The following is a 72089-nucleotide window of genomic DNA, read 5'->3' on the forward strand; positions in this document are numbered from 1 at the left end:
TCCATCCATCCATCCATCCATTATCTATACACCGCTTATTCCTCACTAGGGTCGCGGGGGGGCTGGAGCCTATCCCAGCTGACTCGGGCGAAGGCAGGGGACACCCTGGACAGGTCGCCAGTCTGTCGCAGGGCTACATATATAGACAAACAAGCACTCTCACATTCACACCTATGGGCAATTTAGAATAATCAATTAACCTCAGCATATTTTTGGACTGTGGGAGGAAGCCGGAGTACCCGGAGAAAACCCACGCATGCACAGGGAGAACATGCAAACTCCATGCAGAAAGATCCCGGGAAAGCCGGGACGCGAACCAGGGACCTTCTTGCTGCAAGGCGAAAGTGCTAACCACTACGCCACTGTGCAGCCCTTAGTTCAATCCAGGTTGCAATTTTTTATTTTTTATTTTTTTGGACAGGCAGTGTTTATTGACTCTAATATTCTAAAATTAGAAGGGTAATAAAAGCAGAATCAGAACGGTTCTGCCTTTTTCCACTTGTAGTTAAATACAAGTTCAGAATTTATGTGTGTTTATAAAGCTGTGGTCTGTGCTGAAAACATCACACACATTCATAACTACATGAAAAATATACCATACAAATAAAGTCCTTACTGTGCACACACATATATTAAAAATATGCATACACTATGTGAACACAACTACCCCCCCAAAAAAATAGCGAGTGTGCATTTCCTCAAAGTGTATATACACAATAGCTTGCTTAATAAGTGTTAAGAAGGCTTGTTAACCCAACAGTAATGCCAGAATAATCTGTTATTAGGGTAATTAAGAAATGAAGAGGACAGAGGAGATAGCTGGTGTTTACTCCGCCTGCCTGACATCAGCTTTTTCCTCAGGCAAATATTGAGCAGTTAGAGGAGCATCAACATTCACTCCTGACAGTATGGACCTCTGCAAACAGAGATAAAGAAACAAATAGCCTCATCGCTTTTCATGGATGAAAACTCTTGTGACTTGTACAGCAGGGTCCTTCTACTGTTTCTGTTACCAGTAGCTTCACTGGTGCCTTCAGTGACAGCTTCACCTGGTGCTTGATCTGGTGCCTCCCTGGTAGCAGGTGTTAACCGTAGTGGTTTCTTTAGGCCTGTCAACCCTAATCCTAACCCTAACCCACTGTCAAGGTGTTCCCTCAAGATTCCACTACTGGAGAGACACTCGTGGAGTTAGCTGGGACAATGTCACTGGGTGACAAATACACTAATCAGTAAGTCAGTAAGATAATCGATGCACACGCACCTGGCCATCCACATGATGTAAAGAAAACATGATTCATCAGACCAGGACACCTTCTTCCATTGTTCCGTGGTCCAGTTCTGATGCTCACGTGTCCATTGTTGGTGCTTTTGGTGGTGCACAGGGATCAGCAAGGACACCCTGACTGGTCTGCAGCTGTGCAGCTCCATACCCAACAAACTGTGAGGCTCTGTGTATTCTGACACATTTCTATCAGAACTAGCATTAACTTCTTCAGCAATCTGAGCAACAGTAGCTCGTCTGTTGGATCAGACCACACAAGCCAGCCTTCACTCTCCACGTACATCAGTGAACCTTTGCTGCCCACAACCCTGTTGCCAGTTCACCACTGTTCCTTCCTTGGACCACTTTTGATAGCTCCTGACCACTGCAGACCAGGAACACCCCACAAGAACTAGAAATGCTCTGACCCAGTGGAAATACTCTGACCCAGTTGTCTAGCATCACAACTCCTCATTCTGCTCCTTCTCGTTCCGTGGTTGGTCCGGCAACCCCGGTTGTTGGCTCCTCTGTGGCTGAGCACTTAAATACAAAAATCTCCATGTCTCGTGAGCAGTTTATGTTAGAACAAAAGTGTGATGTGACTCTCTCAGCTTCTTTTGATGCTGTTGTGCCTGAGTCTGAAGCTGAGAAGTTGTCCACCTGTTATTTTATAAAGGATGGGATGCTGGTGCGTAAATGGACGCCGCCGCATGCTTCCACGCAGGATGATTGGAGTGTTTTGACACAAATTGTTGTCCCAAATAGGCATCGCACTGAGATTCTGAAGTTGGCACATGACAACCCGCTTGCTGGTCATTTAGGTGTTAACAAAACTTATGATCGCATTTTGCGGTGTTTTTTCTGGCCTGGTTTGAAGCGCGATGTGCGACAACACTGCAAAACCTGCCATGTGTGTCAAGTTTGTGGAAAACCCAATCAAATAATTCCCCAGTATCCATTACACCCAATTCCGGTTGTGGGGGAGCCATTTGAACGCGTAATAGTAGACTGTGTTGGCCCTTTTCCGCGCACTAAAAGTGGTAATAAATTTCTTCTGACCATCATATGCTCTGTGACCCGCTTTCCTGAGGCTATCCCAATGCGTAAAATCACTGCTCCTGCGGTTGCAAAAGCCTGGTGAAATTCTTCTCTCTGTTTGGGTTGCCTAAGGAAATACAAACTGACCAAGGCTCCAACTTTATGTCACGAGTCTTTGTGCAGGTCATGAAACAGCTGGATATTACTCATCACTATTCTAGCGCTTACCATCCAGAAGGCCAAGGCGCTCTGGAGCGTTTTCACTCCACACTAAAGAGCATGCTCCGGGCATATTGTTTTGAGGTTGAAAAAGACTGGGATGAGGGCGTTCATCTCCTCCTGTTTGCGGCTCGCGAGGTAACTCAGGAGTCTTTGGGGTTTCGTCCAGCGGAGCTGGTGTTCGTGCACACTGTGCGCGGCCCATTAAAACTCCTGCAGGAAAAGTGGCTGGGTGATAATAAACCACAGAATCTGTGTGATTATGTTTCAAACTTTTGTGGTAAACTTCACCGTGCGTGTGAATTAGCGACACAAAATATGTCCGTTACTCAGACTAGAATGAAGCGATGGTTTGATAAAGACGCTAAAAACAGAAGCTTCAGTCCCGGTGACACAGTGTTAGTTTTGTTGCCTGTCCCCGGTTCGGCCCTACAAGCTCGTTACAGCGGTCCTTATGTGGTCAAGGAGAAACTAGGTGACCGAGATTACATTGTAGCCACTCCTGACCGTAAACGACGTAACCAAGTGTGTCATGTTAACATGTTGAAGCCTTACCTCTGCAGGGAATCTACTCATCCGACTCCTGGCAGTGAAGTGCACAACACCGTGCTGGCGCTGTCCAGTGCTGAAGTGAGTTCCCAGGTGGTGGAGGAGCTGTCCGGTGCTGGAATCATAATTGTTAATAAAGTTGGGGTTTTTTTCCCCATTCTCACTTTACCTGCCGTGTCTGTCTAGTTTATATGTTGCAGGTCTCTTTGTTTATTCGAGCCTTGTCAACTTTAACGAGGCCGTAACGGGGGCAACTTGTTAAATTCTTTGTTTAGTGAACCAACTCTGGTTAATGTTTCCACTGTTCCATTAGGATGCTCTGTTGATCCTGATCTCTAGTTTTTGTGAGGTCATTTCCTGTTGGTTTTTTTTGTGTGTGAGATTCTGTGAAGAAATCGTACTTAAACTCCTACAACTGCCTGCTGTGTCTCTGTTGTCCTGCGCCTGAGTCTCTGAGCCCTGGTATCTGTAACCTAAACAAATGAGCCTTCAACACAAGGCTGTAATCTTCAGTCAACATTGAGGAAAACCCAAGTTCACCTCTATTACTCCAGTCCAGCTTATCTTAAAAAAACTGTCCTGACTGCTCTGATAGAGGTCAAGATTCATCCAGAGAAGCTTTAATACAGACAATTCCTTTGTATAAAAATGAAATCTGCGTGGAACAGCTGACCGACCAGGTGTGTAGAAGAACACAGAACAATTTTCATTCGGGACCCCACATCGCTTTCAATTTAAAATAACACCCATTGTCACTGCAGGTGTTGATTAAAGTTAAAGGAAAGGATGTGACACATCCAGAATTACATTCAGTGAAAGCTGCGGTTTCAGACATTAATCGGACAAACTTCAAATCAGTCTGAATTGCATCACATGTAGTTACCTCTCACTGGCTTTATTTCCCAAACTGTGGTTCTGAGTCCCATCCATTCCCAGCACGCGCTACATATTTAGATCACGCGACTCAATATCTGCACAAGGTCATTTTGTTTGTGGGTACAGCTATATTAAATGGCCACATTCTATGTTGCCATGATTTCTGAAATGAATTTTTTTCAAGATTTCAGCTGTCCTAAATGATACGATGACTGAGCAGCCTTGGTGGAGTACTATGTGCTCTGAGTGCTTTTCTTGTTTTTTTCAATGTAAGGAGGTCAAAAAAAATGTTGACGTTTAGCGTTGAACTGAGAACTGTTGCATTGTCTGAATGTCTAAAAGTTGTCTACTGTGGAACAGCTCCCATTTCAGAAGAAAGAAACCTCAGCAGCTGTTGTGCAAAGATCCTTGAAGTCTTCAAAAACCATATCTGTCCAATACTGATTTCTGCTACCCTCCCAGCACACCGTACAGTGATCCATGAATGTGAGGCCGCTGAATACAGTGATGCCCCTGCAGTGGGAGTTTCCTTCACTCTGTTGTCAGGTTTGGGGAGACAGTTGGAGGAAGGGGGAGCTTTTAAAGAAGCCTAGAAAGAAACCAAAGTAACGTCTGAGGTCCTGAGTTGTGACGAACATGCTGTGGATGGAAAAGCTAACGAAGGGTGAGGAGACACTTCAGTGAGAATCGAAAATGTAAATAGTCGTCAAAATAAAGAAAAAACATTAAACAAGAAGGTGTGTCCAAAGTTTTGACTGTACTGTACTGGGACATATGGTCAGAGGAAATGTGAAGCTGCTGCATGCTACACAAAAGGAAACAGAAGTTCTCTAAAATTGGCATCTTGTGAAAAATAATCATATTCACATGAACATGCATTCACATTTATTCAGTATTTTCTGTGCAGGGCTGGAGTACAAAATTCTGGCTCCCTGTCTCTGTGGGCACACTTCCTTTCTTGAGCCGTGATATTTTCTGCTGAATATTTTTTATAATCATTTCAACTTTTTTTGTTTTGTTTTGTTTCATTGAATGAAGAAGTGTAGCCATGTCTCAGTCTCACTAATCCAACAGTGAACACATATTCTGCTTTCATTTGGTTGCCAAAACTTTTTGTTACTGCTATTCTTGAATGCTAATTGGCCATTCACAGGCCAGGCAAGGCCAGCAGAGGACCAGCAGACAATCACTGCTACATCAAAATGTTTCTTATGCACATTAGATTTACTTTCCTATTAAGACCCTCAGAAAATGATACTTGGCCAGACTGCAATTTCACAAAGAAAACTGTTTTTTTGATGACGTATAAGATCTAAAAGCCAAAATAACCATTAAAAAAAGGATCTAAATGATCACTTTCTGTTGTGATATTTCTATGGTTAAGGTTGGGGATAGGAAGGTTTTCTATGGCAGATAGCTGAGACAGATGGGGTCACTGTCCATGGAGACAAGTTTAAATAAAACACCACAAAGTAGGAAAGACAGCTCATATGATGTTTTTAAGTTTTCGTCTACTTTTTTTTAGTTTAGTCTCCCCACAGCCTCATACTGTAAACAGCTTAACTGGAGCCACTGGGGCTTGACTAGTTTGTACAAGGGCACCTCAACAGTAGATTAGGAGAGGGGGAAGGGGATTCATTCATCTTCCTCCTCCCACATTTTGCTGACAAATGTGTTTTAGACTCCCACACTGTGTGGGAAGATTAGGATCTTCTAGCTATTACATACTGTCATATAAATAAAGGTGTCCATATTGTAACCGTGGTCGTGATAAATGGGAAACATGATATGAAAGACAGGCAGCCTGTGATTTTATGGAGGGTTGTAAATATGTTTAATGGTGTGCATTATCATATTTCAGAGGTGTAGACAGTCTGAGCACTGCTGGAAAATTGAGATAGTCAGTTCATGGTCAACATACTGTAGCTAGCATATGATCATAATACTGTTAGTGCTTTGGTCTTATCTACAGCAGCCTTATCTGCTAGCTGCACAAGAAACTGGCTTTTCATGTTTGTGTATTAGTGTGAATGTACAATATGAGTATTGCTCAGGCACTGATGAACTCACACACTTTCCAGAGTAATGACTTGTGTTTGACAAGTATTCATTACAGATGAATGAACCTGACTTCATGTAAAATTAATTTCTCCTGGACTGCATTTTCAGTTGCAAACCAAGTTTTCATCTAAGTACAATATGTACAGTATTTATGAGAGTACCTACACTACTGTTCAAAAGTTTGGGATCACCCAGACAATTTCATGTTTTACATGAAAACTCACACTTTTATTCATGTGCTAACATAATTGCACAAGGGTTTTCTAATTATCAATGAGCCTTTCAACACCATTAGCTAACACAATGTAGCATTAGAACACAGGAGTGATGGTTGCTGGAAATGTTCCTCTGTACCTCTATGGAGATATTCCATTAAAAATCAGCTGTATCCAGCTAGAATAGTCATTTACCACATTATCAATGTCTAGACTGGATTTATCATTCATTTAATGTTATCTTCATTGGGAAAAATAGTTTTCTTTCAAAAATAACCCTAAACTTTTGAACAGTAGTGTGTGTTGTGTGTATACATTACAGTACTAAAAGATGTACTGCCGCTCCTTGGTGACACCTCTAGCTTCAGTGGAAAACTGCATTTGGACAGGCTTTAAACATAAAGATTTCTGTAGAAAATAACTGCAGTTAGTTTATGATCTCAGCTCTGAATGTAGTAAACGTATGTTTGTAATTTGTCAAACGTCCTGCTCTGTCAGTGGTTCCCTAAGCCAGTGGTCATCCATCCAGTCCTCTAGTTCACAACCAAAAATGCTTACAATTACATTAAGTCTGTTGTGGACATTAACCTTAAATACAGATTGAGGGTTAATTTCAAACAGTTTGTCTACAGAGAAAAGTAGTACCACTCAAACAACCAACCTTTCAATCAGTGGACAACCCGCTCCACCACCTAAGCCACAGCCACAGCAGCTGTTGCTCTACTGGCTGTTCCTCAAATCTCAGTAGTTCCTTTATTATTTAGGTATTAGGATATTTAAGGTATTAGGATTCAGGATACAGACCAAAATGGTCAGACTTTAGAAAGAGGAAAAGAAAACTAGTAATTGTCATCAAACATGAAGTCTCCCTGGACAGAAATATGTAGTGGAACCAATATGAGGATAATAGAAACAAAGTCGAGAGACTGTTGTTTCTTTGTAATTAGCTGTATGAAGTTCTCCATTTAAACAGCTGTCATTAGAAACGTAATTCTTCTGTGCTGAGTTCTATGCTTGCCTGTTTCACATGTGCACCTTAAGCTGCTCTGCTTTGAACGCATTGCTCTTTATGCTACAGGTGCCGTTTATTTGAACTAATTAATTAAAATTATACCAACTGAATCCTAAAATCAGTAGACAGTGGCACAGTTCTTCCCAGGAAACTTCCAGTTTCTTTCAAGAATTCAAGGAACCAAAGCTTTAGGCACTTTAAGTTGGATCTGACCTTCCCACATTCACTCTGCAGCAGGTCAGCAATACTGAAAATTGACATTAGAGGACAAGGGTGCAAGAGGACCCTCCAGCATGACAGTCATGTACGAATGTCAAAGCAAGCGTGGCTTCATTTTATCAGATGTGTCACAGAGCAGAAAATCATTAAAGATATCCTGTCATTTGACTGCACTGTGAAAGTGTGCATGCAGCAGCAGCAGCAGATGTTTCTATGGTAGATGCTGCCACCATGTGGTTTACAAGCAATTCCAGGAGAGGAATAAGAGCACCAAGTGACTCCTCACACGTCACAATACAAATGAACCAAAAACCAAGCTAGTTTTCATGCACTTCTTTAATATATCAGTTTTTCATATTCACAACAAATACATTAAGCTCTTTCTCCTTATAATACAGCCTTAAATATTTTTACACTCAATTGTTTTTCTCAGAAGTCTGCCTATCAAAATGTCTGTACTTTGAACATTTTGTAATTTGTTACATTTGTAGTCTCCATGCCTCCTAGCAAACTGACAGTATTTCCTTTGTACAACTATTTACAGGTGAAAACAAATCAAAACAAATCTCCATAAAGTTTTACATGAAAGTTCTCAGTTGAATGGAATTGCTGGGTTTAAGGTGCAGGCAAAGAGGAGAGAGACACGTTTAAGAAGAAAAAGGAACATGAAAGTAGATAAAGGCTGAACGGAAAGTGTTGGATGAGGAGGAGCAGCAGAGGGTGTGTGGTAAGAGGTGGCTGGAGGAAAGCGGAGCGGCAGTTATGAGCCCAGTGTTTGCTCCTGTAGATTCTATGAAGCTTCAGCAGATATACATCTGTGATAATATTCTCATAGAAATAAAGATTGCAAAGGAAATCAAATACAGCACTCTGAAAGATATTACTGTTTGCTTCCTCGGGTTCCAGCATGTGAGCAAACAGCTGATCCCAGTACAGCAGAAACCTGCCCCTGCTATCTGCAGATACAGCTCTGTGAAGGATGACACTGCTGCCTGTAGAAGAGGATGAAGGCCATGTCCTATGTCTTGTGACGTTGACTCGCAAAACAGAAGTTCACCCTTTTAACTCAAGGTCCACTTACTTTCTTCCTCTTCACTGTATCACATGGGTTCCATCGGTGGAAGTAGTTTTGATGTTTAAACTTGTCATGACCTGAGTATCTCTGGGACTTGGTGTGTGTGGCTTTAAAACTTGACCTGGACAGTTCATTCTTTAACTTCAATTGCATGGAACAGTCAAATTGGGCCACTTCTTCCAAGGTGAAAAATGAACTGTCAGAGTCAACCCACATTTCACTGGGACCAGTACATAAACCTTAACATAAGAAACCAACAGCATGCAGCAGAAGTTGATGATCAAACACACCATAGAACTGTCTGGAAAAAGTCTTTGTCAACGGAAAATCAGACTGCAGACAGAAGTCTTACAACTGACACAAAATCCTTTGGAACGAAAAGATGAAAATGAAATAAGAAAACATTTCCAGTCACGTAGGTGAGCTGACTGTTATGTGTGAGTATTGTGTGACTGTGTTTGACTGACAACCCTTCTGAGTGAACCTCCTTCTGTCCCCAGCATGCTAGAGCACATGAACAGCACAGGTAGAGGGACTGATGAAAGCTAGAATTTAACTCAAGTCTGAGATACAATTTAAATTTGAATGCCTAAATTTAGACTTCAATACTACTTTAATCCCAGAATTGTGAGCTCAGGACTCACTGATGGTCCAGTCCTTTACCACGGAAATGCAATCATCTATTCCCTCATTTAGTCTTTCAATATTTCTTGTCTTATTGTGCCTTTACGACAACAGAAAGTGACATCACAACTTTGACCTAAATTCTCAGAATTAAGGGGCAAAAGTCAGACCAAAAACTGCAGCTCTCGTCTTCAGTCAAAAGCATTTTCCCTCTAGTGACTCCGTCTCCTTCATAAGCCAAACAGCTCAAGTTGTCTGAACAGGTCAATGACATGCCAGCTGTGGAACCTTCCTTGTGGCAGGACGATATGTAATATTTATAAAAAGACCTACATTATCTCCATATGTCTAACTCTAGCAGGAACAGTTTGTGGGAGGCAACTGATAACAAAGGACAGACAAGAATAGTGGGGTCTATACTGTGCCTACAGAGCTGCTGCAGAAACCAGACAGTGAAGTGACTGTCTGCTATCTGCTGCTTTAGTGCCAGGTGACATTCACTGAAATCACGTGCAACATTAATGGACTGGATGTGTTACAGTACAACACAGCAGTACATGACCCAGCAACATGGCCAACACTCACTCAGACTAGCAGACATTACTGCTAAGGTGATCGAATGATTTCTTCAAGTGGCTAAAATTGACAATGTGTCCATGAAGACTCCACATGAATGCTAATGCTGCTCTGTAACTTCTGATGTGGAAACTGGCAAACGCTCACTGACATAACAGCCAAAAAACCCATCAGTTAATACAGGTTAAACCACAATGCTTATTTGACCACTTGAGGACGGGAGAATTACAACCAACTCAAAGAAAAAAAAAACAAAAAAACCCACCTGAAATAAAATGGTCTTGGTATTTTGCGCATCCAATAAAAACATAGAAACATCGGCATTCATTTGAATGGACGACTGTCAAGTTAAATATTCACTCATCTTCTAGGTCTGGTGAGGAAAATGTTCAGCTACTCTTCAGCTGCTAATTGCTCCACTTTTTCAGCCTAGATTCAAATGTTCCTGTTCCCTTTGGTGCTCTACCAAATGAGTATGAGAAAACTGGAGGTTTGTTTCCAACCTGTCAGACTGATGAGCAACAGCCCAACATTCTCATTTGTCAGTCAGTAGTGTTCACAGTCAGTCTTTATACTGAGTTAGCAAAGAGTATAATATGGCAGCCTGTAACAAACCTCAAAGCATCCTGAAAGTTTTGCCCCACCCTTGCAGCCATGCAACATACAGCAGGCTGCAAAATCAAAGTGAACTGCACCTGTAGGACCCTGTGTCTGAGTGGTCCTCACTGACCCCAGCAGATATCAGTCTACACACACACCTACTTCAGTTCACTCTTTGTACTATCCAGACTTTGGGAAATATTTAGGCTGTTGTCTTACAAACACATTACACCAGTATGTTTAGATTGTGCATCCTGTTCAGAGACACTTCAGATCTAATGCTCTGCTGTTTGGATGAGTGTTTTTTTTTTCAGTGAGGCTTGCCGAGTTGCAAAGTAAATCAGTTCTAACATTTCATTTACTGGGCAGCTACTGAAATTTTCTATGGGAAGAATCTTGACAATATAATGTCACTGGAGGTGAGAAAATCAACTTAGCTATTAGGGTGGAAACATCTAAAAACAAAGTACCTGTAAATGACGTTCATTTAAAGATGGACCCTAAGTTCTTCCTCACTCACCTTTCTTTAGAAAACCAATGTTTGCACCTATCCAATGTGTTTTTTCCCAACATTTAATCTGCTAGTAAAATTTCCAACCAGTTTGTATTTTCAACATGTTTCTTGTAGCGCATTTCAGAAGCCTTTCAGTGACTGTCTACATTAGAGGAAGTGGCCATTGAGGGCTGTGGTACATCAGCATCCTTAGTCAGGGTTGTATCAAGCTAGCATAACACACTGCAGTTATGCCTCTGTCCTAGCTGTACAAAGACGGGACAGATGTGCAAGATAACAAGTTGCTGTGGATGGGGTTGCCTGGGTTCATGATGGAAATGCATACATGATCACAATGATGAATGTGAGGGACAAGTCTGTCAGTGTCTGGATGGACGCTGTACCTGCAAACACCAGGTCAGCACTCTCATTCGCTCAGCTCTCACCACTGTAGGCATGGTGACACATCGGCTGCTGGACGCTTTAGCACAGGCCGTCCTCAGACGAGAACTGAGTCTTCCCAGTGAAATACTGCGTCCAGCCCTCCTTTCACTGGAAGCTGAACTTTGAGTCACCTGCTCTGTACGTCACAATTTATTCTTCAATAAAAAAAGGAAAGGCAAGTCGCTCATTTGCTTCAATCCATCTCTACAAAGTGCAAGTACACGAGTCACAAAGACAATAACAAGCGTCAAAAGAAAGACCAACAGCTTCAAATAAAGCATTTCTGAAAAAAAAATCCATAAAACTAACAAAATATATTCACATAAATAAGTAAATATCTGCAGGCCTGCCTGTACAGAAAAAGGCAAATGACATCGATAACAAAAAAAAAAGAAGTTGTGATAGAACCTACAACCCTCAACACACGCTGGAATGAAAAAGTACAAATGCATGTGTATAGAGAAAGTAAAAGGTGTGATTGAGATAACATTTCCTGACAGAACTCTCCAGAAGATCCCTTGCTGCAGCCCGTTCATCAGCAGCTGCAACAAGAACCATCGTCACGTTTAGCTGAGTGCAACAAGAAAGCAATATGATCCAAAAAAGTAAAACAACATGCACTTAGTGTCAAAAAAATCTGGGAGAAGCATGAGAAACAAAGGAAAAGCCTTCTTGCAAAGATGCTGTGTAACATCTTGGAAGCTCAGAGAAGCCACAAGTACTGTACACACTTTCAGCTGTGCATAAAGGTGAAATCTTTTCAAAGATGAAGTGTGAAAGCTCACTACAGGTGAAGAACAGGCTCCTCAGACGTAATTAAAAATCCCTCTGATGTAGATTCCCTCACCAAATAAATTAGCATTTTCTTCTCCCAAAGAACAGCTCCTGTGGTTGGTAGAAAAGTGGACTTTTCCAACAGAAATCTCTAAAAAGAACTGCTTCTCCTGCTTTGACATGAGAGTTTGAACTATTTTGAAAAGGCAGAGAAAATTGTGTTGGTAGATAAAGAGTTTCTATTCTCTTTAATCACAGGCTTCAAATTTGTTGGTGGCAAACAGGAGGGCAAAATACAGTATTTTGAAGACTTGGGTCCGCAGTAAACCAAAAAAGGCCAAAGAAGCAAAGGCCTGTGCTGCCGGACTGGGAGGAAAGCTTCCTTCTAAGATGTCTACCATCTCTTGAAAAAGATGCAGAGGACAAAAAGCTTAGCATTCCCAGCAACTGCTAGCTAAAATCTGAAACACGAGGAACAAATGAAAAAACAAAAATAGATCTATCTTTCAAGTCATCTTCCATTGGGTAACCCCCAGTGAGTGGCCTCCAGCTCATCTCAGGGATGGCCGATGCCTGGCCTTCAATCAGCTGAAGGATGGGAGGCCTGCGGTCCTTCCACAGGCCCTGCTCTGCCATCGCTCAAAGTCCAGCTCAACGTCTTGCTAATATTCCAGCTTCCGTCCTCATCCACACAGAAAATGACAGGACCAGATGCACTCAAAGCTTCGGCTCCTCCCTTCACCTCCAGGTCCTTTATCCTTTGTCTTCTTCTTTTCCTTCCAGCAGGGAAGTCTATCCATGGAATTGACCCTCTCCTCAAAGCCGTATTGGTGTGGATATCTTTGAGTCTTGTTTTGGTTTTTGTTTTGTTTAGCTTTTCTTTTTACCTTTCAGTTTAAATCAAGTTTTTTTGTTTGTTTTGTACTTGTTCCTAATTCAGTTTCTCTGTTGCTGTGGCCGTTAGCCTGGATAGCTCGTTGTTGGAAGGACTCCAGTGAGGCCGCCGTCTTCAGGATGACAGGGGAAGAAAACAGCACATTCTTCAAGACTAATTTTTCAGTTTGTTTTCAGTAATGGATGAATCCACCGTAGGGAAACAAGACTTTTGAGAAGTGACGAGGGATGGATTGGTGGGCTCCGCAGCGCTTACTTAAATGCTGAAAACTCTCCTGAAATATGGCAAAGAGAAAGAGAAATGAGTGTGCAGGTACTGCTGCAGCAGCCATGGCAGTGTTAACTGTTAATCAGGTGTAGCAGTTTACCGTGATGAGAAGTTAAAACGGTGAAACACTGATTACCACACCTACCTAGAGACCAGAAAAGTCTACCTTGAATGCAGTGTCCAAGCAGGGCAAAAAATATGATTTTCACGAGGTACAGGAGGAGGAGGGACTTTGACATATCACTGATTATTTCATATTTGTTTATTGATATTATTTATTTTCTATTTCGTTTGGAATACGTACACTACCGTTTAAAAGTTTGGAGTCACTTAGAAATGATCAAATTTTTAAAGAAAAGCATTTTTTTTCTAGGAAGATAACATTAAATGAATGATAAATCCAGTGTAGACATTGTTAATGTGGTAGATGACTATTCTAGCTGGAAACGGTTGATTTTTAATGGAATATCTCCATAGAGGTACAGAGGAACATTTCCAGCAACCATCACTCCTGTGTTCTAATGCTACATTGTGTTAGCTAATGGTGTTGAAAGACTCATTGATGATTAGAAAACCCTTGTGCACTTATGTTAGTACATGAATTAGAGTGTGAGTTTTCATGAAAAACATGAAATTTTCTGGGTGACCCCAAACTTTTGAACGGTAGTGGACAAAAATAACTATGGGAGTTGGGTACTGAGTGAGTGATGGATCAGAGGAAATAAGCTCATGCTGTCCAACAATTAAAATGTTTGATCAGATTAATCACAGGGCTGCTGTGGATTAATTTAGACTAATCACAATTAAGTATTGTTCATTTTTAATCTATATTAATCGTGTTTCATTTTGTGTGAGCAAACAGATTCAAGATAGAAGGGAATATATATGCACTTAACATGTTTATTAAACACCTGTGCTTCAGTGAAAAGAAAACTCCTACCTGCAGAGTGTTCATATTACTGTATGTCGGTCGACTGTTTCATCTTTGGGGGTTTTTTGTATTCAAAAAGAGGGCCAACGTGCTGTATGGCCCAGGGGTATTCAACTAAAATTCAAAGAGGTCCAGTCAGAGAAAACGTATTAAAGCAAAGGTCCAGAACATCTTAATGTCTAACTTGAATTAGTGTGATATATGTTGATGTAACCTCGTAGTTTTATTAGTGTCTGCATGTAATCAATAACTGAGCGTCAAATCAAATAAATTCAGTATATTTCAAAAACATTTTGACAACTTGTATTAATAAATAACTTTTGATATAACTGTACATCTGAAAATAAAGTGAAAAATCATGACTGAACAAACTGAACCAATTTATATTCATCTTTAACAATACCTAAATCTCGCAAAATTTAAACAGTTGAACACTTTTACGTTTTTTTCTCTTATATCACTCCCCTTATATCCCTGCTGCTTAATGGGAGAACTGAGCTGACGGTATTCTGAATCATGGTCTGAATGGTGTCAGGGTCGTTCTCAAACATTTGGAGCTCATTGGTGAGTCTGGAACCTTATTTAGTTTGGATTATATTCATAGATGAGAAGCTGCCTTACAGCTGTATGTTGAGCAAAACATAGTCAACATGTGCAGGGCGACTTTCCTCTCGGTGTCGATTTGTTTATTACTCTGTCAATGAACGTGGCAGAGTTATGTGACGATGGGCGTACATTTGTCCGTGGATCTGTGAATCTGTCTGTCCTGTGCAACATTACTCTAAAACAGACTAACGGATTTGGATGAAATTTTCAGGGAAGGTCAGAAATGACACAAGGACCACCTCATTAGATTTTGGCAGTGATGCAGCTTATAGTCTGGATCCACGGATTTGTTAAGGATTTTCCATTGCCAGATATAGCGGCTGGTACTGCGTCACCGTAACCATGACAACAAGTGAACGCTGTTTCAGTTACCTGCATCAATTCACTCGACCCGTTACATATTTTGGTCACGCAATTCGGTATCTGTACTACATAATGTACGCATGCACAACACATGCCTGTGCTCACGCAAGGCAACTTAGTATTTATTTAGTTAGTTTGTGGGTTGATCTATAATAAATGGCCAGATTCTATGTTGCCGTGATTTCTGAATACACAAATTGAGGAATGAAAAGTCCTGGCAGAGCACTGCACTCTCTGAGTGCTTTTCCTGTTTATCTTTTTGTCCGTCCTCCTCTGGTCTGTCCCTCACCTGTTTTCTGAACTCAGCTGTGATGTTTAGCAGCTGGAACACAGAGACCAATTCATTGGCTGAGTAGCGTCACATGGGATGGCTGAACTCGTACCTAATTGGTCTGTGTGTTTCCTGAGCTGATAAATTAATGCCGTAAACACTGGAAAAGCTGACAACAATAATGCAATAATGTTTAAAAAACACCACTGTGTGTTCCACTGTGTGTGTGTGTTACACTGCATTACTCTAAAGTACTATAAACTACCCAACCTGCTGACCTTCACATAGAAATATAAGCTGTGGAAACATCTGGCAACAACTGGACTATTTACTAAGGTGCATCAGCTATAGTTTTGGATCAAATCATCTTCCTTACAGTAACAGAGCTACACCGGATCTCATCATTCCTGTCTCAGACCTCCTGACTGCTTTGAACTCTGTCTGGCTGATGTAGAGCCAACTAAGTGACCACCAGCTGACCCACATATACGAACTCTTGTTGTTGTTGAGGATTTATACAGGTTTGTGTGTGGACTTTTCCTGTTTTGTTTCTGTGCAAAGGTTCAGTGGCACACAACAGTTTTAGAAACACACCGTAGTGTGTAAAGTAAGTATGGTCTGTTTATTGGCAGGGAGAGTCTTACAATACATTTGGTCCTTGTAGCTGCTGAATACACACAAAACTAAAGTCATCTGCCTGCTACCTTAGAATTTCTATTAAATAAGTGTTTAAAAAAAATGTTTATGTTGGAATAGAGCCTTACTCCACTTTAACTGACACCTGTGTGTGGGTGAGGATACTGAAAATATGTAGATCCACGTATACTAAATGAGATAAAGGTGTAGATTTATAGCTAATCCATTTTAAACCATGGAGGGATTACTTTGTGTACTTTATGTATCAGTATCAGCTCACCGTAACCTCCAGCTTGAATAGGGGTTTTAGGTGAGGCGCAGGCATACAAGCTGAAGTCCTCTGTCTGAAAGCCGGCTCGGTTTAATGAAGGCTCTGAGGCGCTGCGGTGGATTTTGGGTAATGAGCGAGCCAGCAGCTCAATGGATGCCAAGATCTGAAAAAAATACAGAGCACAGCCCCAGGGGTGATTAGTCAGGAATCAGTTATTATCACTATCCACAACTAAACACAACCCAGCAAAATCCACTAAGGCACAAGCAACCAGTAAGTGCTTCAGTTCAGCTGTTTATCTCAGCACGTACACTTGTGATGCCCTCTGCTGGCAACACCAGACACTCTAAATACAAACTTCTACCCTGATGGTTTTCTACTCAGTTTTTGGTTCTTGCCATTGAGAGTTATTTTAAATTTATTTAGATGCCTCTGTGTTTAATGTTGCAAATCATATGCACCTGTCCCTCCCTGTGACAAATAAAAGCATCATCATATGTTTCTCACCTGAGGGAAGAGAGGTCGCTCTTCTCTCTTCTTCTTCAGGCAGTCAGCCATCAGTCTCTTCATGGCCTTTGGACAGTTGCTGCGCACCTTACTGAGGTCAGGAGACAAGTATCCTCGACCCACCATGAATATGATCTGTGGGAAGAGAAGGTACTAATCACTGCCATTTTGGTTAGCAGTGTCAATCAGACTGAGCTGTGTTACTGTTAATGGTAGGAAATCTCACTGGATAGAGGGACACTTTTACATCAGAGGTGTCAAACTCATTTTAGTTCAGGGCCACATACAGCCCATTTGATCTCCAGTGACCAGTAAAATCACAGCATGATAACCTACAAATAACCACAACAACACTTTTTTTTTTGTTTTAGTGCAAAAAAGTACATTCTGGAAATGTTCACATTAAATGAATTATCTTTTTACAAACATTATGAAAAATTTTACATTCCTTAAGAAACATGAGTGCAATTTCAAGAATATTATGCTTCAGAATATCATTTGTGTATCATACCTTACAGATCCGTGTTTCTACAAAGGCACTAAACATTTGGTCGCTGAAACTGAACAATATAGCGTTTGACTTTATGATCAAAACCACCTGTCAAGATCTAGAAAGGATTTTAAATTCACATTAATTTCCACATATGTGTAGTAATCCTGACCACCTGAACTGACAAACCACACAAACTAAACGGCAACTGTTAAGGAAGAAGGTTAATTTGTCCCTCTGCCTTTTTCTAGTAAATGTAGAAAATTTATACAAAAAATATACAGGATGTCCATAAAGTCTCTTTACAATTTTAAGAATTTACTACAAAGGCAGTTGATAAGATATCTTAACTAGATTTGTTTCATTGTAATCATTGTTTATTAAAGTTTGTAATCACTTTGAAATTGTGTGTTTCAGGTATCCTGTTGGTGAAAGAGGTACTGTTAAATGAAACCCTAAAAAATGGCTACTCCTCAGACCGGTGGATTGGAAGGGATGGGCCAATTCCTTGGCCACCATGTTCACCAGATATCACTCCCTTGGACTTCTTTCTGTGGGTATATGTCAAAGATACCGTGTATCGAACAAAGATACGGGACATTACTGACTTGAAGCAAAAGATTTACGATGCCATTGCCACCACTGATGAGGCTATGCTACAGTGAACATGGCAAGAAATGGAGTACCGTAATGTTGCCCATACAGAGGTGTATTAAATGAGGCAGAAAAAACTTTGACAACCACTGATTAAAATAAAACAAATTTGGTTAAGATATGTTATCAACTGCCTTTGTAATAAATTCTTAAAATTGTAAAGAGACTTTATGGACACCCTGTACATAAAAGTTGTGGCAGTGCAGTGGACAAATATAAAACAGTGGTGACTTTTATTAAAAGATCGCATTTAAAGTCGTCTGTAATTTTTACACTTTGCAAAGTCATCCCATGGGCCGGACTGGACCCTCTGGTGGGCCTGTTTTGGCCCGTGGGCCGTATGTTTGACACCCCTGTTTCACACGGTTTACTCAGTTGATTGTATTAATATATAGTGAAAAATCATTCTAAAAATTGGTCAAATTGTGTGAATGCATGTCTGAATATTTAAACACAAACGTGATATCCAGAGCTGCCAGCGAATGCAGCTGTTTCTATCCTAACACACTAGGACAGATGAGATTATTGAGCTGATACTTTAATGGTACTCCTATCTGGGTTTTTTTAAATTTTTTTTGTTGTTTTTAATTAAAGAGAAAAAAGGAAACAAATGAAAAACAGAAAAAAAATTGCATTTCCATCCATACTGTATAGAAATCAACATTTATATAGACACTAAGGTTGTGTTGATGGAAATGATCCAAGCTCTGTGATGTGAAGAGTTTTATGAAGAGGACAGCTGAAGTACTTCTTCTACCATTAAAACCAACATTCAGTGAGAGGAAGGCTGAACATAAAGTAATATGCAGTTTGCCTACAGTCTCCAAATCACTAAACCCTGCTGCTCTGTGCTCTCAGAGTGAACCTGAAATTCTGGAAAACAGTTCAAATGATGCTGTGAATTGCAGCTTGAATTTATAACCATAGCAACATTTGAAGAAATGGCTGAAGACTAATCACTTTTCATCATTCACCCATGTCTGTGCAACACAACATTTTTATATTCTAAAGTACCATCAGAGATTGCCTTACACAGTATATTTTTAATGCTGCAATACATAGAGTGCTAAACTGATTTTCATTGTTTTCTGTAACAGTGACAATAAAGACCTATTCTATTCTATTCTATTCTATTCTATTTATCTATTGCAACTCACTACTTACCTGCCTCAACGATGCAACAATCACCTGGTTACAGTTGGTTCAAGACTCAGTAGCAATTTAAATCTCTAGACAGTCTGGCCCCACTCTATATATGTGAACTTCTGACACCATATTCTGCACCTACATTCCTCAGATCTAAAACCTGCTCCTGTTAAGCATCTCACAATCCAAGTTCAAAAATAAGGGGGACTGTGTTTTGACTGATTTAGCCCCAACTCTTTGGAACAAGCTCCCATATGCTATTGGCCATACTGCTTTGAGAAGCAAATCACATGACCCCATGGAAAATGACCATGATTAAAAAGTATGCGTCACCACATACTGCTTGGTGGCTATTGATGAAGCTAACAAAAAAATTGGTTTTACCTCATTGAAATGCAAGTTTATGCAGCTAAGTACCAAAATCTGATCAGACCATCTACTCCATATGATGTACCTGTAGAGTAATGTATGGCATTTCTATGCATCAATTTTAAGTTACTGCTTTCACAAAATTGTGGCTACGGAGTCCAGTATAACACAATGTCCAACATGGTGCTATTTCCATGCACCATGTTGGTGGGATATAAAAATGTTGCATCATTAAAGCTTGTGGGTCTGGCATCAATGAGATCACTGAGTCCTCTCACCTGGTCTCTGTTGTTGATGTTGGAGTAGGGCAGGGCTCCTGACATGAGCTCATACAGCACAATGCCGAAGGCGTAGACGTCTGACTGGAAGCTGTAGGGATTCTTGTCCTGCAGCCGGATCACCTCTGGAGCCTGACAGGATAAAAGATACACTGACTGTCACATGAGCCAAACAACACCAAATCACTACTGTGCTAAACACTAAGAACAACCAGGTCCTACTTCGGCCTTGTCGGATAATATATTTTTGATTAGCTAAATGAATAACTAAATGAATCAATGAATGAATTCATTATTAACACCACCACTGACCATCCATAGTATAGAACCAGATAGTTGTTCAAACTGGTGGGAGCCACTCCAGCGGGACTTGACTGTGGCCAGACCAAAGTCACCGATCTTCACCGTCAGATCCTCGTGGAGGAAAATATCTGGGAGTAAAGAAGTTAAGGAAATGTTCCATTTATCTACTGCTACGCTCTTAGTAAGGGTAGTCTAAGGATGGAGTTTTTATTTTCATCCCTGCTTGTTGAGGTAAATCCTATCATCAGCCGCAGATGTTGACTTTAGCTTAAGGTTTAGCTAACTGAGTGAAGTATTTCAAAAGGATACTGTTGCTTTTCAGATCTCTGTGGATGATGGACTTGGCGTGCAGGTAACTGAGGACAAAAAGAGAAAGGTTATTAGATAGACCAACAGGTCAAATGTGACTCCGTTTGTGTCTGTGGGGGAACTCACTCCATGCCCTGAGCAGTCTGCCGGGCGATGTCAATCAACTTGATCATCTCAAACTTGGTCTCAATGATGTGCAGGTGGTGGTATAGACTGGAGCCTTCACACCACTGGGTCACAATGGCCAGCTGAGGCTTGGTGGTGTAGCCCATGAAGAGCAGGATGTTTACGTGACGTGTTTTCCTGGTGCAAACACACACAGCTTGATCAAACTACAGAACAGCAGCAGTTCAAAAGAACTCTGACAAAGGAGAACATATATTTAATATGATGGTCATTAGTGTTAATGTGAAGTTACCTGAGGACTCCAACTTCATTCTTGAAGGCCTGAAGCTGCTGCGGCGTGGGAGCAGTGACATTCAGCATCTTCACTGCCACATCACCTGGGTGGAGGACAGATCAGTCAAACACAGGCCAAAGCTGACTAGAGCAGCATCCCTACAACCAAGTGGTACAATTAACAGAAGTGCGCATATGGCCCATATCTTGTGTCCATAGGCTAAAACATCAATATCGGCACAGGACAAATGACCGCTGGGTCCACTTTGTGTAGTTAAATAATCAATTACGGACTAATAATGCTGCAGTTGTTAAGAAAAGCATTCTAATTTCCAACACCTGTGCGACAGTGAGCATAAACAAAGAACAATGCTTAGGTTTGTGTCAATACCAATCAGTTCAAAAATGCCTTGTTCAGTCTCTTACCATGCCACTTGCCCTTGAAGACAGTTCCAAAGGATCCAGAGCCTATCCTCTGACCCAGGGTGATCTGGCCCTCTGGGATTTCCCAGTCGTCACTGGAGTCCCTTCTCCCCAGAGTTTTCTGTTCCACAGGACACTCAGTCAACACAAGCACACAATGAGGTGCAGTACTATACTGGTGTCACTGACAGTCCCTCACCATCTTATTGCGGTCCTCGGATGAGGAGGACGACTTGCGTTCCCTCTGTTGGCATGGTGACTTCTGTGGGACCTTGACACTGGTCAGAGAGCCAGGCAGAGAGGCGGGAGGTGTGGCTGACAGCCCTGTGGTGGAGCCTAGTGAAGACGAGAGACAGCAAAAGTAGAGAGGTTAGGAGAGTGGAAGCGACCAGTCAAAAAGAAGGTGAGAGAAAGCAAGAAAGAAAGAAAAAGCTTGGAAGAGGACAGGGACTGAGGCTTCTGTATCAGTTTTGTGTGAGTATTTGGTCACATGCAAAGAAGTGAGGGGGTGCTTGGTTGGATGGCAGTTGATGGTTTAATAAAGTTGACTTTGAGTCTGTCATGATCATAAAGCATATTATGATGTCTTAACCCTTAGATTCTGATAAATGAGCGGTGGCTTTAGACCTGTCTGGAGCCTGTTTGGGTAATGTATCTGTGATTACCCGTTTTTCTGTGGACTGGCTGCTCCTCAGGTAAGCTGTACCTGAATTAACATCACTGCATATGAAACAGCATCTCAAAAAACAAATGGTTTATTTCTGGTCAACTTTGGACATTTTTTAAAAGATAACATGTTTGAAAGGCGCCACTGGGTTTCGGGGTCAGAAGGTCAACTACTTAACAGAGCAAAATTTACTAACCACGAGCTTCAATTCTAATTCTTAACCGTACAGTTAACAGCGTGTAATCGTGGTTGTAGCTAACATGAGTTCTGTTGTTTGGTTCTTTAACTCTCTGCATGCACTGACTAACTCATTCTATCTGTAGATTTTACTCTCAGCCTAAGATGTTTCTGTCAAAGGAGAAATTTCTCTGATGTCAATCTTTCCAAGCTGATGGGGGTTCTGTGTCTTTGTTGCTCTAAAAAGACCAAGACCAGAACAGGCAGCTAGCATGTAGCACGCTGAGTATAAATAACAGACAGCTGGTTGGCACTTGTTGGATTAAGAGTTTAAAGTCTGAAAACATCTCAATATTTACTTTTACCCTATATAGCTACAGCACAGAGCGGTCTAATATATGACTGGGGTGATCAGTCAGATATCAAACACTGACTTTGCTATGTATGTTTGGTTATAACAAATCATAAAGTAACATACACTTTAAAAAACAACCAGGTCCCATTATTATTATTATTATTATTATTATTATTATTATTACTAACAGCACCACTTTGAATGTCATGGTGTTTTCTGGCTATTATTTAGAAAAAGACTGCCACTAATATGCTGTTGGCTTTCTGAAGGAGACTACATTATTGCTCTGCCAAGGAACGGTGCGGAGTGATGTGATGATTGGCGTTGGTTTGTCTGTCTCTCTGAAACATTACTCAAAAATGGACTAACGGATTTGGATGAAATTTTCAGGGAAGGTCAGAAATGACACAATGACCAAGTGATTAGATTTTGGCAGTGATGCAGCTTATAGTCTGGATCCATGGATTTGTTAAAGACTTCTGTATCATTGTGAGATAGCAGCATGGTGTCACTGAGTCTACTACAAATTCACCACTGCAGACCACAAATTGTTAAACGATTTCATCAATGGGAAATCATACAATGACTGAGCAGCCTTGATAGAGTACTGCGCTCTGAGCGCTTTTCTTGTTTTATCCATACGATTTAGGTCAGAGCATGTCTGGTTTACAACTATGTGGGCCCCAAACTCCAGAAATAGAGCTATATGTATAGACCATGATCATAAGTTTGCAATCACCTAACCAATCAGAGGAAAAAACTTTTTTTCTCTCTTTTTTGGTGAACTTGCCCTTTAAATACTTCAACTGTCAATCTAAGAAAATGGTTTCACGCTGTGGTAATATTTCATTTCAATGTATTTTATATGCAGCTAAAGGCTGAAGTTATGTCAAGTACTGCTTCAATGTTTACTAGTCCACTGTCCAGAAAAACTGTCTGATTATTCTTCACCATATTTAACAAATAATTGAACAAAGGAGCATTTCTAATCAAAGAAACCACCATCCATAGAATGAGCAGTGTCTGATCATAGCAGCAGTGAGATATAACCTGTGAGGTGTGCAGTAGAGAGAGGGAGGGTGAAACACACAGTGGATGTGACACAGGGCTGAGGTTGGTGTGTGGGTATATGTGTGGGGGTTGAAGAACAAAAGGAACACACATAGGCCTAACTACCTCGGAAAACAGGTTCGGGCTCAAAATCAAACACTATGTCATTGGGGTAGGAGTATAGGAGGGGGCTTGAGGTCCGTGTTCGGTGCTTCCTCAAGCAGCGGGCGGGGTGGGTCGGGGGGGCTGCAGGGTAAAGAGAGACAGACAGACCATCACTGCTACTCACCCTGCCCCGCTCCAACTAACTAGCCTCTAACTACAGCTACAGCTCTGTTAGCCGTCAGTCAGGGCGTCTGCAGGTCTCACACTGCTAACTTTTACTCTGACATATACAGTACTGTGTAAAAGTCTTAGACACTTTAGATGATGAGACTGGCTTTGACAGGATGCTCACACCAAATATAGATTTAGTGTAGTTGTTTTCTTTATACTCCACCTTGTAAGCTGATAAATAAAAAACTATATACTGCATCATTTTTGAAAAAATCCTCACTTTACTTTTAGAGCCTAAAGCTGGTACACAGTACTGCATTTAATAAATCTAAATGTCAACATTAGTTTGACTAAAATGTAGTATGTCATAGGTATGTACTATTATGTGCAGGGTTGGGTATCATTTATATTCTAACAATTCTTGATTCCGATTCTTTAACTTGCAGGTGGTTAGAGTTAACACAATAGTGAAATCCTGCTATTACAATAATGCATGTGTAAACAATCTATTCATAGAACAAACTGCAATATAGTCACAGTCACAGGAGATTATTTTCTGCATTGAGTACTTTTGATACCACATTGTGATTATACACACGTTTTAACTTTAAGTAATGCAATACTTTTACAGTTTGGCATTAGGGCTGTTACTTAAATGAAGGATCTGCTTACTTCCATCACACATCTCTGTCTACAAGATAAACAAACAGTGACCATATTCATTCATATAGTATGATTTTTTTTTAATCAAGCACACCCACAGCCTGAAGGCACATCTGCTTTAAGGAGGGCGCTGGTATGTATTTTTGGATATTTTTAATATTCTGCTGTTTCCTTCAGCTACTGTACTTTAACAATGGTGGAGTCCAATTGGCCATGTAAAAGCGTTTTCTAGCAGATTTTGCTAAATTAAGGTGTATTTGGACAAATGCATTGGGAGATATGAAGACATTCAGGCTTTCAACTGACATGAACTACACCAACTGGAATTTGTTTAGTAACTAGTAAGTCAAATAGAAATTGAAATTTCATTATGATTCCTTTGGAATCTGAAATTTCCTGATGCCCAACCCTATTTTTTTGTATTTTAATGTCATTCCAGATTTAGGTGGAAACAAGTCGTTAATAATATTAATATATTTTGAAGAATGTGCAGCCTTGGTAGAGGGTTTGTTTGCTTGTAGAACGTTCTGGAAATACCATTGGACCACAGTTTGTAAACCTAGCTTATCTAGGGCAAGAATCCAAGTCAATAATGTTTAGACCATGAAGATTGCAGTGGGTCTCTGACTTACTTCTAGGTGATTTTATTGTCACTGAACCTGTTGGATGAAATTGAAAAATTCATTAGCTACATACGTTCTTCCTAAATGTCCAGAGGAGCTCGGCCTGGCAGTGCACTGAGAATAAAAACAGCCTCTGCTCAAGTGGAGGCTCTTTTCTTCCAGATACACTGGTCCACAAATCGGAGGGATTTTCAGCTACTGGTGGCAGTGACGAGTAGGGTGCACGACGCAACATGACTGACTCTTTCTTTCGGGTCTGAACTTCACACACACACAAAAGACCAAGAGCACACAGACGCAGGATGGTGGAAAAAAAGCCACAGTAGACCCTGAAGTCTCCCAATTTAATTCTTACCTCCATCTGACCTCGGCAAGCCCTGATCTCGAATCAGGTCCTGAAAAGAAGAAAGAAAGGAAATTAAATATGGACACATTCAGTCGGTCCGGAGGTTCCACACTGAGACATAGATAGATGTGAATTTGATCTAGATGGTGCAAAATGAGGAGTATCTATACTAGCTGAAAACCTTTTCATGGCTCCAATTCATCTACATCCAGAGACTAAACAACAAAGAGTACTGGATGACCAGAAACAACTGAAATGAAGATCCTCCTCTGTTGGGTCACAGACTAGAGATGCCACTTTTTCAAACAAATGAGAACAGATAAACTATTTTAGTTCACTTGTACGCAAAACATGTGTCTTTATTGTAAGCTGTGCTGTGGAACTCGTGTTCAGTTAAAGCTAGAGACACCAGCTACACTATAAAGCCTAAGAGTAAGCTAGATTTTAAAAGCATACAGTCAAAAAACCGACCCCCTCTCTTCAAGGCTTTCCCCACAGCCTCCCCTCCAAACCACATGAATGCATGTTGTCTAGGTACAGCTGGAGGATTAATCCACTAGACAGAGCACTGGTGGAGAGAGGAGCACAGTGCATTAAAACTACTCCACATCTAAAACACACAAAAAAGGCTTCAACACCACACTTGGAAATACTCTGTAAATAAATACCATCAAACGGCACTTAATCACAAGCAGCGACAGGCATCAAATATATACAAAACATCAGTGTGAAACCTGATGAGGATGGAGACTGCAGTGAGCAGTGTTGTAGGTTTAAGTAGAACTGTAAAATATGGCTCCTATTCTTGTGCTATCTGCTTGCTTGCTGGGTAGTTCATCCAATCATCTCATGCACACACTGAATGCTATGACTGGACAGGCTTTTCTACTACAGTTGTCCAGACATCAAACCATTTTCTTTCGCTCTTCCAAAGTTGGGTACTGGTGGAAACAGACTGAGCAGGGCATTCCTCCTTGTCCGACATACATTTAAAACCTCAAGAAGGAAGCATCCTAATCAGATGCACAAACTACCACAGGTGGATCCTTTTGAAGAGAACAAGTAATGACTTTATTCAGCATCCCTCTGCATGGCCAAGCTCTCTCTGAGCTTAACCACCCAACAGAGAAAACTCATTTCGGCTGCTTATATCTGCGAACTCATTCTTTCTCACACTACCCAGTGGCTATGACCATAAGTGAGGGCTGGAGCGTGGATCAACCAGTAAATCGAAAGCCTGTCTGACTCAGCTCCTTCTTCTCCATGATGGTCTGGTACAACCCTTGCATCACTGTTGACATCGTGCCAACTCGTGTGTCCATGCTCTCAGGACTATGACATGTCATGTTTGGACAACTGACACACTAAAGACCCAGCTAACACTAGCTAACACCACTCTGTAGATGCAGGAACTGCCAGCAAGTGTAAAAATGACATGGACAGCTATTGTGAGCAGGCTAGGCTAACCAGGTTGTATTTTCTCACAGAAATACAAATGTAACACATGTAGCTGTAAACCGAAAAATATCCAAAGCTATGTGGGCTGACTGAAAACAACCAAAACTACTTTGAAGGCTGTACAGGCCTATGATGTAATTAAGGCAATAGCGTACAAGTGGAGTTGTTGGACCATCTCATAGCAATGCCAGCTCTCAGGTGCAAGTCCACCAATGTCTAGGGGACCACAGAACATATATGTTTCCATTTACATGTTCATAACAGAAATTTAATTCATTCTCATTATCCTCATGTATCAATCAGTTCAGTAAAGAGACAGCAGACTCACATCGATATTGACAGGTTCAATGGTGTTGATATGGACGTTGGGGGCGGAGGACGAACGATCCCTCTGGCCAAACTGGTTGCGGTGTTCCTCCTCATTGGGACGGAAACTGGGCGGGATGGGTATGGACTTGGATGGGGACACAGTGGTGTGGCATATGGACCTGGAGAGATGATCCGTTCGTGAAAAGGAGCTGTAATAGACTTTTAGGACATGTACTTAACATGTTTCTACTCATTTTAATGTCTGTTTGCTCTGTAAAAACACAAAAACATTCACAGCTGTCCCATGACTTGTTTTGCTGAAAGAAAATATAAAGAAGCGGAAATGGAGGAAAATGACTCCTCTTCAACTGAGGAGTGTTAAGGTGGAAGACTCACCCGGTGGAGTCAGATGGAGGGAGTGACGGACAGACCTCAGACACAGGTGTGGTTCCCTCTGAGGAGACCTCCTCCTGGGTGAATGGGTGATGCTCAAAGAACTTGGACACTAGCAACAAGCTACAGAACACACATCAGTGAGATCAATTATTACTGTAATATTCTGGTTATTTTTCTCAGCACAACTGATGCAAATGACAGTGGCTCACTGATTTTCAGTTTAACCTCATTATGGCATTGTTGCCTTAAAGCCACAACACACAAAGATTATTAGTGTATCATCACAGTGACATGATGGCCCATCATCTGGTTACAGGTTTTATTCTGAGCACCATTTTCTTTGATATTAAAAGGTTTTGATGACAAAGTTCAGCAGATGAAGATGTACCTAAGGCTGCTGATGATAAAGGGGATTTCTTGTCCCATTCTCGAATCAAGTAATTTAAAAGCAGAACCCAACTACAATATCAACACAGCTAGCTTAGACAATAAGCACAGTCAGAACAGCACAACAGTCAAGGTACATCGACAATCTCCTGTCAAGAATCAGAAATGCTTCAGCTGAACAACTCCTGCCTCATCTGTCCATCCACGCTTGACCACTAAAGAGTTAAGCAGTATACACTTTGTTCAGTAACGAGGCAGCAATAACCACAAGCATGAATGTGTGATCTGTGATTCCTGTGCTGGGCGATTTGACTGGTATAAAAGTCACTCTATGAGAGATGTGCAAGTTTTGAATTGAACTGAAGAACACATTTTTCTGACACCTAAAAATGATGGAATCGATAAATGACAAAAAGTATTTTGTGTGTCTGTTGTTAATAATCAAGTCTAAAAGGACTAAAGGAAATGTGTTTTTAAGGCTTCATCTGCCTGGTAAAAAGCCGAAGTGAGTAGTCACAGAAAAAGGTCATTTCTGCCTATGACACACAACAGGAGCATCATGTGTGCCATAAATAATTAGACTGGTTCTTCCTGTGTGGGACTTACTCTAGCTGGTCGTAGTTGACACACATGAGTGGAACTTCAGTGCTGCAGCGCTGGTGGAACTTGTAGCCACAGGTCTGACAGCGGAAACCCTGGAACAACAGCTTCCTGCAGAAGTCACAGAAGGCCAGTGTGAAGAACGTCTTCCTCACCTGTAAATCAAACACAGACACAATCAGCACCAAGCAGGCCTGAGGGATAGAGGATAGCGGTTACAGTCTGTCATATAAGCCATACTGTGAGATTTGGTCTAATAGTACTTACAAAGTTGTGTGTGGTAAGCGGCACATTCTCCAGCACCTCTACATGCAACTCTTCTCCTGTTAGCCAGGAGATATCCGTGTCCCAGCCAATAGGCTTCTTCTCTCTGAAACAGATAGTGAAGAGTCTGTCGAACTGTCTACATCTCACACTGCACACACCAAAGCCCATGGAAACCTAACCATGGCGGTTCCACATGAAAAAGTTTCATTTATCAGTAGACAGATACAGCTCACACATCATGTAGGATGCTAATGTGGCACATCTGTGGCTTTATTAAACCAAAACAATGATACCAGCAGTTCTGCAGAACATCATACAATGTGTAAATCTGCAGTCTCCAGTAAGACCATTCACAGCTCCAATGCACAGCAGTGTCTAGGTAACAGGTGTGAACTTAAGCAAGGAATTTGACACAAAGGCTTTGATTTGACATTTGGTGATATTTTAAACATAATGCAACTCCTTTCAATAACAGGAAATCAGTGATTTTTCAACATTTAGTTCATATTTAGAATTCACAACAAAATCCAACAAAATGTGTTTAAAGGTCAAAACACAGTCTTCCAGCATTTGTATTCTTCCCAATCAATTACTAACAACTGCTTCAATTTAAAACAGTAGTAGGGCAAGGTCCTTTTACTCCCTATTTATGATGCAGACGTCCAGGCATGCATTTCACATGAACCAGTGTGACAAATGTTATCGTGCTCATAGTATAGCTGTTCATGTGCTGCGAAACTGAGGTTCGACATTTACTGTTAAGGTTTTAAATATACGGTCTTCTTATCAAATGCAACTTTTTCGTTTTCCCCCAAACTTCAATGTTATTGTGTAGGGTTCATCAAACTCCATAAGCTTCAACTGGTAATGAACTCAGCCGCTCGCATCATCTCCAAAACCCCCTCATTTCATCACATCACCCCTGTCCTACAGCAGCTCCACTGGCTCCCTGTCAAACCCAGAATTGAATTAAAAAATCATCCTGTATACATTTAAGGACATGCATAACCTCGCTCCTCCCTATCTATTGGATCTACTTCTCACCTCCTCCTCCACCTGCTCTCTCGGATCCTCTTCCTCCATCCACCTCAGCACCATGGGGAGCAGGGCTTTCTGCCTCTCTTAAAATCCAGACTCAAAACTCACTTGTTCAAGACTATTTATTCTCTGTAACTGCCTCTTTTTTGCATGTATAGTTTTTATCTGGTCTGTTGTAGACAATAAGAGGTGTTCATTCATCTAGAGGAGCAATTAATTACTTGTATCTTTTTAAATTTAAAATATGTCTGAGGAACTTGTTCATCTGTTTTTCAAAGCTAGTTTGCATAAGTAGGACACTGTCCATGGCATCATGTTAGGAGCATGGCCACTGCAGGTCTGATTAATAATACTATGGCTTGTTCTATACCTCGTAACTACTGCTGCAACTGTGTTTCTACTGATTTGTAGTTGTTCACTAATCTGCCTGTACCATTTTCCATTCTCAACATAACATTCTCCAATTCCCCTGGCAATTCATTTCCATGTGGCTACATTTTAAGGTGGTCTTTTTAAGGCACTGGTCAAAGGAGTGTCTGTGTACTGCTCATGCTATTTGATTTCTAAAGTATCTATTTTTGACTGTTCTTAAGAAGAAATACTCTACTTAATATATGCAATCATTAAGAGGTGATATCATTTTAAATCATTTGACATTTAAAGGATACTGCACGTGAGCACTCACATCTATCGTAGATTGCATGTGAAATTATTTTTACAAACATGGTAGTTATGCACGCTCTTGCAGAAACCCCCCCACTAAATGATAGTTTTTTTGAAAAATAGGGTAAATGTAGGATCAATCTATATCGCTGACCAACTATTCCTGCTCTGAGCATACGTGTGATCAATCATGTGGTCGTGTGTGTTGCTCTTCAAAGTGACTCTACACTTGTCTATAGGTAAGAGGAAGTAACATGATAAAAGTGTCTGATTGTTCACACAGTGTAATCCTTAGAAGCCTGATAAAATGGCTCCTGCACTCCTCTGTCAAGTACAGTATGACAATGAGACACTTACCCATCCTGTATCCTGTATACTGCACAGCACTCCGGAATGAGTCCTCGCATCATCAGAGCTTTCTTCAGGGAGTCTCTCACAGTCATCCCACAGCGAGCTGGGACCTGGAAACAGCACCACTCACTTAACTCACATGGACCCTGAGTAAACAGTTTTCTGCAGATCAAACCACAGTGTTTGTAGTCATTTTGTTTTGATGCTGACTGATCATTTACAATCACATCTGGGCTGTGTTCAACATGAAATCTGTAGGCAGTCATCAGCATGCTTTGTTTTCACATTGTGTTAACCCCAAGATGGAAATATGCAAAAGATTCAAAGGAAATTCTAGCATTTTCTAAACTGACATGTTTCCCCTAAATGTGACCATTCTATGCCTATGTAGGTCAAGCTAATACCATCTGTCACATTTAGTCTGTGATAGTCAATACAGTATAAAGAGGCCTTAAGCATGTCAGACCTGTCTGTCTCTGTTACTGATAACTCTCAAGAACCAAAAAGAAAAAAGAGTAATTAAGCTGCTAGCTTTCAGATGTCTTCTCCACAGCTACAGTGACCACGCAACACATTTGGGTGTTATCTGATCATCTCAAATTCATTCTGTAGCATAACAGCCCATACATCCAGTCAGTCATCCAGAACTACCTTCAGCCACTAGAACAAGGAGTCCTGCTACAGGTGGTCTGACCCCCACAGTGCCTTGATCTCAACATTTTGGGCCCAGTTTGGGATTGAAGAGACAGAAGACACTGAGACAGACTGAATCTACAGAAAAAACTCTAGCAAGTTCTTCAAGATGTTGAACAATCTTCCTGCCAAGTACCTTGAATAACAGTGTAACAGTGTGTACCAAGGAGAACTGAAGTTGTTTTAAATAGGGACATCCTAAACAGCTAACCCTTAGAAACCAGTATCAGTCAGATGGCACTTTTCTAGAATGTGTTATATAAGCCTTTGTGTAATTTTTAACTCCAAATCAGGTCTTTATGCAAGTTGAGGTACATACCTCTGTGGCCTGACTGATACCATGGACAATAAGAGGCATTCATTCATCTAAAGGAGCAATTATTTACTTGTATCATTTCCAAATTAAAGTGTGATTTTGGTTTCTTTTGATCCATGACAACCAAATTTAAAATCCTGTTCTGTCCATATACTCCCTCAGAGAGGACGTCTAACCTACCACGGTTCTCTGTTTGTTAGGCAGGAAGACCCTGACAATGGGCTTCTGAGGGGAGCGAGGGTTGGCTCGGCTGGCGTCGGTGGGAGTCTGCAGGACAGCCAAGGTGTTGGGGGCAGAGGGAAAGGTCTGAGCCCCACCTCCTATCCCACAACCTCCCATCTTGACCTCCAAAAGAGCTGGCACAGGAGAAGGAGAACAGGAGAAGTCTGCACCGTTGCCCATGGCCTCCAGCAGCTGCTGTTCCCTCTGTTGCAGTGCGTCTAGTTTACTGGTGTACTCCTCATAGGCCTGGCAGGAATGACACACAAGAAAGCACTGACTCAGCGGCTTTGATACCACCAATGACATTCACCAAATGCAGTTTTCTGCAAAGTGATACCAACTACTGCATATCACCCTTACCTCTAGATATATGGAGGGAGGATTGTGTTCTCCCCCAAACTTGTCCAGAAGAGCCTCTAAATGTTCTTGTGTCAGCTTTATCATCTGTTTGATGTTCCAGATCTGTATGGAAACACAACAACATTGTGAGCATTAACATAGTGACACAATTCAGTAAATGAACAACTATCAGAGTTCAGAAGTGTATAAAATGACTTTTCCCATGACCTGGCTCCTCCCAGACAGTGTGACAGGGCACTGATCATGTCCAAAATGCTCTTTTTCCAGTAATTATCCAGGGTCAGACTACACAATATGCTTGCTTTTCAAAACCACTGTGTCACATTAGTGGGAATAAAATTCTTGGCAGTAGGGCTGGGCCGAATAGCGGTTTCTGGGCTCCGGATATTCGGCCCCGATTAATGACGAATATCCGAATATTCCGTTCGGTTCATAATGTCCGGGGGGGGGGGGGCATATCGTAACATTTCCTGTTTGTGACAGTACGTCTTGTGATGTGTTGATACACTTTATCAAAAGTTACAAAAGGCAAAACATCTGTATATCTATGCAGACATTCCACTGAACATACAAATGCTCTGATCAGGTGAATTAAATAACCACCACAGTGAGCAGCCAGATGCTGCCATTGACAGATAAACTTCCTGGCAGAGCTCTTTCCAACACAATGCTTTATTTGGGTACAGTTTGGGGTCAACACACATTTACAGAGTGCATAGAGGAGTTGGATTTTGTGTTGGCCTTGTCAGGGTCATAGGGTCCTTCTTGGGTCTTTTGTTTGTCTCGTTTCTCCCCCTTTGAAATGTTGTTTCACACACTTATCAGACATTGCAGTGTGCAAGCCAGCATGTTTTTCAGGACATTCTGACACACAATCCTCTGCGTAGTAGCATCACATATGTCACAGTGTTCTGCTTCAGTATAAACAAGCTGGAGCCACTGGGAGCATGCACCCTTAACTTCTTTGTTTACATTTTGTTATGTGCTTTTATTGTGACCTATTGTCGTATGTTTCACTGTTAGGTTTTTTTTGTGTTTTTTTTAACCTGCCTGGGGACTGTGGATGTAAATTAGCAATGTTGCTATAATCTGGCATATTTGCATCTATTGTTGTCTAAATAGACGCTCATTAATGAGCACTGTCCCTATCAAATACATAAATGAATAAAAAAAATAAAAGTACTATATGTCCTTAAGCAAAAAGAAAAAGTACGCAATTTGAAATGCAGTCTATATGTGACCAAGATGTTTCACATCAAACTACAACACATTTTAGATGTCACGCTAAGCAGCACAACATTGTCCAGTGGGTGTATGGTAGTCAGTGGCTGATGCCCCAGACAGAGGCAGGACAGTGGGGGCTGAGGCTGCCACGCTGCTGCTGTTGCCAAGATGGCTCAGTCGTTTTCAGATGCTGTCGTGACTGCTGTGTGTGTATGTTTTTAATTTCACATCTGTAGCTTTGTTTTTTTTCAGGAAGATTACCATATGTCTGTAGCACACTTGTATGCATGAAAAAGGCTTGTGTAAGATGAATTTTACAACTTTTTTCATAAAGATGAGAAGTGGCCAGCTCCTTCACAACCCTCAGGAAAAGAACAACAATAGCGACACATCACAGAAACCAAGAAAAATAAAGCACAGAAGACACGTGGTATTTGGAAGAGGCTAAGAGCTCCATGTATATCATGGCAATGTTTGGTTTCCAATGACTCCTATAACTCTTAATTTTCTATGATGGAATCATGTAAACATATGTGTCTCTTTCAGGTGAGGCACTGGTGTGACCAACCAGATACCATGCAATAGGGCGCTGTGAGTGATGCCGACTGGGACATGTTCCAGTCCAGCTCTGGAAGCTACAACAGGAAAGTGGAAACACAATTTTAACAGTGCGACTCCAGAAACTCGTGGCAACAAGTACAGGAAATCATGGACTACATGTGGAGGTCCCCCGTCATGGTAAATGCAGACACTGCTCGGGCTAACAACCTGACTGCCATGCATGGTTTGAAGCTAACGAGAGGTACGCCAACAGCACTGCCAGCAACCAGAGAGCCCTGCAGAGGATGCTAAGGTCAGTGGAGCGTACCATAAGATCCCCACCCTGGAGGACGTCTATACAAGGAGGAGCATGGTCAGGGCAAACAGGATCATTGAGGACCCCCACTACTGCAGCAATTGACTGAGTGGCTACGCTGTGGCCGGTGCCTGAGGAACACCAAGGCGAACACAGAGAGACCCAGGAAAAGCTGAACTTTGACCTCAATTCAAAATCAAAATTCAAACAGCACACATCTGTCTACTGTAGCACACTGAACTAATGTAAATATGTAAATAGCATGTAGGTGTGTGCACACACAAACACACACGCAACTGCACTCTTTAGCACAATTTCGACCTCTTCATTATTTATGACGTGACTTTTATCCATATTTCTACAGTTTTTTATAGATTGATCATATATAATGTCCTGTTATTGCACTGCCTTGAGAACCGTCACTTTGCATTTCACTTCACATACTGTATGAGAATGTGACAAATAAAACTCTTTAATTCATTACAGCCAGATATAATTATAGCTTCTGTCAGTAAACCTCAACACTTTTAATAAATGAGAGAATTAGGACATTAGAATGGTTAGAACTCTTACTCTGAAATGTGTGCAGATGGTGTTGCAAAAAAACAATATGCTGCAATATTTACAATAAACGTAGAAACTGAGAGCAACAAAGTGGTGAACGTGGAATGACTCATTAAATACTACATCACCTAGCCATGGTTAACCAATAGTTGGCCTCAATCACAGTGCCGTTCTGTTCAAAGAATAACACACGACAACTAGATGATCAATCACAGTCAATCATGTGACACTGTGGCGCAGCATTAAATAATAATACTGCATTACACTACATGAAGTTTACCAGCAGAGACAAAAAATAATCTCATGTGCACTATAATAAAACAAGAGTACCATTATGAGGGAAAATACTTTAGGAGGAACAACTAAATCTCTGACAGAGCTCGTGAAAATTGGTTAGCACACAATACAAAATGAAAAAACTGTGAAGGCCAAGAAGCTGCCAGAGACTCATCCATTCTACCACCCTGAATAAGAGCCCCAAACGGTGCGTCAGTGTATTTCATAGTGACAAGGATTATTTTTATACTGGTTTTATAAAAAGTTTACCTTGATTATTAAAATCCATCTATTTATCATTTAGTCTAAAAGTAATAATAATAACAAAACGTAAAAAATAATAAATAATGATAAAATCAGATGAATTAATAATAAAAATAATGTCTGCTTACTGTCGGAAACACTTAGCTGATTGATAGAAAAGTCATTGCCAATTAACTCTGCTAATTTTTTTAAGCAAAAATACCCAATATCCTCTGACTTAAGCTGCTGCTTTTCTTGATCATTGTAATGTTTCCTAGAGAATCCAAGGAAAGAGAGGAAGCAATAATAAACATGTTACATGTTCGAAGAAGATGGGAAGGCAGAACCATGAGCTAAGCAAAGGATTTAGGAACTCTTTAAATTAAAGACCTGGCTGAAGCTGTTTTTCTAACAAAAGGACAACAGAGAAAACCAAGCTTTGCCTGAATTCAAACAGCTAGCCACAAACTTGGTAGCTACGGTGATCCAAAAGGTGGAAGTCATCCACCAAACGTGCTCCTATCCACAGAAAGCATGCAGACAGTCACACACTGCCAGGGACTGGCCTCGTCCTCTCCCTCAGCCTATGTTCCCAAACACAGATGAATGTGTGAAATCACCTCTGTGCAATACACTAGCTCTAGCAGCACTTAAAAAAGTGACATTTTAGAAATATATAGATAGATATTTCATCAGATGATTTATGCCATTATAACAGTGGTATACTGCACAACAGAGCAAAGACAAAAATGTTTCAAAACGTTTGCAAAGTATGTCTATTATTAATTAAACCCTTTTAGACCAAGCTATATGTATGAATTTGGGTGTTTATAGGTGCACTGGTATTCTGGTCATAACTATGTTTTTGAGGAATCCTGGGATTTTTACAAGAGACTAGCTGGTTACACAGCCATCTTTGACCTTTAAAGCTTACCTAAAAGCCTGCTCTCTGTTGACTGCTGAAGATCACCATGGCAACTTACGTGGCACACCCTACCTGTTCTGGTGCAGGTTCACTTTGGAAGCACCAATGCTTGACTGATTACTCTAGCCAAGGGTTAGCGTTCATTAGCTGCTGTGACTGACACTTTAATGTTGGTCAGCATAATAGAACATCATATGCATTTGAATTAATTTCATGTTAAATATTTTTTAATGCTCTTGCCACATCACCAGCCTAATAAATAGGATCCATTATATTTCACAAGTGAAGAAGTTGTGACACGGAGTAGAGTAACAATATCTTTGAATACATAAAGCGTCAAAACCATAACAAATTCCGACAGCAAAAAGCAAATGGCCCGCTCCAATGTGTGTACAAGACGAAGGAGAGATTCAGTTGCAGTTGTAACTAAAACAATAAAACTAAAATTGTCTTGAGATCGTCATAGGACAATACATCTGTGTCTGACATAGGAATACATCTATGCAACACATTACAGAAATGGAGTGCACAATAGTAACTATTGTTAGATATACTCATGCCTCAATGATCGGGCTGTGATACTGATCACCCTGACTTACTCATGAATGAACAAAGAATTTTCCTGCTTTGTTGTCCTTTGGGGTGTAAATAAAAAAAATGTCTTAACTGATAGTGGGCTATGAATCAATGAATATATGAACCATTAACATTAAGTGTTTACATAGGCTGATCATTTGCTACTTTTTAATCACGGATACATAACTTTAGCAGCAAATTAGCCTGATCCCATTGGCTTGGAACTCATTAATTGTGAAAGAAATCTATATCATGGTGGCCCATCACTCACTAAAGCCCAGTAACGCTCTCTGCTTGCCAACACAGAACTGGCCGAAGCCTGAGTGACCACCTCCTCAAGTCACTACAGCATTAAACACAAACAAGCTGCCATCTTCCATCTCATTAAACAGTAAGAGTCTTTACCTGGAGGTGCGACCAGCCTTACAGATAGAGCAGAATCCATCTAACAGACATATCTAAGGCTCATTTGGGTGCATACTTTTGAGACAGGGTGTGATATTGGATTGGTTGGGTATTGTTTACATTTTAGATTTTAAATTTTAAGCTCGGATTCTTTGAGGAGCAGCTGGTTAAGATTACTTCAACCATAAAATCCTGCTTTTACATCAATGCATGAGTAATATAATATAGCACGCTGTACTGTAGTGTAACACCCACAGGAGAACTTTTACTTTTAATACCATTGTACATTTTTCTGATTATATTTACATACTTTTACTTGAGGTAACGTTTTTGATACAGAACTTTCACAGTGTGGCATTTATACTATTACTTAAGGATCTGAGTACTTCCTCTAGAACTGCCCATCTTTGTCTATCACGTCAAATAAACACTTAATAATTATATGAATTAATATAGTTACCTTATTTTTTAACTTGTGAGATTAGCACAGGAACATCCCCTTTAAGGAAGGTGGATATGTTGAATAGTAGGTTTGTTGTGTGTGTGTGTGTGTGTGTGTGTGTGTGTGTGTGTGTGTGTGTGTGTGTGCGCGCATGTGTGTGTGCGCGTGTGTGTGTGTTGAAAGTAGCAGCACACTGTTCCAGTCAACAGTGAAGTGTTGCTATAAGGGCAGCAAAGTTGGCAGCTGGAATAAGCATCAGTAAGCAGAATAGTTATTTCATGTCTGTGTGCTCAGCTGAGAGATAAAGAGTCCCTGTTCATGTAATGTTAATATGCCATCTATCTGTGTTCTTTTACATGCGTAACACTTCTTAACACGTATAGATGGAAGCAGGGAAGACACACAGGCCTTCAACTCATATGACTAATGGCTCAAGTAGACAGCTTTGGATATACAGTAGGTGTTTGCAGTACACCGTTCATAAGCTAGCATGACTGACATTTCCTTAGGAACCAATGAACAGAATCAAAACTACAAAAGCACTCAGAGAGCGGAGTACTCCGCCAATGCTGCTCAGTCACTGCATCATTTCTAACAGCTGAAATCTTTTTAAAAATCCATGGATCCAGGCTAACAGCCGCATCATTGTCAAATTCTAATCACTTGATCGTTGTGTCATTTCTGACCTTCCCTGAAAATTTCATCCAAATCAGTTTTTGAGTAATTTTGTTAACAGACAGACAAACCAATGCTGATTTTCACATACCTCTGCCAAGGCTCTCTCAGTTTTTTCTCTTGCTTTTTGGGGACTATGCAATTAACATAGAAAACATCTGATATATTGCATATATTGTGTATAGCATTAAGCTAATTTTCAATGCCTGTCCCTGGTTGGGCTTTTCAGTCAAAGTAGACAAAGAGGACCAACAACACCAATAAAAACAGCGCAGACAACATTACAACCCCCTCCCCACACACACATAATGACACAATCCAAAGTCAGACTGCATAGATGTCATACATGGGTACATTCTTGTTTTTCTTTAAGCCAATTAACTTTTTCTGTAAAAGTTTTAACATCTGCTAACATATTAATTTCATTTGGTAAATGTTCCAGATGTGACAGACTTTGATTGAAAAGGCTGTCTGTCCAGATGTAGTTCTGTGGTAAGATATTTTGCAGCTGTTGTTGGAGGAGCTTCTGGTGACCCTGCTGCCGTCCTGTCTTTGGATGAATCCACAGAATGGCTGTGGCGCTGATTTATTGAGGTATTTAAAGATTAATTTGATGAAGCAAAGATCGATGAAGCTTTCAAAACTAAATAGATTGTATTTTTTTAAAATAAGACAGGGATGCCACCAAATTGTTTTTTGATTCATAATTTTCAGAGCTTGATTGTATAATGAACCTATGTGTTTTACTGGAGATGGGGCTGCTTGAGCCCAAACTGTCAAGACAGTATGAGATATGGGAGAAGGTCATAGCGTGCATGTATAGGAGGGCTGCCTGGTTAGGAATACATCCTTGGCAGAGTAATGAAACTTCCTTTGGAAATGGAACTTTGGAACCAGTAAGATGGAAGCAGCCTCCGATGCCCACCACTATTTCAGAAGGTGCCTTTAAAACAGGATTGCTGGAATTGCAGACTAACTGCAGTTTACATAGCTCGTATTAACATATTTTGGTTCCACAGTTTTGCCATCTATTGACCAAAATCTGTTGTATTTCCAACTGGTGCCTCGTAGATTGCCTCAAGAGCAAATCACTCTGTGTGCTGAGTAAGGTGGTGAACTCTCTGCCAACATTATCACATGGTCACTGTTGAATTATTTGCTGTTTTCACCTTGGCCTAGATCTTATTTTCAGTAGCTTTGAAAAGTGGCTTTGTGTGACTACTAGCCATCATGCAGTGCATTTAGTGCAGTGGCTCAGGCCCACTACAGAACTCAGGAGGCACACAGTTGCAGTAATGTTGTTTTTTTGTCTTTGAATGTTGGTGTTTTTTTGTTTTTATTTTCATTTCTTTGCTGTTGTTTCTCATATTTTAGAATGCTGGTTGCAGCCCTAGTGATCATGTATACAGAAACATGAATAACCAAGTTTTCATGTAAATGTTATATCTTGAAAATTATCAAAACCTGGATAACAGGCAAAACAGAGATACTAGTGTGTGTATAAACACACTGTGCTAGTAATCTGACTCACTATATGAAGAAATGATTGAATTTATGGATGTAACTGGATTATGGGCTTTGTTCCAGTTATTTAGAATAAGAAAAAAAGTCAGGATTTTCTAAAGCAAACCATACAATTCAGAGCTATTAATTCAACATTGGCAGCCACTGTTTACAATCAAGTAATCTATCAAACAAGTCATTATAGTCACCTTTCATTTCATCCTCTCAGTTATAGACTATTGGATAGCTCAGTGGCTAACATCCTTGACTTGGACACAGGAGATTGGTGGTTCAAAACCCTGTCAGGGTGCAGATATCCAGTGAGGACCCTCAGGCAAAGTCCTCAGTGCTGCCTGCCTGCCTACCTCATGTTGTATTTACGTCTCAGATGTGTGTCGCTTTGGATAAAAGTGTCTGCTAAATGAAACTGTAACATTCTTGTGATTGCGTTCTGGAAAATCCTCCCACAGATACTCCAACAAGCAGAAATTCCTCAAGAATCCACAAAACTGTTTATTTTTTGTTGAGAACTAGTTCTCAACTAACTTAAATGGTAAAATAAAGGTTAAATAAATAAATAAAACTGTTAACATGATACTTTTTCTGTGTCTTCTGTATTTGATTTACTGACAACGTTAAATAAAACACCTTTGACAGCAGATATGCAATAACACAACCAGTCTCAGTTCAGCGCTAATCAGAAGAACTCGGTAGCTTTGTCTAGTTACTCCGCCAAGGAACGCAGTGGAGTTATGTGACGATCAACGCTGGTTTGTCTGTCTGTCTGTTCGCTATATTACTCAAAAACGGACCAATGGATTTGGATGAAATGCTCAGGGAAGGTCAGAAATGACACAAGGACCAAGTGATTAGATTTTGACAGTGATGCGGCTTTCAGTCTGGATCCACGGATTTGTCAAACATTTCTGTATCATTGCGAGATAGCGGCACGGCGTCACTGTAACTATGACAACAAGTGAACACTATGTCAGCTGCCTGCTGACGATCACATGATTGTGAGCCCACTACAAATCCACCAAAATGATACAAGGAACAATTGATTAAACTGTGGGGGTGTTTCTGAATCCCATCAATTCCCGCCACCCACTACATATTTAGGTCACGCAATTCGATATCCGTACATAACGTACACATGCATAAGACACACCTGTGCTCAACACAAGGTCATTTTGTTTGTGGGTACATCTATATTAAATGGACACATTCTATGTTGCCGTAATTTCTGATCATCAATAACTAATAAACAAATGCTGCATTTCTAAAAAAAATAAAGAAATAAATGCTGCATTTCTGATAATGCCATATGGAGGAATGAACAGCTTTGGCGGAGTACTGTACTCTCTGAGTGCTTTCTGGTTTTAACTGCATTTACCAGGTTTAGAATGTAGTTTTTGTCCCATAAAGCTCCAATGGCCCAACGACTGTCAGGGTGGAGTTTGCTACACTGAGCATCCAACACTTGGTCAAAAACAATTGCACACAAAATTTAAAAGTCTGCCTTTTTTAAAAAATTGCTGTAAACAAGCAAACCAGATCTACTGACTGTACAAATGATTGGCTAATGTTGACAGGGCTCAAGACATCTCACTACTGAATTTTAAAAAAAAAAACCTCTGAATGTGTGTGTATCTGTTGTTAGCTGGACACAACAAACATTTGCCTGATCTACTCCAAACCTGGCACATGTAGTTCTGCCAACCTAAAGAAGAGCAGTGTCTAGTTTATAGTCATTTGGACGAGCAGTTCTCAAAAAACATCAAGCTGTGTAAGCAGTGAAAACTGAAAATGGCTGATCAGCACAATGCAACTGCTGCTCTAGCACTTGAAGGGTAGGCATCCCAGAGGGTGTTGGTGGAGATATCAGTGACAGACAGCACCATTATTGTTTTGTTTTTTTTTGTACAGAGCCAAACATGACACAGGTTGGTAATAATACCAACAAACAGAGAAAGTTCTGGAAGTAGTATCGTTTTACATTTTAAACAATTTTTAAATGTTTAAAAATGTGCCCCCTATGTACAGCTCCATTCCTGTGCCACTGCTGGTAATGTAAGGCCAGTGTGATGTTTTCTGCGTCCACAAGTTCAAGGTGGTCTGCAGGTCATACACTTTTTCATCTCCCCAAGTATGCCAGTCTCCAGTATGTGAGAGCCGACGCAGACTCCTCCCCAGAACGAGAAAGTTCGCACAACCCAAAATTTGTGTCTGCACAGAGACTACGCTACATGAGTAATAGCACATGTGTGGAACAGAGTCCTCCAAGGGGACCACAAAGTAGCATACCTACAATACCAATATTATAATGATAATCACATCAAAATCATCTTAGATGATTATTCAGACATTTTAGATTTTCTGGTGACCCTAAGAGCTAATGCATGAATGAAAAGATGCTTGAAACTAACATGGCAGACCGTTGTCACAGTGTGTAAGTCATTTCAGTTACTTTCATATGCAAAAATATCCATCCATCCACTATCTATACATCGCTTAAGCCTCATTAGGGAGCTGGAGTCTATCCCAGCTGACTTAGGGTGAACTCAGGGGACACCCTGGACAGGTCACCAGTCTATCACAGGGCTACATACAGAGACAAACACACTCACATTCACACCTATGGACAATTTAGAGTTACCAACTGGACTGCCGGAGGAAGCTGAAGAACCCGGAGAAAAGTCACGCATTCACAGGGAGAACATGCAAACTCCATGCAGAAAGATCTCTGAGCTGTGAGGCGACAGTGCTAAACCCCGCACCACCAGTGATGCAAAAGTATGTGATTATTGTAACTACATACTACTCCGATAATTAAATGAATCCATGTCATAACCATTTTCAGATTTTTAGTCCGATACGTTAGTAAAAATATTGATTCTCCAGTTCAGGGACAGACTTGCTATGACAGACATAGAAATGAATCTACAATGTATTCTTTTGAACTTGAAGTCCATTATTATCCTGATCAGGACTCTGACAAATAGGCTCTATTATTATTACCGTATTTTCCGGACTATAAGCTGCTACTTTTTTCACACGCTTTGAACCCTGCGGCTTATACAACGATGCAGCTAATGTATAGATTTTTACGGGCGAGCTTCATGCCGTCAATACGTTTAGCCTCGTCACATCAGACCAATGAAATTACTGGACAGGTCGCAGTGGACCAATGAAACTGTTCAAATTAAATCAAAACGCACTCACACTAAATTCTTCAGATCAGTCTTTTTGCGTTTCATGCACACACCCTCATCATGGAAAACCCACAAAGAAATGCATATGATGCAGTTGTTAAGTTAAAGACAATCGATCTGCCTGTCGAAGAGGGAAATAGAGCTGTTGCACGTAAACTTGGCATCAATGAATCCATGGAGAGACGCTGGAGTCGGCAGTGTGAACTGACTCAATGTGTGGTACTGCCGTGTTACTGCCGTATTACAGGCACTGTTTGGAAAAAAAGCATTTATTTAATTAAAAGTTTAAAAAAATCTTTCTGTGTAAATATCTCATATTACAACGTGGACACCTGTGGCTTATAGACAGGTGCGGCTTATATATGTACAAAAATTTTTTTCTTTATAAATTTAGTGGGTGCAGCTTATATTCAGGTGCGCTCAATAGTCCGGAAATTACGGTAATAATATTATAATACAGGGTGCAGTGGTTAGCACTGTCACCTCGCAGACAGAAGGTCCTGGGTGCATATTTGTGTGCTGTTTACATGTTCTCACCAGGTTCTTCAGCTTCTTCCCACAGTCCAAAACCATGCTGAGGTTAATTGGTGATTCTAAATTGTCTGTAGGTGTGAATGTGAGTGATTGTTTGTCTCTATATGTAGTCCTGTGATAGACTGGTGACCTGTCCAGGGTTTCCACTGCCTTCACCCTAAGTCAGCAGGGATAGACTCCAGCCTCCCACCACGAATGAGGATTAACTGATGTACAGATAATGGTTGTATATCGTAATACTGTGAGCTATGCCATCCACCATATCATGCATGTGTTTACTTTCATGGCTATGCATGAGTGAAAAAATTAGTTTAAAGCATAAATGAGCTGAAATGTTTGTATTATTTATTCTGAGGGAATTACTTAATAATTACAATATTTGAAAAAAACTAATTTTAACAGTCTAAAAAACAATTGTTAGATTATTTTATAAAATATATCATTAGGTGCAGCATTGGACTACATCAAACTCAGAATCGTATATAGAGAGGTTAGGTTTAACCCCCTTTCTCAACAACACTGATACCCAACAAAGTGTCAGCTAATTTAGTTTTAACGTAGCTGTTTCAACAACCCAGTGCAGTCTGTGTTCAGTGTGAAGCAGATTGGATAAATGGTTTGCGATTGATATTGACAAAGCTGCAAACAACAATACTGCAGGCCAAGCAATCAGCAGGCATTGAACAGGCCCTGGCCTAGTGCTGTGAAATGCAGGAAGTCAAGCGTCATGTCTCAGTTGTTGCAAAAGTTCCTGGACTACAACTACTAGTCCAAAACCCTGCAAAAACCCTAGATAGCTGGACAAAAATCCATCAATTAATTAGACAATGCACAGACAAAAACCGGCAGCTTTCCTGAATTATGTTCTTGAATAAAAACAGCAAACACTCGCCACTGTGAATATATCTTGTGTTCCTTGGCAAACTAAAGATTTGAGGAAGTAAAACATTGAAACATGCAATACCTTGAGTATCATCCTTCAATGTTACGCTAAAGAGCGGAGCAATGTGGACAATAAGTTAAAACTGTTTTCTTATGGTACAGCACCACCTCCAGTAGGTGTCATCTAGCCACATGCTGGTAGGATAGTCCGGCCCTGTAGGTTTAATGAAGCAGCTGCTGTTATGATAGAATGTTTAATCGGGCATTTAGAAAAAAAAACAGATCTATCTTAAAACTAAAATACAGTACAACAATTTTATGAGGGCAGCTAATCAGCAAACATGGTTGTTTAATGTCTTCTGAGGAAAGTGTGAGACGATGAGTGACATCACATCAGGCATCATTAGGGTTATCTCAGTTTGGACTTGTGTGACCACTGACCAGACACGAGGGGTCTAGCAAAAACTGGAATGGTTAAAGAAAGAGGCAAAATTCGGGATGGCTCAGAGGAACTCTCTCTTAGTTATGCTGCTATAGGCCTGGAGTCCCTGAACCTGGTTCTGCTGGAAGGAGGATTTTTTCAATCTACTGTTGATAAGTGTTCTGTCAAAGAAAGTCCAAAGGAAACTTTGGATTTGTTGTTTGAGATAACATTAAACCGATGCTATATAAATGAAACTAAGCTGGACTGCATTCAACTGAATTAAAAGGCAATGTTAATAAGAAAGCTCTTTACTGCTGTGGTTATGAGAATTACATGTTTGGACCCTAAAATGGGGTCAGGGTCAGAAAGAAGTCTGACAGATGGGACAGACATTTTGTGTATAGGGAACACATGCATCTCTGTTAGAATATCTGTTATTGGTTAAAGATTCCACATTGTAAACTTGTAAAAAAGTGTCCTGTGTGGTTCAGGCTGCTATCAGAGTCCAGTAGTGAGGCCTCTGACCTGCAGACTGGAGGCTAGGCTACATGGACACTGACAGACAGGACACAGCCTGGCGCTCTGCTCAGTGTTGGTGTGTTTGTGTGTAGACAAGGAGGAGGCGGTGACTGTAAAATGTGGAATATTTCGAAAAGTAGCCAGTGTGGCAAAGTTACACCTAAAAATCACAAGCACGACTGAAGCTAGCCTCCACCTCCAGCATCATCATCCTCATCAGCCGCTCTGAGGTGAACAGCCTCAGTGGGTTTGTGGAAATCAAACTTCGGCCACACAACAATCCACCACAACCTAATCCAAAGCGCTGTAATTGCGCGTCTTTGTTGTGTCAACAGCGGTGTGTGTGTGTGTGTGTGTGTGTGCGTGCGTGTGTGCGTGCGTGTGTGTGTATGTGTGTGTGTGTGTGTGTGTGTGTGTGTGTGTGTGTGTGTGTGTGTGTGTGTGTGTGTGTGTGTGTGTGTGTGTGTGTTGGCGCACCAGGCTGCAGCTGCAGTGAGCCTGAAAAACGAAGCCAGGAGCGAGTGGCATAAAGCAGGCCCGAAATAAACACAGGCTCCGCCGAGGAGAAGCTTCCCATCCTGCTAGCATTTTCCTGTCGCATTTTTGTGTTCAGTAGAAGCCGAGGACCGAGTCGTCCACATTTTCTACATCGTCTTGCCCCCTGCACCGCATCCCCCACGATCCGTGATACAGCCGGTGTTTCCTGAACATTTACATCCAATTACCTCCGTCGGAGCCCGTGTCCCCTGGCCAGCTTAGAGCCGCTACCCCACCGCCGCAGCGCTTACCTCCTCATCCTGCGGACCTCCAGGGATCTCCGACGAGCAGGAGCGGTCTAGCCCGGCGCCCAGCTCCTCCAGGCCCCGCTCCCTGCCCGGCTCCCGCTCCGTGGTTTCTCCGTTAAAGACGGGCGGTGGGGACTCGGCGCTGCTCAACGCCGCCATTTTAAACTGCGAGAAACTGAGTGGAAAATAATAGAGGGAAACGCAGGCTGGTGCTGAGGACAGGAGGGGGAGACAGAGACACAGAACGGCACGACAGAGAACCTCTGGACCTGACGGTGGCCCCCCAGCTACTATTGTTAACCTGGAACACAACAATAATAATAATTTTTAAAAAAACATAATAAAAATAAATTTTTATTATGATGGTACAAAATCTGTGCTGGCCCTCTGTGTGTTAGTGCCGAGTCAGTCCAATGAACACAGACTACAAATGACAGACCTGAACATTCGGAATAATGAAAAATCAAACAAACTGGTAAGAAAGTTTAGGCCATGATCCCATGGGGTCATTCCAGATTTGGAGAACATTTGGGCTTCAACATTTTTGAAAAATAAACCTTCTCTTTAACAATTTTCTGCTCCATATTCATCAATAATAGGTATTAAACTATCAAAAGCTTGCTTGGCGCAGCTTACACATCAGTGGTACCATTTTCCCATGTTTTATGTGTTGTTTGCTAACCCTACTCTAATCACAGTAACAGGGTTGCTAATCCATGCTAATGTTAGCTTTTTCTCAGCAGTAGAAGCTAGATATTTAGCTAGCTGTTACTGCTGACCAAGAGGACAAACTGACTGATGGAAAACAGTCCAAAGAATTAGTCTGATCCTGATAATGAGAGGTAGAGTGAGACATTCAATCAAGGCTGACAATGTTATGAAAATATGAAAAATAGAAGAAAGGACAATGCTTTGCTCTACCCATTCTTTAGGAAAACTGTTAGATGGTAGTAATTCCAGTGTTTCATGTGATTCACTGTTTTCTTTTTCTTCTACTGGCTAAAAAGTTTATGCTAACATGTTGTGGGACACATGTTGCATGCATAACAATTACTATATATATATATATATATATATATATATATATATATATATATATATATATATATATATAAATGTATTATTATTTAAATATTACGTTGATTGAAAAAAAAATGTTCCCACAATTACTAGAGACATCAATGAAAAAAGTAATTCCAAAAAATGAGATTTAAATTAGATTTTAACTGTTTTATTTGAGATTCAGTTTGGCCATGGGGGGACGACAAGAGAAAAATTACATTTTAGGAGGAACTCCAGACTTATTTGGTATTTTTAAAAATATTTTCAAACATTCTTTTCTAGTTTTTTTTAGATTCGGTCTCAGGACAAGTACATTTGCAGAATAACTGCATGTTTTAATATTTTGTAATAGATTGTTGGAAATCTGATGGATGGGATGTAAAATGTCCTCCAATTCTGGAATGACCCATGGACACTTCTCCTGAATTCTGGTCCATATTTCTATTCAAATACAGGGCACAATAGAGGTGGGAACACTCCTGGGCAATTTCACTCAAAATTCAAAATTTAGTCAATTCCGTCATGTGCATCAAGTCGAACAGTTAGGTCTTTGCTCTGGTGTCAAATTAGTAACTAACAGTACAAATACAGACCCCATAGCAGGAACTCTATGCAGTACAAAGCAGTTCAACATACTGATATTAAAACCATTTCTTCATTCTACGCTTAATATGTGCACCTTTATTTTTGATGACAGACTCAGTCCTCTTCCACATGGAGGATACCACTGTTGCACAATTTCTGGAAAGATGCTCTGCTATTCTCCAGATATTTTTTTTCAGCTGCTCTTTGCTGGAGGGGTGGTGTTGCTCTATCTTTGTCTTTAAAAAACCGCAAGATATTCTGCTGGATTCAACTCTGGTGACATACTTGGCCAGGTCATAGTTTTTTTGTTTAGTTTTTTTCTGTTTAGTAATTTTGGCAGTGTGCCTTGGATCATTATGAAGCTGGAATATTCCTTTTCTGCCAAGCTTCTCCAGACTGGGAGTCATTTTTTCAGCCAGTGTTTTTGTATATCCATAGGTATTAATGGCTGTAGATCTATCCCGCCTTCCCGCTTCACTGTCAGGACTATGCATCCACTGTGGTAGTCCAGGTCAGGTAAACACCAAACACGCTGGAACCCATGAGAGCCAAACAGATTTATCATAGTCTCAACTGACCAAAGAACGTCTTATCATCATTCATTAGGCTTCTTTTCATGTTCTTTAACAAAGTTTCAAGTTTTATCTTGCAGTCCTGTGCAGTTGTTGTTCTAAAGTGCACACCATCCATTGAGGTTGTTATACGCTGTGATTTACACTGTCTGTGCTGTTACAGAGTGTTTTTCATAATGGATTCTTTTGCTGCGTGTCCCATTGGGAGTAAACTTTGTCTTAAAGACTGCAGGAAGAGTGAATACTGCTTAAGTTTATCTTCAAGCATCTCTTCCAATAAGTATACAAATTCAGTAAATATAATGGATAAGTTAGCAATTCACTTTGTTTCTCCAGCCTGCAAAGTAGGGTAGGATAATGAAAAATATCCCATTTTAAAGAAAAATATTTTGTCAGTTATATTTGGAGAACCACTTTGAAACTTAGCACTTTGGTCGATTGTTGTGTGGTCAAAGTGTGATTTCCACCAATCCACTGAGGCTGTTCACCTCAGAGCGGCTGATGAGGATGACACATGCATACACACACACGCATACCTCCAAAAGTATTGGAACTTTTTGAGGCCAATTCCTTTATTTTTGCTGTAGACTGAAAACATTTGGGTTTGACATCAATGATGAATATGAGAAAAGAGATCAACGTTTCATGTTTTATTTCCAGGTATTTACATCTGGATCCGATACACATCTTAGAAGATAGCACCTTTAGTTTGAATCCACCCATTTTTCATGTGAGCAAAAGTAATGAAACATGTGACTGACAGATGTGTTTTGTTGCCCTAGTTAGAGGTTTTTACAACATGAAAATCAGAGAGCTGTCTATGGGTGAAAAACAAGCAATTATGAAATTGTGAAATTGTGTGTTTAATGGACATTAAACACACAATTTGATACATGCATGATAAGACAGATGATACATGCAAAGTACAACTGACATGGAAACTGATTATAGTTTACTGCTATGGTGTACGACTCTGTCATTAAATATACTACATATATAGCTGGTGGTAAAATTCAAAAATATGTAGATGAGCAAATCAAGTATAGTAAGGGCAATGCAGAGTAGATTGGTGGAAATTGGCAGCTGGAAGCAGTGGGCTGGAGGAAGGTCAGCAGCAGCAGCAGCAGCATCCCACAGATGGAGATTAGGCCAGTTGGTGGAAGAACAACCACACATCTGAAGCATCCAGCTCTGGGACCAGGGACACTCAGAGAGATGACACAGGGAGAAACAGAGTGAATGTAATGCAATATCGGTATATATATTAAATATAAAGGTAGATAGAGAAGGGCTCAGTGCATCAAGAGAGGTTCCCCAGCAGCCTAGGCCTATAGCCGCATAACTAGGGACAAACTAAAGGACGTCAAGAGGGGAAGTCAGTTGTGCAAACGAAGACTCCAGCTGACCCCCTCAGGGTCCCCCAGTCAGCCCTAACTGTGAGCTTTGTCAAAAAGGAAGGTTTTAAGCCTGGTCTTAAAAATAGAGAGGGTGTCCGCCTCCCGAACCCAAACTGGGAGCTGGTTCCACAGGAGAGGCGCCTGATAACTGAAGGCTCTGCCTCCCATTCTACTTTTAGAGATTCTAGGAACAACAAGTAAGCCTGCAGTCTGAGAGTGAAGAGTTCTGCTAGGATAATATGGTACTATCAGGTCTTTAAGATATGATGGAGAGTGGTTGTGAAGAGCTTTATATATTTATTTATTTATTTATTTATATATTATATAAAACAAGTGTTAGTGATATCAGCAACAACCTGCAGAGGGCAGGAGTGAAGGTATCACAATCTACTGTTCACAGAAGACTTCCTGAACAAGAGTACAGAGGCTACACCAGAAGATGCTAACCACTCATTAGCAAGAAGAATAGGAAGGAAGTTTTATGGACTGATGAGACAAAGATGAACCTTTACCAAAGTGATGGAAAGGCTAAAGTTTGGAGAAAGAAAAGATCTGCTCATGATCTCAAACATACCAGCTCGTCTGTGAAACACAGTGAAGGTAATGTCATGGCTTGGGCTTGCATATCTTCTTCTGGGACGGGATTATTAATCTTCATTGATGATGGAACACATGATGGCAGCAGCACAATGATCTCAGAAGTCTACAGAAACATTTTGTCCGACAATTTAAAGAAAGATGCAACCAAACTGATTGGGAGATCCTTCATCGTACAGCAAGATAATGACCAAAAACACACTGGCAAAACAACAAAGGAGTTCACCAGGGGCAAAAAGTGGAAGGTTTTAGACTGGCCAAGTCAGTCTCCAGACTTAAACCCTATAGAGCAGCATTTTACCTGCTAAAGAGGAGATGGAAGGGAGTAACCTTCCAAAACAAACAACACCTGAAGAGCCTGCAGTAAAAGCCTGGAAAAGCATAACAAAAGCAGAATGCAAAAGTTGTTGATGTCAGTGGGTCACAGGTTTGATGCAGTTGGATCTATTATATATATCAAAGGATCTATTTTAAGTCTATCTGTTCCAATATTTTTCTAAAACATAAATGCATATACATAAACAGATCAGTCATAACCACCTGCCTAATATTGATCAGTCCCCCTTTTGCTGCCAAAACAGCCCTGACCCATCAAGGTATAGACTCCATTAGACCCCTGAAGGTGTGCTGTGGTATCTGGCACCAAGATGTTAGCAGCAGGTCCTTTAAGTCCTGGAAGTTGTGAGGTGGGGCCTCCATAGATCAGACTTCTTTGTCCAGCACATCCCACAGATGCTGGATTGGATTGAGATCTGGGGAATTTAGAGGCCAAGTCAACACCTCAAACTCGTTGTTTGCTCCTCAAACAATTCCTGAACCATTTCTGCTTTATGGCACGGTGCATTATCCTGTTGAAAGAGGCCACAGCCATCAGGGAATACTGTTTCCATGAAAGAGTGTGCATGGTCTGCAACAATGCTTAGGCGGTATGTGCCAAAGTAACATCCACATGGATGGCAGGATCCAAGGTTTCCCAGCAGAACATTAGCCAAAGCATCACACTGCCTCTGCCAGCTTGCCTTCTTCTCATAGTGCATCCTGGTGCCATATGTTCCCAGGTAAGTGATGCACACACACACCCGGCCATGCACGTGATGTAAAAGAAAATGTGATTCATCAGACCAGGCCACCTTTTTCCATTGCTCCATGCTCCAGTTCTGATGTTCACATGCCCATTGTTGGTGCACAGGGGTCAGTATGGGTACTATGACTGGTCTGCAGCTATGCAGCTCCATACGCAACAAACCGTGATGCACTGTGTATTCTGACACCTTTCTATCAGAACCAGCATTAACTTCTTCAGCAATCTGAGCAACAGTAGCTCGTCTGTTGGATCTGACCACACAGGGCAGCCTTCACTCCCCACATGCATCAATGAGCCTTGGATCCAAGACCCTGTCACTGGTTCACCAATGCTCCTTCCTTGGACCACTTTTGATAGATACTGACCACTACAGACTGGAAACAACCCACAAGAGCTGCAGTTCCCGAGATGCTCTGACCCAGTTGTCTTGCCATCATAATTTGGCCCTTGTCAAACTCACTCAAATCTTTACGCTTGCCCATTTTTCCTGTTTCTGACACATCAACTTTGAAGACAAAATGTTCACTTTCTGCCTAATATATCGTTATCGTGTTAATAACGCATTAACGCTGACAATTATTTTATCGCACATTAATGCAGATTTATATTATTATTAGCATTATTGTGAAAGTCCGTTGCTGACGGGCTCTGAATCCACAGACAAACCATGGCTCACAGGAGGCCTGGATGTTGATCAGGACTTGGGATGGGCGTCATCACGTCTCACCCAAACTAAGAGTGGAGGGAGGCTTTAGACTGGTTGGATGCAGCATGTGGGAGACATAAACTAAAACAAGACAAGGTAAGAAATGTCACAGTTAAGTAGTTAGCTACAGACTGCATTCTGATTAGTACGGTGGAAGATGTTGGTCTGGGGAATGTTTTTAGGATTGCAACGAATGACGGCATGTATGAGCCTCAACCTGCATCACTGGAAGTTTTTTGTGTGTGTACTGATATAAACCGGGACTATAGTCCCCAAGTGGTCATGGGTTCGAGTCCGACCCACCAGGTCCAACTGGTCATCACTCATATTTACAATATATCACTAATATATATATAATAGTGTGTAAATATTAGTAATATACATCACTAATATTCATATTCACACATGCACAGGGCATCACTAATATTTACGTTATACTGGAAAAGTCCATGGAAAGTTTTAAATCAACAAATTTTATGGACACTTTGAGACCATTTATTTATTTAGTTCCAGTCATTGAGCAAAAGTTTGTTCATTCACTATGTCATCCAGCCCCTTCTAACAGATACTGTCAAGAGGACAGAGGACAAGCCCCTCACATAAAGTGCTATTGAGGGACCTGTCTTAGTTAATAGTTTGGGCTTTAGTGCTGAAGTTTCTCTGACAAACTTGGAGAATGTGTAATTACCAGATCTTACCAACACGTATTGGGACTTTTGGGACTTCTGGGGAAGTGAGGTTGACAGGCTGTTTATCATCCAGACTTGAAGATACATTTGGAATTGTGAAATTGGCCCACTATTTGGCAGGTCAGAAGATAATTCCAAAATCTTAAGCATGGGAGATACAGTGTTCCAATGTTAAGAGTTGACACACTGTACATACAATGTCCCATTCATCAATGCATGGCTATTTAAAAAACAAACAAAAACGCATAGGATATCATGTTGAATAAAGAATTCTGCCAACATGTGAAGTGTCGTGGTTTTATTGTGGCTTCTCATTACTTTGAACAGCATACAGAGGAAGCTTCACAACATTACACATTCCTCACATTTATTATATTTGGAAAACACAAACTTTTGTCTTGTTCTGGACATAATTTCCAGCAACAGTCAAGCTAACACCAGCTAACATTTATTGGTTAGTTGATTTTAGCAACAATGTAGCTGCAACATAACAGCATTTGTTTTAACTCTGTGAATCCTAAAAATACATGAGCATAGGCTTCTTACTGTTCTATCTACTCCTGAATGATGATAATGAGCTGCTTGTTTCAGTGGTACCTAACAGAAAGTCATATGTTAGCATTTGAGTAGCTCTTTGTGACCTACATGTAATACAATGTTAAATAAAAAAGGAGCAAATTCAGTTCAGTACAGAAGACACAGATGTGAGCATTTATGTGTGATGTTGCCTAAAGGAATTCTTCTAGCCAGCAGAGGAAAACAGCCCTGATCTGACCAATGGAATACATTCAGGATTGAAATCTCCCCATGGTGACAGTGGACATAGTCTTATTCTGTCTGCCTCCAAACTGAAGTCCTGTGTAATGATAACAGAGTAGTAATATTACAGTTCATTTCTTCTTTCCCGCTCTCTTCCCCTCTCCTTTCTTTGGTGTCCCTTTTCCTCTTAATTTCCTCAGGCGGCGCATCTCCTCCTTAAAGTCTTCATGCTCGTCTCTGAACAAGAAGAAAAGACTGTCAAAACATTTACCACATTGACTGAGCTACCACCAGTCAGGCTCATCACTTTTAATTGCATAAATGTTTCACATTAAAATCCTTCCCAGTAGAGCATGATGCTTGAACTTGTAGGCTTTTATTGTGAAATACCTGCAGCAGTGGTGAATTTCACTAGCAGAAGCTTATCATGGATCAAAACAAATATTTATTATAAAGTAATTGTTTTAAAAAAACACAACAACTCTTGTACAAGTGGACATAGTGCTGTGAAAATAAATAGCATACTGAATATTCCATGCAAGCATTTATAGTAGAGGTACATGTGTTTAGTAACATATGGATTGGAGAGACATACACAGACTGGCACAGAACAGATATAGCAGAGAAGAAAAAGCAGTGAAGAAACTCAAAACAGCAATAGAGACTCTCACATGGAGCTAAAATGAAACTAATTTAGAAAAGTTAGGCAAATAACATAAATAAAATAGTGTATTTTGTTTTTTTAATTGTTTCAATATTTTTGCACACTAAGTATTAGTTGTATGCTGCTTAATTAATGCTGTATTTAGATTCAAACTCTCACATATTGCACTTTTAACATAAGCAGCCATTAACTTCCATAGCTGTAACCCTGTTAAACGTTCTTGGCTGTTGGGAGCGTGGCTGTGTGGAAATTACCCAATTTCATGTCATTTTAACAAGGCACAGATCGAACCTTTGTCACAAGTGACAACCTGTGTTAACAATGTGTTTTGGTTTATACAATACTTCAATTCAATTTAAATAACTTTATTTGTTCCGAAGGGGCAATTTGAAAGGGCATACAAGCAGCTTAAAAAGGACAATCAAGCAAGACACACAAAAAACAAAACATTAAAAAGTACCTGAACAGTCCCATGAACCTCAGCTTCTGGGTCATAGCATAGTAAACCTTGTGCTGTGGATACCAGTCATAAACCTCCTTCCTCTTGGCTATAGGAGGCTCCTGGAACAGCTGGACCACCCTCATAGATCTGGAGTCTGTTGGACGTGCAACCTCCCCAAAGATCTGTGAACTCAGTCTGGCCATGCGCAATGCATAGTTGGACAGACCGGCCATGACTGATGAGACAGAAGGAATACAAGTTCATTATGACATGTATGGGACAAGCATGGAATAAATACTGTTTGCATACATAACAGAATCCTTTATACAATGACAGAGCTTCAGACTCTGATCATTTTGGTTGCACATGTGATCAAAAATCCACAACTGGTTGCTCCGGTGACAATCACCAGGTCTGTCTGTGTGAAGTCTAGCATAGCCAGACCCATCTCCCTAGAGGTGTCAGTGTTCAAGAAGTGGCTGCATCTCATTATCTGTCTGATTTATGATTAAAAAAAAATGTAAAAAAAACAAACAAACAAAAAAAAAAACACTAGTATTTTTTTAAACCAATCACAATCGTCTTGGGCGGAGCTAAGTTTAGGATTCAGGAACAGTGCTGCTGCAAAATAGTGATGGGTGAATTGTCTCTGGAACATTTGCACGAAAGGCTATCTATCCATCCACTATCTATACACTGCTTAATCCTCATCAGGGTTGCTGGAGGCTGAAGTCTATCAGCTGACTTAGGGTGAAAGTCACCAGTCTATCACAGGACTACACATAGAGACAAACAACCACACTCACATTCACACTTACAGACAATTTAGAATCACCAGTTAACCTCAGCATGTTTTTGGACTGTGGGAGGAAGCCAGAGTACCCGGAGAAAACCCACGCATGCACAGAGAGAACATGCAAACTCCATGCAGTAAGATCCCAGGAAGGTCGGGACGTGAACCGGGGATCTTCTAGCTGCAAGGTGGCAGTGCTAACCACCAAGCCATTGTGCAGCCCTACGCAGGGCTAATTCACTGAAATAAAAAACACGAAGGGCTGCGTTCCTGCATGATGTAAAACATCAACAAAGGAGGTGGTTCTGAGTAGCAACCCCACAACAGCCAGTGTCTACTTTGTAGGCTGGGAGAAGAGCCAGGAGTAGGTTCACTGAACTTCTTTTCCTCTTACTCTGGTCATTCCATGCATTCATACCACTCATCTGACTCCTTTTGTACAACAACTACATTAGTACAAAACTGTACCTGCATACTATGCTTTTTCCAAGATAAAGGACCTTGAAGTACATAAGAACAGGTGACAATTTCTAACTTTGGAATTTCTGTAATTTGTCCCAGCATTTTGAACAATCATAATTTCATATGTATAACAGATAGCCATATGAACATTTTAATGATAAAAAAACACATCTGAGATTTGTTACAACTAAATTTTACATCCACTGGTGTCAAAATCTAAAACCAGTTCTAAATATATGCTATATAAAGGCATATTTTTACACTCACAATTGTGTCTCATGCCTGTAAAATCAACAAACAACATTGGTGTTCACTGTTCACGTGTTTTATAGTTGGACAAATCACATCGATAAATACAAGTCTGGAGTCTTCTGTGAGTATTAGAAACACTTTTGACACAGATAATGGCTAGAAGGTGTTAATGGTTTCATAATTTCAGAAAAAATGAGAACTCTCATATGCATAACTTGTTTTGACCAATCACCTATCTGACATGATGATATAACCAAGGTGATCTTAATCCAAGGTGGCTTCAGAGCATGACATCAGACATCAAATCCTGATTAAACTAATGTAAAAGACATACATTGAGTACAACGGGTGCATTGATTGATTAGTGACTGACAAGTTCTCCAAAAGCAGATAGAGAGGTCAGTCATTCAGGCAGAGTCACTGAGGGAGATTTTAACAAGGTTTTGGACATTCACTGTTTCTAAGTTCTTTGTCATTATGTGTCCTAGTCTAATTCTATTAACTGATTGCAGACCTGCTTTCTTGTGATTCTTGGTTGGCTCTTAACCATCGTGACCAAGTGTTTTGTCAGCAGTTTCAACATTTTCCCATTGAAGTGTTTGGGGCTGAGCCGAATCAGTGTATCAGATGGGCCCTACTTAAATTGGCTCAGAGGAGTCAGCAGCTGTAATCAATTGTAATCGCTTACAAGAAGTGAAGAGATCATGCCACTAAGGAATTCTGATTAACACAACTTTCTACATCATTAAAACTGATCATTCAAGTTGCTGTATGCAGATTTTTAACTCAGCAGATTCTGTCACATTTCCACAAGACCTATAATGAATATATGAAACTGCTATGGTTGCTTTTAGTGACAAAAACAGAGAACTATAGAAGTCATTGGAAACTTAAGAGTACTGTGATATGCATGATCCTTACAGCTTTATGTTCACAACTGTAAGGAATGGTTCAGCGAACAAAACTACACAACGTTATATTCCATCTGTTTCAGTAAGTCCTTAACTCCCAACATGGCAATGCCCATGCTTTGTTCAACAGTTTACTGTAAGGCAATCATTTGTTTTTGAGGCTTGTTATTAAGATGGCAGCTTGTGCCTGTGTTATAGTAGGACTATAGGCAGTGAACATATTTCTGACATTACAATTCACAGGCACATACGTAGTCTACTGTATAAGACCATTTACCACACAGGCTGAGCACTGGAAGCTCACTGGAATAAATGTGTTTTAGTGTCGTCATATTAGAGCAGATTTACTGAAAATCTCAACTGACACGCTTCTTGTAGTCAAATATTCTTATCAGTGATAACATGGTTCTTACCCGAGTCTGAAGCCTGTGAGGTTGCTACACTGTTTGGTCTAACACACTAAAGCCGTTTGGAAAGAAATAATAATTTTTAAAAAAACGTATTCTGGATGAATTACAATTCTAGTTACGTTAAATCCACTCACGTTGTAGCTATCGTTAACCTTCACACTGCCATCAAACGCTGTACAGCGCATGACACATTTCAAAGAATCTGATTGGTTGGCTGCTTTTACTTCCTGCTTCCTGATAAAATACTGTTTTATTTTTCAGTTGTATTAATCTCATCTCACATAAATGCATCCATCGACTTTCATCATAATTACCATCAGATAGTGCGTCCTGGTCAATGTAGTCAGATTTTTTGTTTATACGATCAAGCGCCGGCCGGAAGTCCGTCGTTTTTAATAGGTCCGTGGTTGTATTAGGTTTTGCATGAAGTTCCGCTTATAAGTCAGCTGGTTTCTGTGGCTTTGGCCAAAACGTGATAAAGACTTTTTCACATCGGTGTACAGCTGTATGGCATTCAGATGTACTCCGGTGTCTGAGTTTCATACAGATGTACACCGATGATTCCAAGATCTAACTTATAGAAAAACTGTAATAGGAATGAATATATTGATTGATACGGCTATCCAATCATGTAACCATTTGACATGGGGTTTGTGGTGACCCTGTGAATACCTGGGTGGGTGGAGTAAATGAGTCCATTGGAGATAACTGCATGCATAGATATTACTGCAGCACTTAAGGCACTGCAAGAGGGGGAAAGTCAGGCTAGACCAGATCTAATCATCAGAAGTCTGACTGATTTAAATCATACATTCAGGTCAGCTAGGGAATACTGTAGGGGTTTTATGGATGAATGAAGAAGCTGATAAGACAACCCAAAGTGCCATCTGCAGAAAGGACATAGATCTGGTAGTACTGTACAGAGGAAGTGTTCAGTGTAAGTGACAGACTTTACACATGGTCAAATCAATCAATATTCACCACATTTAAAAAAAAAATTAAAATTGTCAATTTGAAGTTGACCAGTCAAGGTGCATTCAGTGAACTGAGGTGGAATGAGCCCTTATTGTGACACGCAATTACATTTGGTCATATGGGCAGAATGATGTATAGTTTGAGGCAGATTCATAGGTGGCTCAGTGGTTCCATAGCAGCTTAATAAAAAGCTTACTTACCTGTAAATCTGACAGGATATTTAGCTGTGGGGGCTGGAGGAATGGCAGAAGTAAACTTAAAAAAAAAAAAAAAAAAAAAAAAAAAACAACTCTTATTTGATCACACAAGCGGAAGTTTTTTCCCTTGCATTCTGACTCTAGCTTCCTGACAAGTAGGATGGGCCACATTACAATGCCACTAGAGCCACTAGGGTTGAGGGCCTTTCAGTGGCCCAACAGTGGCAATTTGGCAGTGTTGGGACTTTAGCCCCCAAGAATCACTCTCTGGAATGATAAAGTAGTTTTATCCTATGAAGAGCATGTCTGTTCTGAACTCTTGGCTCTTTTAAGTGACAGTTAATTAGGAGAGAAAATGCTGTAAGTGGTTTTATTCTTTTTTTTTTTTTGGTGCTTCTTCACTTGACTTGTCAGTAATTTTTAAACATTTTAACAATTTTAAACATTGTGGATGAAGCTGAGCAAATGTTATTTGTTTTCTTCCTTGCATTTCTCTACTAAAACCAAAAAGCTTGGCATGCATTTTTCATACACTACCATTCAAAAGTTTGGGGTCACTTAGAAATGTCCTTATTGTTGAAAGAAAAGCATTTTCCCCCCCCAATGAAGATAACATTAAATGAATGATAAATCCAGTCTAGACATTGTTAATGTGGTAAATGACTATTCTAGCTGGAAAGCTGATTTTTAATGAAATATCTACATGGGGTACAGAGGAACATTTCCAGCAACCATCATTCCTATGTTCTAATGTTACATTGTGTTTGCTAATGGTGTTGAAAGCCTAGTTGGTGATTAGAAAACCCTTTATTATGTTAGCATATGAATGAAAGTGGGAGTTTTCATGGAAAACATGAAATTGTCTGGGTGACCCCAAACTTTCGAACAGTAGTGTATATCTAAATTAATAAAGTGTTTCTCTAATTCATTTCAAACCTACCTGTTAGTGGCATGTTTATATGGCAGCAGTCTACTCATATTGTGCCTTTACACCTTACTGACAGAAGAGGGCGCCAGATATGAAGAAACAATAAACTGCACAGATTCTTATGTTTTGAAAGCTTCACTTCTGCAATGAAATGTCACTGCACAACAGGAAACGCTTGAGAAAAAATAGCCCATTAACATACACTTAGGTGTGGAAATGAATTAAAAAACAGTGTTAGTGTGTGGGTTTCTGCCCCTGGTTTAGACCAGACCAGCTGCTGAGACAACAATGCCTAATTTATCTTATGAAATAACATTGCACTCTATTTCTAGGGAGATATCTCACAGTCAGACTCGCCAGTGACAAGTGTAGTGTATGCGCCCACTCATGTAAAATAGAAGGTTTCTTATGCTCAGTTTTAGATTATTTTAGCCTTTTAACTGTATCAACAGGAAATATACATTGGAGCCTGATCGTGAGACAGTATTAACTGCAGCCCGCAACACTAAAATGTCAGACTGACAGCGACATGAGCATGCATTTTGAAAGGTACCTGTGTGCACCTATTTAATATGTGTCCAATAAAGGCTTCCTTTAGTTCTGTTCTCTGTCAACTCTAAAAGAAAATATGTGGTGCCTGTCTGCGACTAAGGTTTTAGAGCTTTTCAATAAAAACAGCTATCTACTGCTCCTGGAAACAAGATGAATGAGTGATAATCCTCTGTATTCATGACTATGAGTGACACTTTCAAATTACACATTAGGAATTTAAACCATTATTCATATTGTCTTTACACTTTTCTAATCACAAAGGGTGTTTTTACCCGAATTATACAATAGTTTATACACAGAGAGGGCATTTTGCTCGAGGGGTGATGCTAGAGGAAAGATCATGCAAAACAGAAAATGCTCAACATATTTGGAGTCCATCCATCCATCCATTATCTATACACCGCTTAATCCTCACTAGGGTCGCGGGGGGGCTGGAGTCTATCCCAGCTGACTCAGGTGAAGGCAGGGGACACCCTAGACAGGTCACCAGTCTGTCGCAGGGCTACATACAAAGACAAACAATCACTCTCACATTCACACCTACAGGCAATTTAGAATGATCAATTAACCTCAACATATTTTTGGACTGTGGGAGGAAGCCGGAGTACCCGGAGAAAACCCACGCATGCACAGGGAGAACATGCAAACTCCATGCAGAAAGATCCCGGGAAAGCCGGGACGCGAACCAGGGACCTTCTCGCTGCAAGGCGAAAGTGCTAACCACTACACCACTGTGCAGCCCCATATTTGGAGTATGTTTGCTAAATCCAGGTGGTGCTAACAAAGTCAATATTGAAACAAAGTTACCGCCAATGTTTTGTTGACAGACTTAGGGAAAGATCATCCAAAAATGTTTTTGGATGACTCAAGAAGAGGCGTAACCATAGGACTCAAAGATGATGGCTTTGGACTAATTAAACAGATCCTGGGGTGAGAGAGAGAGAGAGAGAGAGAGAGAGAGAGAGAGAAGAGAGAGAGAGAGAGAGAGAGAGAGAGAGAGTGTGTGTGTGTGTGTGTGTGTGTGTGTGTGTGTGTGTCTGTCTGTCTGTCTGTTTCTTCTAACAGTATTTCCTTCCTTCTAAACTTAATGTTACTTTCACTGTTGTGACAGTTTTCAATACCATTTATCCCAAATGAAGTTCACTGGTATTTGTAACGGACTTGCAGACTTTTAAACCAATGTATCATCATAAATTGTGAAGTCAGTTGCCCTAAAGCTGACAGGCTCCTGAGATTTCCCACTCAACATTCATCTTTTTGATTGCACTTAAGTGAAAAGAAAAAGAGGGAATGTCAGAAAAGAAAAATTGTAAAGTAATGTGGGATGGTGATTCTGAAATGTCATCCCATCCCTCTTGACTTTAATGCTTTTATTTTTTATGTAAATGATATGATATTCTTGTCCTTTAAGGACAGCAGGACATCTTCTGTTTAGCCTCGGGTAAGCAAAGAAACACTGATGTATTATCTTTTCCTGGTTCAGCCTCATCATCTCCCAGTGTCTTGTGGGAATTGGTGCCCAAACAACACTTATTATCATGTATGAGTTATACTGTATAAATGATGTGTGTGTGTGTGTGTGTGTGTGTGTGTGTGTGTGTGTGTGTGTGTGTGTGTGTGTGGTGTGTTTGTGTGAGTGTGTTTAAAGAATTTAGATTTAATTGCCAAAATCTGACTGTTAAAATCTTGTATTATAGAATTCATCAATCCCCATATCTGTGTGTTTATTAAGGCAAGTGCTTGCGCATCACTCAGTGTGGTGTAAATGTGTCTGCAGCTTCCCTCTCAACTGATTTCCTCTCAAATGATCTTTTTAGCTGTTGAACTTAGGAAAGAGCAGCATAGCAAAATGCATAAAACATTTTCAGATCTGTTGTCTCATCTTGCCTGAGGACCAAAACATTTTTAGTATTGGAATATGTGAGTAAGTCCTAACCTTAACCCAAAGGGAGTCCAGATAAAAACCACAGCTACAAGCATAAGTCTTAAAGTATTACTCATCTTTACCCTTTCCTCTGAACTTAATCCTAATCCTCAGTTTTAGAGCTGGAAGAGCATTTGGCAATGACAACTGAAGCATTAAGGTGAAGATGGAAAGCATTTGAAATACAATACACACAGACATTTGCACAAATACAGACATGCAACACTACTAGATACCAGTCGAGGAATTCACGCTTTGATCCAAAGTGACTTAGGCTCAAGAAATTCATACAGCAACATTTGCAGTAATATTTTGCTAGGTTTTATAGGAGGTACTTGCACTATATCATAATTTAATTTGTCTTTTTATATTCACATATAGTCTAGGCTTGATTATCAGTCATTCAAAATGGGTACTTCTTCATTAGTTTTCAAAATAAATAAAACGCACAAAGTAAATTACAAATGGAGTTAATGAAAGTTGGGCATACTTTTAAGGTACTGGATTTTCTAACTACTTGTCCACTTGGCTTCCAGTAATGCGATTAAGCACAGTGGCCATTTGGAATACAATCTGTCCTGGTATGGTGCAATGCTGAACAGAGGCCACTACTCTGTTGGTATGCATCTCCATTTCTCCTGCCCTCTCCTACCTAGCAGTTATATTTAGCTGCGTTAAGCCCACTGGTAATTCTAGACAGTCCTTTGCCTTTTTAGTTCTTTACTATAAGCAGGAATAGAATATAAATAGGAAGAGTGGAAATTGTTGTTTTTAAGTTCATCAGGAAGATATGGGGTCTTAACTTAATAGCATCAATTGTTTCTCTCCCTCTTCTCTCTCCCTTTTATTGTCTCCTTTTTAAGTTTGATTCCGTTTTACTCAATGAATTTATTAGATATGTTGATTTGTCTGTGCATTATCGCCCTCTGCAGGATCTACGAGGGTCTGACAAACTGCACTTACCAGGTGGCCATGAGGATGGATTGCTTCTGGCCCAATCAAATAGTCGACCGATTCTTCATGCAGATTCACCAAACCTACTTCCAAGACTGCGCTCTGACCGGCCGGCTCCTCCATGACCCAGCGATCAGTGTCCTCGCCCCATTCATCGCAGTGCCAGTACTGGTCACCCTGGTCATGACTGCTTTGGTAGTGTGAAGGAGTAAACGCACAGAGGGAGTGCTTTAAGGTCATTGAGGTGCTGGATTTAGCCACAGACATTGATCATATATATGGACACATGGAAAGAATGTTTTTTGTGTTCCATGTGAAGCTGTATGCTCTTGTACTTTTTGTCTTGAAATCAAATTATTCACATATTAATATGATAAGCAAAGTAAAAAAATTGCATGTCATTAAATATGTTTGACTGCAGGAGACAGTAATATAAAATAAATGTCCTATTTGGCATAAAAAATAGATTTTTTTCCATGTAATCGTTTTTGATGGCTAACATCAATATTAAAGCTACAAGCAGCGTTGGTCGGGTCCTCGCATCCGAGCAGCCCAGCTGTCCCATGCATATCCACCAGGTGGCACTGCAACTGAGAGTGTATATCGGCCTGTGGATGTGATTGTGGACTCTGATCACACAGGTAAAATTTGAGGCGGATTGGAGCATGTACAGGCCAGTTACACAGCACTTCCTGGTTCATGGCGGGAAATCTAAAATGGCCGCCAGGTGGCGCATAGATGTGATCAAGGCCTGACTGCGATCACACATGTCAAGTTTGAGGCAGATTGGAGCATGTACATGCTGGTTAAACAACACTTCCTGTTTCATGGCGGGAAATCCAAAATGGCCACCAAGTGGCACATAGATGTGATTAGGGCCGGACTCTGATCATACATGTAAAATTTCAGGCAGATTGGAGCATGCACAGGCTAGTTAGACAGCACTTCCTGTTTCATGCCAAGGAATCCAAAATGGCTGCATTCCGCTGGTCACCATGGCCACGCCCTCAGACTTTTGCAGAGCATTTTGATAATGTTTGATCACCCATGACTGGTGTCCATCCTGACCAAATTTGAGCTCTCTCGTGGTTAAGCTGTTTGAGTTAATAGTTTTTGAAAATGTGCAAAAATGACAAAATTGTCCAAAATATGACTCATATTCAAAATGGCCGCATTCCGTGGCTCGTCATTTCCACGCCCTGAGACTTTTGTGGAGCGTTTTGATAAGTTTTAGTCACCCATGACTGGAGTACATCCAGGCCAAATTTCAGCTCTGTCGGTCTTACCCTGTTTGAGTTTATAGATTTTGAAAATGTCCAAAAATGACAAAAAATTGTCCAAAATGACTCAGAACTCAAAATGGCCGACTTCCTGTTGGATTATGGGTAGTGATGCAAGAGGCTTTTTTGTTCGTCTTGATGAGTTACATATGTGTACTGAATTTCAGAATTCGAGTTCAAACGCTGTCCGGGGGCTGAATTTTCTTAGTTTTCTAGGGGGCGCTATTGAGCCATTTTGGCACGCACGCATGCCATTCCCCTAAAATATCAAATTTTTCACCAGTCCTGGTGTGTGTGGCGATTTTCATGTGTTTTCGTGTATGTTTAGGGCATCAAAAAGGCTGATTTCCCGGCCGACGAAAAAAAAAAAATTCCATGGGTTTCCTTTGGTTCCCGAACCTAAAAAGGGAGATTTAAATTTCATTTTAATTGTATTTTTGAGATTGAATTTGGTCATCAGGGGGGTGGTACAAGAGAAAAATGTCATTTTAGGGGAAACTCCAGCCTTGTTTTTTGTTTTAAAAATATTATTTTCTTCTTTTTTTTTTTTTTTTTTTTTTTTAGATATGGTCTCAGGACATGAACATTTACACAACTGCATGTTTTAGTGTTTTGCACATGGATTATTTGAAATTTGGGACGTAAAATGTCCTCCAAATCTGGAACGACCCTTTAAAACCGCTGAAAAAAGACACAAAACAAGACAAATAAACCACGAGCCGGAGAACGTGGAATATATAGATAGATAGATAGATATTATAGATATATACTTTATTAATTCTCTCTGATAAAATAAAATTACAAAATAATTTCAACCTTAAATGGCACTTTCCTCGTTGAAAATTATTTAACGTGTCGATAATACATAGATCATAACTGTCATGACGAATGAGAAGAATACTAGAGTTTAATGATAATCATAATAATGTAAGATATCAGCTCTAACTGCGTTTAATCGTAATGGTAGAAAAAGACTAAGCAATACAAAGCTAGAGTTTCGTTAACAGCATTTACTGTACAATATTCCAAGCGTATGTAATTCAATATTCCGGCCACAGCGTGTCGCTATAAGACAGTTCTCATTTACTGTCACACTTCAAGCCGACGGTATCACCTCAATGTAAAACATGTTGCTGTTAGCACCAGAGCTAACGTTAGCTACGAGTCATGCTAACGGCTAACGGTGTAGCCATCCCATAATAGACCACTTTTCTAGACAGTGCTTGAGTTTACAGAAAGTCTTAAAATGTTGAATAAAATCGCTATAATTGCACTTCGATTTGCAGTAATCTGTGAATGTAGCAGACAGATGAAAAATGCAGATAAATAGAAATGAAACATTTTTGTGGTTTAAGTTTTTACTCTGTCGAGGCTCTGCCTCCTTGGAGGAGGAATAACCTAAACAACAAAAATACCTCTTTTAATAACTTCATTATAAACTTTTTGTTTATAAAAAAATTACATAAATAAAAATTGATATTCCTATAAAATGAACCATCAAAATTAGACCATTTATCAGACCCAGAAAAGATGAAAACAGAATGAATCTGTGGATTTTCAACTTTCTGAAGCCCCTTGAACTACTTATGCTGATTTTATGTGCCCTACAGTGGAAAAAACAACTAAATTCAGGCTTTAAGTCATCAAAATCACTTTTTTCTATATGTCCCATTTTCCTTTTTTAAAATAAATTTTTAATTATAAACACGTATATGTCTATTCATTGATTCATCTGTCAACCACAATTTTATTTGAATTGAAAAACTTCACTTACTGTGTTAAATATTGCTATTTGACAGAACTGCAATTATTGCGATTAATTAATTACAATGCCTGTAATTAATTCGATTAAATTTTTTAATCAAGACATTCAAATTCTTCAAAAGAATGAAGCATGAAAGTTCCACCCAAAATCCATCCTCCTGAGACTCTACGAGCAGTGAAAAGACGGCAGCGTTAGGGAAAACTATTGAATCCATGGCAACCATCACAGCAACCATCAGGAAATACCAAATGCAGCCAGCAGAAATGAGTTAAAGCGAGATCTACAAGGAAATTTCTCTCTTACATTTTTGGTTAAATCCATACAATCAATACCTGACAATGCATTGTAGTGATGTCAATCAAATATTGGCCTAGTTTGCCTAATGATATAACAACAATTTTGGCTAGCAGTTGTAATTATTTAGTGTGTAGAAGCACAACAATAAAGGAATTTCCATTTATATGAACAAAAGATAAGTTGGTGCCAGAGAATGTAACTCTTGGAAACTACTGAATACATGGCAACCATCACAGCAACCATCATAGCAACCAGAGAATGTAAACATCGGTCACAATGGAGCAGAAAATACCAAACAGGTCATTTACAGTGAGATCTACGAGTAAATATTCTTCTTACAGTAATTATTCCGTGTGTAAAAGCACAAAATTACGAACAAATATTTGCTTATTGTGGTTATGTTTAGGAAAAAGAGTGACACTGAATGAAATTTACAATCTTTATCTTGCTAATTAGTGAATTAAAGAATGTTAATGCATCAGGAAGACAGCCTCCTGGGGTCCCCTGCCCAGAGATCCTCAGGCAGAAGAAGAAGAAGAAGAAGAAGAAGAGATGATGAGGATGTACCATCAGCAGATAGGGGAGATGGATGACATCAAGAACAATTGATTAGAAAAAGAAGATGCTCCTGAGGTTGTCCATCATACAGTAACAAGATGTAGGATGAGATAGCAAACACTGAGAGGCAAAACCAAGGGATTGTAGAGGAACGTCTGTGGTGAGTTTGGACTAGAAGCCACCAAACTGAATGCTCCATTGAAAGTGGATGAGACCAACAGAACTAAGATCCTGTTAGACTTTAAGTTCCAGATCCAGAAGTACCAGGAGCTGAAGTAGCAGCTGGAGCAGATGTGGAAGGTGAAGTCTACAGTGGTACTAGGAGCATTAGGGGCTGTAACCTTCTAACTAGGAGAGTAGCTCCAGCAGAATCCTGGTCCAACATCGGAAGTCTTTGACCTGGATACCTCAAAATACATACAGATATACATACGGGTCATTCCAGAATTGGAGGACATTTTATGTCCCACCCATGAAATTTCAAATGACCCATGTACAAAATACTAAAACATGCAGTTGTTGTGTAAATGTTCTTGGCCATGCACATTTGGACTTCAAATTTTTTGGAAAATAAGCCTTCTCTTTTCCAGTTTTCTGCTCCATATTCATCAATAATAGGTATTGATTGGCTCAGCTTACACATCAATGGTACCATTTTTATTCCATGTTTTCTGGATAAGTCCCGATAAGTCCATCACGGTGGATTTGTAGTAGGATCACAATCATGTGATCGTCATCAGGCAGCTGATGTAGTGTTCACTCGTTGTCATGGTTACAGTGACGCCGTGCTGCTATCTCACAATGATACAGAAATCTTTAACAAATCCATGGATCCAGACTATAAGCCACATCACTGCCAAAATCTAATCACTTGGTCATTGTGTCATTTCTGACCTTCCCTGAAAATTTCATCCAAATCCGTCCTTTTTTGAGTCATGTTGCACACAGAAAGACAAACGTACTGTATGCCGATTGTCGCATTACTCCACCGCATTCCTTGGCGGAGTAAAAATTACAAATAACCTCATAAATGAAATAAATTGAATGGATGAATTAATCAGGTAAAAACACTCCTGAAACTAGTTAATCTCACGACATTTCACACAGATTATTTAAACATTGTATTCGAAATGCTATAATACATGTATTTTAATATAGAGAATACTTAATATTTAAACAACTTGGCATGAAAGCACAAGAATTTTCCAGTGTTCACGTGCTCCAGTGTTAGCAGCTAACATTAGCATGTCCTGCTAACTAGCTCGCTGCCAAATGTACTCCAGAATTCCAGCGTCAGTTAGCGGATTAGACCCTCGAACAAACCATCACAGTTCAAAAACTGTAAGTCGTAGTTTAAAAATTCTTTCCCGTGAGAAGCAGAATCTAGTTGTGAACATTCTGATGTATTTTTGTGTCTGTTCTGTGTTTTCTACAGATTTGGTGGCAGGTTAGAGACACTCTCCGTTTCTGCTTTTAGAGCTCACATATAATGGGAGTCAGTGAGAGTTTTGGTCGACACACTGAGCTCTGAGGAGATTTATGAAAAAACTATAAATCCTACAGCAGTGAGACTCACGCTGGGTGGAAGAGGACAAAAATACCTCCATATCTATGTTTTAATTGTTTGTGTAGAGGAGAAACTGTGAGAAAGACACAAGGTTAGCTGCACTTTATTTAAAAAAAAAACAAAATAGTTCTAGTCAGTCACCCACTCTAGTTGGAGGAAAATTTCAAAATTTAGAAAACTTCATAAAACAAACTGTGGCTGTTTTAAAACCGTAACAGACATGAGAACACGGATTTCCACGGATAATGCTGAAAGCCTCGTGACTCGTTTAAAGTTCAAACCAAGTTTCTGCTATAAAATCTGCCAGAGCTACAGGGTTCATCAGCAACACTGATGTCAGAGCTGCTCAGTGGTTGTTTACTTTCAAACTTGCCTGCTGTTGCTGTGGCATCCGCACACTGTCAAAAGATGGAAGGCACATTCTGTTGATGATGTCACACATGTGTCATGATGATGTCACACACGTGTCATGATGATGATGTCACAGAGGTGTCATTATGATGTCACGCACCCAAAAGCATATAAAGCCGGGCAGAAGCTATGGTCCAGTACTGACTGTAGGCACACAGAACCAAGATGGGAGCGAACGAAGGCAAACAGCTAGTGGAAGCCGGAGTGAAGATGCAGATCCAACAGTGGGAGGCGTCGGTTGCCGAGAGCCTCCAACGGAACAAACTGGAGCTGATGAGGGCTCGGAGCTCAGCAAAAAGAGCTCAGCTCAAACTACAAATCGAGATCCAGAATGGCATCCTGGATTTCTTCCACGGAAGGAAAACAAACGTGAAGGACGGCTCCAGGGATCAGAGGGATGATGAGATCTCTATGAGGATGGAGTTCAGAGCGTCCCTGATCGAACTGAAGGAGGCCAGCGATCGTCTCGAAGTTGAGAAGAAAATACATCGAGACCTGAAGCTCCAATTGAACGAATACCGGACCAGGCTGCTGGTGGAACAAGACAAGAATCATAAGCTGACAGCTCAACTGCGGCAGGAACAAGACAAAAACCAGGAGCTGACAGCTAAACTGCAGCAGGAACAAGAGAATAACCAGGAGCTGACAGCTAAACTGCAGCAGGAACAAGAGAATAACCAGGAGCTGATGGCTAAACTGCAGCAGGAACAAGAGAAGAACCAGGAGCTGACGGCCGAACTGCAGAAGGCCCAGAAACAGCTGCAGCAGGCTTCCAGGAAGGCTTCTCTGGATGAACTCAGCGAAAAGCTGCTGGAGGCACAGGATGAACAGGTGGAGACAGAAAACAGAAGCTGTGAGATCCTGAATGCAGCTGAAGAACCTACAGAAAGTCTGCAGAGTCTTGAACTCCAAGCAGCTGCTGCAGAACGTCTAGAAGGTCCTGAAAGTCCAGGCATTGTGGAGTCTTCAGATGATTCAGATGAAGCTGATGATTCTGAAGAAAAGTTAGAGGAGGATAAAGTGGACGTCTCCCAGACCGGCCAGGTAACGGAGACGGAAACCAGATTTTCCTCAACTGGAGGAACCACAGCAAACGAGGCTCCTTCTGAAAACCGAGTAGAAGAAAAAGAAGAAGAAGATGAGCTTCCAGAGCTGAAAAAGACAGACAGGGAGAAGAAAAAGAAGAAGTCCAACTGGTTTGTAAGGTTGTTTACATTCGGTTGTGCAAGAGTAGAAGAAGAAGATGATGATGATCATCATCATTTCAACAGCTGCGAGCAGATCTGTGGTCTACCCCAGATCTCCTGATACATGATGATGGTCGTAGATCTCAGGCTTTATACGACCATCATCTGGGCCCAGAAGTTTAGTTTAGAAGGTTTAGTATCTAGGAATACTTCAGCAGAGCTGCTGTTAAAAAAATCAACAAAAAAAGCACTAAAGCAGCGATGAAGGGCAAAAGTTTTTTATAAATAAGAAATAAAATGCAAAAAAATTCAAACTTGTTGATTGTGAGCTCTGTTTAACGAACTGCCTTCTTTTGAATCACTTCTGAACCACTTTCATAGACTTGTTTTGTTTTCATGTGAAGTTTACTTTCAGCTTGAATTAGTTTCAGTCTTCTGTTCCGCATTCTTTATTCTATTCAATTTCAGTTTTAATAAACATATTTCATTTAACACAAATTCAAATTATGTGATTGAAATTAAAATTTTAAAACAGAATTCTTTAAGTGGAGCAATACAACTTCAATTCATGATTTAAATTATTTTAAAAAAATACATGATTATTCACGTTAAACTGCAAAATAAATGATTCAGATTCCATTTTTATTGGATTGTAATAATGATTATTATTGAAGTTTAACCATATGAATTCAAATTATGATTCAAATTAGATTTTTTAATAAAAATTATTTAAGTTAATGCAAATTCAAATTATTCGTGTCAAAACTTACTTGAAAAAATATATAATTGTCTAAGTTAAACAATGCAAAATTAAATTGCGATTCAAATTCTATTTTCATTGCATTAATTACTCAAGTTAAACTGTGCAGATTTAAATTATGATTCCAGATCTATTTTTAATACAAGTGGTCAAAGTTAAACAGTGCAAAATAGGAATTATTTGATGAAAAAAACTAAAAGAGAAAATGTGTAAAATAACAGTGAATCATTTTGAGTCTTGTCCAGTTTTTTAGGGTTAATATGTGAGTTGATGTGTTTTTTAAATGTGATTTTTCTTGATATTTTCTGCATTTTAGCAAAACAGTTAAAATCTGTGAAATAAGAGCAATTCGTACTAAAAATTACACCAAACACATTTTTTTTTAAAAAAAATGTAAAATTAATGTTTTTATTTCAAACATTCAGTACAATCTAAAAAAAATAATGCTTTGGCTAAACAACAAGAAAACAGTTTTTAGTTTACAACAACTTCTGGTGAAGTTATCTTCAACCAAACAATTTCCACATTATTTAAAAAGGAGTTTTATGTGTTATATGTAAAAAAAAAATTACCGCAGTTATTAACAGAAGTTTTCAAGTTTTGATGATGAAACATTGGACATCTAAAGTAAAGTTTCAGGCAGATTGGACCATGTACAGGCTACCGACACAGCACTTCCTGTTTCATGGCGAAAAATCCAAAATGGCCACCAAGTGGCACATAGATGTGATTAGGGCCGGACTCTGATCATACATGTAAAATTTCAGGCAGATTGGAGCATGCACAGGCTAGTTAGTCAGCACTTCCTGTTTCATGCCAAGGAATCCAAAATGGCTGCATTCCGCTGGTCACCATGGCCACGCCCTCAGACTTTTGCAGAGCATTTTGATAATGTTTGATCACCCATGACTGGTGTCCATCCTGACCAAATTT

At 40.3% G+C, this 72089-nt stretch overlaps 2 protein-coding genes across 5 annotated transcripts; both read right to left on the bottom strand.

Moving 5' to 3' along the window:
• Positions 1 to 7768: 7768 nt before the first annotated feature.
• On the bottom strand, positions 7769 to 46600 carry braf (B-Raf proto-oncogene, serine/threonine kinase). 2 transcript variants are annotated; one of them, XM_023277689.3, is made up of 20 exons: positions 46420 to 46600; positions 32372 to 32473; positions 31970 to 32257; positions 30787 to 30890; positions 28729 to 28831; positions 28468 to 28616; positions 27475 to 27594; positions 27098 to 27257; positions 25321 to 25360; positions 23530 to 23649; positions 21354 to 21490; positions 21158 to 21275; positions 20751 to 20835; positions 20459 to 20635; positions 20333 to 20379; positions 20033 to 20151; positions 19721 to 19852; positions 16784 to 16918; positions 16286 to 16439; positions 7769 to 13205 (listed from the first exon to the last, which is right to left on the bottom strand). In XM_023277689.3, exons 1-20 carry the CDS (start codon positions 46573 to 46575, stop codon positions 13183 to 13185), a joined length of 2469 nt encoding a protein of 822 aa, XP_023133457.2. In that variant the 5' UTR covers positions 46576 to 46600; the 3' UTR covers positions 7769 to 13182. The 2 variants fall into 2 exon arrangements, with proteins under 2 accessions (XP_023133457.2, XP_023133454.2); XM_023277686.3 differs by lacking the exon at positions 23530 to 23649.
• Positions 46601 to 53391: 6791 nt separating this feature from the next.
• mrps33 (mitochondrial ribosomal protein S33) lies at positions 53392 to 58208 on the bottom strand. Of its 3 annotated transcripts, none has more exons than XM_023277715.3 (3): positions 58116 to 58208; positions 54992 to 55208; positions 53392 to 54104 (listed from the first exon to the last, which is right to left on the bottom strand). In XM_023277715.3, the coding sequence occupies exons 2-3, from the start codon at positions 55204 to 55206 to the stop codon at positions 53999 to 54001; spliced, it is 321 nt and encodes a 106-aa protein (XP_023133483.1). In that variant the 5' UTR covers positions 55207 to 55208; positions 58116 to 58208; the 3' UTR covers positions 53392 to 53998. The 3 variants fall into 3 exon arrangements, with proteins under 3 accessions (XP_023133483.1, XP_023133484.1, XP_023133482.1); XM_023277716.3 differs by lacking the exon at positions 58116 to 58208 and adding an exon at positions 57936 to 58081; XM_023277714.3 differs by lacking the exon at positions 58116 to 58208 and adding an exon at positions 57805 to 57979.
• Positions 58209 to 72089: the final 13881 nt, after the last annotated feature.

The sequence above is a fragment of the Amphiprion ocellaris genome, chromosome 21, assembly GCF_022539595.1.
Source record: "Amphiprion ocellaris isolate individual 3 ecotype Okinawa chromosome 21, ASM2253959v1, whole genome shotgun sequence".
In the NCBI taxonomy this organism is placed as follows: domain Eukaryota; kingdom Metazoa; phylum Chordata; class Actinopteri; family Pomacentridae; genus Amphiprion; species Amphiprion ocellaris.

What these genes read in the sequence shown, in the direction of transcription:
- braf (XM_023277689.3), bottom strand. Translation starts at nt 46,575, where the DNA reads ATGGCGGCGTTGAGCAGCGCCGAGTCCCCACCGCCCGTCTTTAACGGA. An exon ending in AATGAAGTTGGAGTCCTCAG is followed by an intron (nt 20,636 to 20,750) that starts GTAACTTCACAT and finishes TGTTTGCACCAG; the next exon opens with GAAAACACGTCACGTAAACA. An exon ending in AGCGACCTCTCTTCCCTCAG is followed by an intron (nt 16,440 to 16,783) that starts GTGAGAAACATA and finishes TATTTTTTTCAG; the next exon opens with ATCTTGGCATCCATTGAGCT.
- mrps33 (XM_023277715.3), bottom strand. Translation starts at nt 55,206, where the DNA reads ATGGCCGGTCTGTCCAACTATGCATTGCGCATGGCCAGACTGAGTTCA. An exon ending in AGGTTCATGGGACTGTTCAG is followed by an intron (nt 54,105 to 54,991) that starts GTACTTTTTAAT and finishes CTTCTTGTTCAG; the next exon opens with AGACGAGCATGAAGACTTTA.